The sequence below is a fragment of the Magnolia sinica genome, chromosome 10, assembly GCF_029962835.1.
Source record: "Magnolia sinica isolate HGM2019 chromosome 10, MsV1, whole genome shotgun sequence".
NCBI lineage: Eukaryota > Viridiplantae > Streptophyta > Magnoliopsida > Magnoliales > Magnoliaceae > Magnolia > Magnolia sinica.
Window position 1 is genome coordinate 72,054,148 of NC_080582.1, and position 72,089 is coordinate 72,126,236.

The 72,089-nt window shown below is 38.7% G+C and overlaps 1 protein-coding gene across 1 annotated transcript; it reads left to right on the top strand.

Moving 5' to 3' along the window:
- Positions 1-356: 356 nt before the first annotated feature.
- On the top strand, positions 357-38,120 carry LOC131216969 (chaperone protein ClpB3, mitochondrial). The gene is made up of 10 exons (XM_058211624.1): positions 357-767; positions 11,544-11,762; positions 12,097-12,334; positions 14,410-14,605; positions 16,962-17,016; positions 18,071-18,221; positions 34,281-34,589; positions 35,272-35,537; positions 35,981-36,910; positions 37,762-38,120. The coding sequence occupies exons 1-10, from the start codon at positions 459-461 to the stop codon at positions 38,071-38,073; spliced, it is 2,985 nt and encodes a 994-aa protein (XP_058067607.1). The 5' UTR covers positions 357-458; the 3' UTR covers positions 38,074-38,120.
- Positions 38,121-72,089: the final 33,969 nt, after the last annotated feature.

A 72,089-nucleotide genomic window follows, 5' to 3' on the forward strand; every position in this document is an offset into this window, starting at 1 on the left:
GTCCCACCATCAGTGTGGGCAATAAGTTTTGGAATGACGTTCATGTGGGAACCCTTACGCAGGTAAACATCACGGTGGGCCCAAAAAGGTTTCAACTGCAGCCGTTTCCATCCCATCGTTGGATGTGAAGTGACCCCTTGAGTCTTGGATGTGCCTCATTTTTTGGGATCAACGGGTAACATGAGTTTGCTAAACTGATGGACGGAGCAGATCTGATGCAGACATCTCGGTGGACCCCACAGAGCGTCCACCTACAGGGCTCTCAGTAAGCGTTGGAGCCCCTTCTACACACTTCGTTACCTTTCTTCTCACTTCTCTGCATTCGCGCCATTAGCAGCTTCTGGAAACTGACCAAACTGCAATAGCATTCCCAGAGGAGAAAAGAAGAAGAAGAAAAAACCCCAGGAAAACCCTACAGCCCTACAAACTCCAAACCCTAATTTCTCTGCGACAAATCGATGGCTGGTACGTCGTCGAAGCTCGCACGGTCTGTCTCTTCCGTCGCTGCCGCTGGAAAGACCTTGTTCTCTTCCTCCTCTTCCAAAAACCCCCTTCCTCTCTCCCGCGTCGCACCTATCTTTGGTACAGCCCCTTTCGGACCGACTTCCGCTCCGACAACTCCACCTCCGACCAGAAACAGCGAGCTGGCCTCAGCGAAAAATGTCTCTGCTGCCGCCAACAATTCTGCGAATCGCACCGGGCTGGGTTTCCAACGACGGAAGTTCCATTCTTCCGTTCCTCGGTTCAGCTCAGCTGCCTCGTCTCAGGTCTGCACTCTTTCATTTTGTTTCCTTTGTTATTATTTTATTTTCTCTCTGATGGGCTTTTATATATTAGAAGAGAGAAGCTTTGATACTCTGGCAGTGTGACGGATGATACACAGACATGTAGAAATTACTAATAAATTGTATGTGTCATAAAAGTAATTAAAATTAAATGGTCCAAACTATGGGTGCCTGTTTAGATGTATCATGTGTTAGACTGAATTACGGAATGTAGGATTGTTTATGCATCTATTATGAAAATCATAAACTTAAATGTGTACCTTAAGAACTTAATCTTCTGTACCTTACACCCTTTCGGAAACCCATCACAACTACTACTCCCGGAGCCTCCACATTGGACAGAGTTAATGTCTCTGCAGGAGATAATCAAGAATTTGTGTCTGAAACACTGTGCATACGTGGCACAGTCCAAGAGCACCATCTCATTACATATCTGAACTGATCACAACTGCTGTGGGGTATGCTCAATCCAAATATCCAATGGTCAGATCATCCAAACCATTGATCATTTGCGCCGCACCTAATAGAATTCTTACATCATGAACCAAAAATTATCTTATTTGTTTATTTGAGTATCAGATTGGTGGACATTTATTGGACAGGAAAATATCCAATGATCTATCTCAACAAACAAGTGTCCATGAATTCGAGGTTAGAATTATTCAACTAGTCTAATTTAGGATTGTAAACTAATGAATTGGATTCCACAATTTGCTCGGTTTAATTGGAGTTAATATATTCCACGTCTAACATTTCTAAGTGCTTGCATATCAAATGTCGCAAGTAGCTAGAGTATCAGGTAACTTATTAACATTGTTCGTATTCATATACAACTAGCATTCGAGGTATCGGTATCGTTGCAAGTTTTGCTGGCCGTGGATACAAAAACAATATTGATATCACCGCTACTCAGAAATGCAGGGAAACATGGGAATGCAAAAAATGGTGGATTTTTTCAGTGAATCTTTAGGAGATGCTAAAATACATATATTTGCATATTTAGGAATAAAAAAATTGCAAAAAGAATGTGTATGTAATAAGTTTCCATTTAATTGGGGCCTAAAAGCATGTGCTGTTGTAAGAAATCAGCCCATTAGTAACCAAAACGAGTTTATACAATACAAATATAGGTACTATACAATAACTAGGACATGTAAAAGTAAATGAACTAAAAAAACATACCTATCTGGCTGTCCATCCATCCATCCAACCATCTAACTATCCCATTCATCCATCCATCCCATTACACACACACACACACACACACACACACACACACACACACACAACCATCCATACATATAGACACATACAAACATGCATTTCATCATAAAACCATGTGCCCATAAAAAAAAATTGAAATGAAATTTTTTTTAATAAACAAAATTTTGGTGATATTGAGACAATGGCGATATTATTGAAATATCATTGATACACTAGTGATATAAACAACACCTAAAATTTATACAGTCGAAAATATTGGCGATACATTGGCAATACCAAATACCAATGTTTTAAATGTTGACGATATTTGTCGATGTCTCATCTCCCGCCTGTGTGATACGAAACGCACATGCAGCGTTGATATATCCCATATGTTCGATCCGATGAGCATTTTTAATTTTCGATACCTTTTTTATTGAAATTATATTAAATCAATATCAAATGGTTATAAAACTATTGGTTCTTCATGTTTTGCATGAAAAATTATTAAGTTGGAGCTTTGATTTTGATATCCATTGGTTCTTCATGTTCTCCATGATTTTTTCTTCAAAATTTTCCTTTAACTAGCTATCAATTGAGACTAATTTCGAAGTATTTATGAGTGTTTGATGAAATGATCATCATATACGCTTTAATTTCAAAATTTGAATGTAGGTAGCCCTATTTGGGGAACATTGGGTGGAATTTTGAATTTTCCTAATCTCCCAAATTGCTTGCAATATTGCACCGTAAATATGAAATCAAGCATGCATTAGGGCTTATCTATTGATTTGATAAGTCCTTGTCAATTTTTGAAAAATAAAAATAAATTTTTAATTAAAAATTATTATTTTTTGAAAATTCCCTTCAACTAGTTGTCAATTGAGACCAATTTCGAAGTATTTAGGAGTGTTTGATGAAATGATTATCATTTAAACTCTAAGGGCGTGTTTGGACGGGTATCATGCGTTGGAGTAGGTGGTATTAGGGTGGATAGGTTTCTTGAATCCAGTAGCGTCCGTATTGAGGTATGTTTGGGCAGCGCAGGAGTGAAGAAGGATGGGATTGGAGGGTGGATTCGGATGGATTTTGTATTGGATTTGGGATTTCCTTGCTAGATTTATCGGGAGACGAATTGGTTACTCCCCCTGACACTAGCCCCATGATTGGTGGTCGGTGCTCTATGGGCCCCACTGATGTACGTATTTCATCCATTTCGTTCATCCATTTTTACAGATCATTTTATGGCTTGATATGAAAAATGATAGGGATATAAATCTTAGGTGGGCCACACCATAGGACAAAAATAATGAATGGATATTCACCATTAAAATCCTCTTAAGGCCCACTATACTGTTTATTTGACATCCAATCTGTTGATTTGGTCATAAAGACCCAGATGGAGGGAAAAAATAAATATCAGCTTGATCCAAAACTTTTATGGCCCCCAAAACGTTTTTAATGGTCAAAATTCATTCAACACTGTTTCCTGTAATGTGGTCCACTTGAGATTGAGATATACTTCATTTTTTTTTCACATGTCATAAAATGATATATAAAAATAGATGGACGGCATGGATGACACACATACATCATGGTGGGCCCCACAGAACACCGACCGCTAGCCAATGGCTGCTGTCAGGGGGAGTAGCCAATCCGTTCCCAATTTCTCATGGGATTGGGGGTATTTCGCTGCTACATGTGAAATCCTGCGGAGATGTGCACCTGTTTCCTAGTTGATGATATAAAACCCATGTGGAGCCCACTGTGTATATGTATGTAAATCCACTCCGTCTATCAAGTGCAAACCCGTATTTAAACCATAAATACTAAATATAGATCTGATCAAAGATTCCTATTGGTCACACCAATGGGAACGATTCTGGTGTATCACATGGGATATGTTGCAATCCCATGCCCGTCCAAACATGACAGGAGCTGGGTAGGGAAAATCCCGTCCGCCCGTCTAAACACGACAGGGCCTGGATAGGGCAAATCCCGTCCGCCCGTCCAAACATCCTAGTAGGTGACTCATTGGATATACCAATTCCATGGGATTGCAAGCAATCCACTGACGTAGCCATTAATTTCTCGAAAAGGGTGCAATCCGCCGTAATACAATCCAATCCCATGGGATTTGCCCGTCCAAACACGCCCTAAATGTTATGCATTCAATTTGAATATAATTGCATTAGTTTAGTCAGATAACGCATAACTTAGGACCCTATACAAAGGAAACCTATTACGTGCACTTCTATTTTGAGATGTTATGATTTAAAATTGTGTATTAAGGTCTTTTTTAACAATCCCTAAAGTTTCATTGTAAAATTCATTCATTTTCCCAATATTTCCCCATGTTTCCCAAAAAGTGTGATAAATTACGCGATACAAATGATATATCCTGTGCGATAACCGATACGTATTTGTACCCTAAAGATGCGACACGTAACGCGATACTGATACATTGGCCATACAAGTGACATCTTGAATTTGCACAGTAGAAAATATTGGCGATAATAATATCGTTTGCACAATAGAAAATATTGGCGATAATGATACATCAACGATATATTGACTATACCTGGAATTTTCGGTACTACCTGTGTTATCAATATCGCTCGTGTTATCAGCATTTTCGAATTGGCGATACGGATAATATGAGAGATATTATCTTAATATCGAGGATACTCTGAACAATGTATACAACTAGGCAGTAGGCACACAAATGCCAACGTGTCATACGTTTATGGCATCCAACCTGTCCAAATGGTTGACCACATTTGGAAGATCACCTGGTGCAAAAATCAAGGCGATCTGCTCATTAGGTGGGCCATGTTGTTGAAAGCTATGGCAACCATGAGTCTTATCCAAAGCGCATGTGTTATAAGTGGGTCCGCCTGATTTTTGTGCTTGGTGATCTTCATGGTGGGGCCAACCTTTTGGATAGGTTGGATGTCATGCACACAAGGCACATTGGCAATTTATTTACCTAACTAGATGTCTTTAAACACTTCTATCTTTATTTATTTTATTTATGTTTGGAATTCAATATTAATTGGAAATTGTAAGACTTGGGTTATTTTAGACTCATCAAAAGGTGTTCGATTTGGTTGGTTTTGTTGTCGTTGTTGGAATTCCATTAAAAAAGAGGCAAAGCCTTTCCCTCAAGGCCCACTCAATAACATCTAGTTTAGCCCTCCCGAAAACATCCTTTGTTCGCGAGCTCCGATTGCAAAAGCTTCTATTGTTCCTTTCACTCCACAAGGCCCATAAACCTGCCAAAAAAGCAAGTCTCCAAAGCATCCTGCCTCTTCTTTGGATATCGCTCCTATGCCATACAATGAAGAGACTATCGATTTGTCTCGGCAAATGAGTAGTGTATGAATACCGAAGAGTGACAAAAACTTGGACTACAACCCTCAAGCGAATGAACAATGGATGAAAAGATAGTCGATTGACTCCTCATCATGCATACACAAAATATAAACGTTGGCGATCACCATCTTCCTTTTTCACAAATTGTCTATAATGAGCACTTCATTCCTTCCCAACAACCAGGCAAAAGCAACCCCCTCATAAAACCAAACGAAGGAGGTATGGGAGAGACCGACGGGAGTCCAAAAGAAGCTTGTAAAAAGCTCAAATAGAAAATCAGCCAAATTTCTCTTTATTCCAAACCAACTCAATCCTTTTCTCCTGGCATTGGGAAAATGCCATGAAAGCAGTTCATCAAGCCAATGAACTCACGCACCTCCTCCAACAAGTTTCTTTTGCACAAAGGAGACCACAACACCTTATTGCCTACAATGGATTAACATTGGTTGAAACAAATATTCACAATTGGAGATGGACTAGGTCATTAGCTAGCCTTGGGAAATCATCATGGTGTGCCCTTCCCACCTAAATATCATCCCAGGACCCAGAATCAAATTTTCGAGCCATCACTTAGGGAGAAACCAACTTTGAATTTCTTACCCAATCTTGCTATTGATTTCCAAATTGTCGAAGCACAACAAAGCGAACTCTCCCCCATACTCCACCCTCCCTCTCTCACCCCATACTTGTGCACAATCACCTTCTTCTATAAACATCCCTCTTTAGTTCCGAATTGCCAAAGCCATTTCCCAAGCAACTCCTTATTCATGGTTTCCAATCCCACACCACCTTTGGTTGGCTTTCACACTTCTTCCTATTTAAGAAGATGAAATTTGTGCTTCTGTTCGACACCATACCAAAAGAAATCACACCTTAGCCTCTCAAGTCTATTCAACACTATCTGTTGACACTTAAATAGGGACATGAAATAAAGTGATAAATTTGATAAAGCTACCTTAATTAGTGTTAGTCTTCCCCTAAGGAAAGATAACAACATTTCTGCCTAGCCAACTACCTTTTAACTCTCTCAATTACTTTGTTCCATAAATGCTTGGCCGGCTTGTTAATACAAATTGGAAGACCGAGATATGTCGAGGGGAAAGACCGCACCATGCAACTGAGCGTCACCGCCAATTCTTCCACGTCCTCCTTAGACCTACACCCAACATCTCACTTTGAGCCTTGAGATAGCCTTGACTTACCGAATAATTTTCCTTAAACTATTAAGTTTAGTTTCATCCGCATCACGAAAAAGCAACGTATCATTAGCATATTATAGGTAAGATATTTGGCGCTCCACACTATTCATCGAGAAACTGTTTGTGAGACCCACCTCCATACCCGTATCTAACGTCTTGCTCGAAGCCTCCATCGCTACTAAAAAAAAGGAGACACTGTATCTCCTTGTCGACACCCTCTTGAAGCTTTGGAGAAGCCTTTTGAAGAGCCATTCACTAGGACTGAAAATTTAGTCGACCGGATGCAAGCCTGAATCCACCCTTGCCAATATTGACTTCACCCTAACCTTCTTAGCATGTAGTTCAGAAACTCCCAATCCACGTGATCATAGGATTTTTCAATATCAAGCTTACAAATAATGCCTTTCTTGCGTTCATGGTTGCTCGAATTAATGCATTTGCAGGCTATTAAGGTGGTCTAAGATCTGCCTTCAAGCAACAAAAGTACTTTGGGCAACTGAGATCACAAATGTTAGCCTTGAGCGAAACCCTGTGGCCATGACTTTTACAATATTATTATAGGGCCCTCCCACCAAATTGATGGGTCCGAACTTTTTCAAGCATTTCGTACCCTCTTAGTAATGAGTGTAATAAAAGAAGCCGCCATTTTTTATGCAATCTGATTTTGATCCCTTTCCAAAAATTCCTTCATGAACCCCACTATATCACATTTGACCTCTTCCCAAAATACTTGGAAAAGGACAATAGGAAAATAATTTTGCCCTGGTGCCATATCCCTACTCAAATTATCCATTGCCACCTTAATTTACTCGGAGAACGGGACTTCAAGATTGGCAACCGCCTTAATTGGAAGCATATTAAAAGTTAGATTCTCTAGCTTTGGTCTAACCCACTTCTCACGTGAGAGAAGATCCTTATAAAACCAAACTATTGCCTCACAAACCTTGGAATTTTCCTCCACTCTAGCCCTGTTCAGAACCACACTGTGGATTCTGTTAATCCTTGCCCTTGCAATTGCCATAGCATGAAAAAAATTCTATATTCGTGTCCCCTCTTTTAGCCAAGTGGCCCTTGACCTCTGCTGCCATTTGATTTCATCTTCCTTCAATTGCTTTTTATAATCGAGCATCAGGTTGTCTCTCACGGACTTCTCCTATATAGATAGAGCCATCACCTTTTCCGTGATGTCAAGAGCTTGGATATCACAAGGGACTCTTTTCTCTCCTCTTTCCAATTCCCAACCACCTCCCTCCTCCGCACTTTTTTTTTTCTTTCAATAATTAAGCTTTTGAAACAACATGAAACCCGCACACCCCTCCACTTTGAAAGACGACCACCATTCCTTCACTTTGTCGATGAAACCTTCTACCTCAATCCAAAGGAGTTCAAATCAATGACTTCGGTCCCCGGTCATCCTTCTTAACCTCCATTATAGTGGGGCACTGATTTGAGATAGGCCTTTGCTTTGAAAGACAAGCACCATTCCTTCGCTTTGTCGATGAAACCTTCCACCTCAAGCCAAAGGAGTTTGAATTGATGACTTCAACAATGATCTGAGATGGGCCTTGGAAGGCCCCATTTGAGACACTAGAGGAAACTTCTCCACCCATTTAGGAGAAACAGAGAACCTATCCAGCTTAGACTTCACCACCTTGTCCTGACCATTGGACCAGGTAAATTTAACATCACTCATAGTCAAATCCACTAAGGTATTCCTATTTATCCAATCGGAGAACTCCCTCAGAAAAGGCCGCACTTTGATTGATGCGGTCCTCTCCCGACTTCACAAAATGGAATCTCATTATATTAAAATCATCACCCAAGCACCACTGCAACTCCCACCTCTAGTGAATGGAATCCAACTATCCAAGGATTAGCTTGCTGACTGGGAGAATTCAGACCATAAACGCTAAAACCTAAAGCCTGTAGCTAAATCGCTCAACTAAATAGACCAAGAACTAACTTAGCCAATAATCCTCTTGACATTAAAGGTTGGCATCTCATAACACTAGAATGCATCCCGCAGACCCTGTTGCATCCAATGCTTGCCAATCTTTACGCTTGCCACCCCAAATTGCATTAGCCACCAATTGATGCGGTCTGCATTTTGGTTTCCTGCAAAGTACTATCTGGGCTTTGAATCTTTTACACACATCCTTGATCTGGAGCCTTTTCTGAGGGCATCCCAAACCTCTCACACTCCAACTGATTATCTTCATTAAACACCTTTTCTCAACCATATGCCCTTGTTTACGCCCCTGGACAAATCTCTATCCCTATAATTCATGGTAGTCACTAAGTTCTTTAGATCTCTCCTACCTTTGTGTTAAGAACCTAATCAATATGCCAAGGGCCCCAGGATTGATGGAACACGTCAAGCTAGGCTCTTTAAACTATTGGGATCATGACATTACACCACGCTTCACAGCTGACGTCCATGACGACCCACTCTACGGAAGCACTCACGCTGGCCTCTTTTCTAGGTAGCCCTTTCCAGGGCATATGGTGGCTGCACTCTGGTTGCTCTGGTAGCCCTTTCCACGCTGTGGCGACTTTCACTTTGGTCTAGGTTACCCTTTCCATAGGTCGCCCCTTCCGTGGCTCAAATATAGGATGTGGTGTTGGCTCTGATACCAATTGTTAAGAACCTAACCAATATGCCAAAAGCCTGAGGACCGATGGAATGCCTCAAACTAGGCTCTTTAAACCATTGGGATTGTAACACTTTGATAGCTTTGCCCCCTTCATTCTGACACCTCAGTTTGGCATTAGATTCCCCTTTCCTCCACGAATTGGAAGAGGGCGATGAAATCTTCCTCACCATCCCCAAAAGTCACTCTAACCAATTTCCCAATGCGCCCTAACATATCTGTAATGTGGTGCATTCCTCTAGCCATTGAGATTGCACTTCCATCCCCCCTAGTTAATCACCGAATAGTTGCATGACTTAGCCCTCTTGCTCTTGACCATCTTTGTTGCTCCTTCCACCTGAGACCTACAATAGAGTAATATCCATGGCCTCTGGCAGCAGACTACCCCTTTGCTGGGCCAACTGGACTTCTTGGCTCACCATCTCCTGGCAATCGGTGATACTTGCACTGGCTGGAGCCTCCAAACTCTGCTTCAACTCTGCTGATCCATCCTCCTGCGGTACTGACAAGGTCCTGTCCTCCCCTGGTCAAGGCTTCACTACTGGATCATCTTCACAATTCACAACAGCCTCTAAACTACTTCCCAAAATCATGGGGGATAGGTTGCCTGCCCACAAACCAGAACTGACTTGCTACTTTCTCGCTACTGTCCGGAGAAGGCCAGGAAAGAAGGCTCGGAGTCTTATACCATATCAACTAAATGAGAAGAGCCACACATGTCTCCAATTAAAGGCCCACCCACATGTGAAGAGGCACCCATAAATTTCACAGGAGCACTCTCCTATGTGTCGGGATGACAGGCAGCTACACCGCCGCTCTCTTGGACATGAATTCCCTTGAGCCCAACACCCATGGCACCCGTCACCCCAAGAGAGCACACAACCCCATTGCTAGCTGCCAAAATCTCCACACGACTCCTGGACATGTCTCCTTGAGCCCAGCACTGACAGTTGTTGCTCCAAGAGAGCCTGAAGCCCCATCTTAGCCGCTTGTTTGCTTGCATTGACAGCTGCCAAGACAGGACCTGCCTGTCGCACTCCCCCATTTTCAGTGATGCGACTGAGGAGATGGCGACCACTCGACTGCCCTAGCCTGGGAAGACACTAAGTCAAGTGCAGAAGTAGAACTAAAATTCGATCGGCTAATGGTGTAGATATGATTGGCTGCAGTGGGATATTTAATCGCTGCAGCCATGTAAAGATGGTAAAACTTTCAGATCAAACAAGAATTGATTTCCTTAGTGAATGATATGTATTGTATTCCCAAATATTGTGGGCTGTACATGGTTCATATATGCATCACAGGGCATTAAAAAAAAAGCTTATCAAAATGATACTGTTGTGTATCATTCCACATCTTTGTACCATCATGATTCATGTTATTTTGTATGGACCAATATGAAGCGACATGGGACAGTTTCTTTACATCATTTCCAAAAAATGATCTAATGTTAATACAAACAGTATGTAATGCTATATCTTATCTCTCTAATTTACAGTTGGTAGTTTATTATCTTTCTGTTTTTCTTCGTGTCTCGGGCTTAGTTTCTTCTTTTATTTTAAAGTTCGATTATTTTCTGCATTTTTTGGGATCTGCAGTGTATTGCAGATTTGCGCATGTATCATTTTGTAGTGTGTGCTGGACATGCTTTGATACTGATATTTAAGACCTTGGAACTGAGATTGAGAAAGTCGTTGGGCAATCTAAAAATAGATGGAGAAGCATTATTTATGTAACTTTTAGTTTCATATTAAGTTTGGTACTTTGCTACATTTTAGTTGGTGTTTTGTCATTACATGCCATCTTTTTTGTCATTTTCAAATCATCATCATCATCTAAGCCCTATCCCAATTAATTGGGGTCAGATACATGTATCCTGTTCCACCGTTCCACTCTCTCAAAGGGCCAGACCTTCAGTTAGATGACTGAAGGTGATAGGTCATCAAGTATTTTCTTATTACCTCCATCCACGTCCTTTTGGGCCTTCTCCTTGCCCTTTTAGAGCCTTCAACTTGTACCAGCTCACTCCTAACTGCTGCGGTTCTTGGTCTCCATTGCACATGAGCAAACCATCTATCTACTTTCCCTCATCTTATTGCTTATTGTTGCTATTCCTGAGTTCCCTCGAATGTGTTCTAATTCTATCCTTCCTAATCTGGCTACTCATCCATCTCAACATCCTCATTTTAACTACACTTATCCCATGAAAGTGTTGTTCTTTAACTGCCAACATCTTTGTCATTTTCAAATGATGTCTTAATTTATAGGATCACTTATTATCGTGGAAGAATTGGTATTTTGTGATTGAATTATTTTTTTTTATATATCAGGTTAATCAAACAGAATTCACTGATATGGCGTGGGAGGGAATTATTGGTGCCGTAGATGCAGCACGACTGAGCAAGCAACAGGTAGTGGAATCTGAGCATTTGATGAAAGCCCTTTTGGAGCAGAAGGATGGTTTGGCTCGGAGAATATTGACCAAGGCTGGAATTGACAACAGCTCAGTTCTTCAAGCTACAGATCAGTTTATTTCCCAGCAACCGAAGGTATGCTATGTGCAGTGGGGGGTGTTCATACCTCTTTGACAAATGTAGGAAATATTTTGAAGATCTCATGATTTCTTTTCACAATATTTGAAGAAAGTAGGAAAACATCATAGTATTAATTATAGTAGAAATGTATTTATGTTATCACAATGAATTATATTTATTTTTAGCACTTATTTCATTACTTCCTGTCAATTGTATTTTATTTTCTGTGAGATATTTCCAAACATATCTCAAGAAAACCATGAAGTTTGAAAACGTCCTAAGAAATTTTCATGCTGAGAGTAGGTAATAATGTGATCTATTAAATGCTGAACATCTATTTTTGTGGCAGGTAGTAGGTGATACTAGCGGTCCCATAATGGGCACAAATCTTAAAACACTCATGGACAATGCCAGGAAGTACCAAAAAGAGCTGGGGGATGATTTTTTGTCTGTGGAGCACTTTATGTTAGCATTCCATTCAGATAAAAGGTTTGGACAACAGTTATTCAAGAACATCCAACTTGGTGAGAAGGAATTGAAGGATGCTGTTTTAGCTGTGCGTGGAAATCAAAGAGTAACTGACCAAAGTATGCATCACTTTGTTATGCATTTATGGTTGAATTCTTATATCATTTGGTGAGTAGATTGGACTAGTTTGTTGTCATCCAACTTTTCATCACAGTTTCATCACGGGAACTTGTGTCTAGTGCTAGAAATGATTGGACAAAGTTCATATTCAGTAGACAGACCTTTAGAAGGTGAAAATCTCATGGAAGATTCTTTTTTCTTTTCTGCCATGAGAGCACCCTTGTGAACTTTGACCAAATTGGCATGACTTTCCAAGTGGTTGGGTTTCGATTGGTATGCATGTGTGCACAGGAATTAAAACTTATATACTGATCTGAATACAAGTCCTTATCATTGAATTTTGATATTCATATTGACAAAGGAAAAGGATTATTCCGGATAACATCACCTATAAGTGAAGAACATGGCGAGTCATGCAAGACGATAAATATCAGAGTAACAAAGCAATCACATTGAATTGTAGTCATAATTAATGCAAATGATGACTTGACCAAGGATAACCCTCAATTCACTAAGCTGGCATTAAATGGATTGTAGCCATATATGCTTCATTTCTAGAGCAGAACGAATCTGCATTCTACATCCGTATTTTATAGATGCATATTTTTTTGGACCACAAGAACGCTTCTTACTGAATATAGTGGATAATTCCTAGAAAATACCTCTAATGGATTTGCTAGAAAAATTGAAATGTCAATCTTGGGTCACCTGGAAAATAAGTTTCCCATTAATAAGTGCCCTAACGCATCTAGGGCCTGTTTGGATTCACGTATTGTATCGTATTAAGGGTCAGTTTTTACAATAAACCATGTTTGGATAGGAGCTGGTGTCCGAACGTACACATGCGCGCGAATACAATAAAATACCAAAAATTACGAAAGGCGGTAGAGTAAAAGAAGACGCCACTGCATCGTGCAGTGCAGCGTCTTTAATGCGCTGTATTTTCGCTTGCAGGGACGCGGATTCGGCACTACCCTGCTGTACCGGTCTCGGCACAGTCAACGGCTCTGAGAGGTCCACCTTGATGTATGAATTTTTATCCATACCGTCCATCCATTTTTTTCATATTATTTTAAGAGATATTTCCAAACAATAATCAGATCCAACGGTCAAGTGGACCACACCAGATGAAGCAGTAGTGACGATGATGCCCACCGTCGAAACCTTCCTAGGGCCCACCGTGATGTTTATCTTCCATCCAACCTGTTCATAAAGTCACATATACCGTGATGCAAGGAAAACACAAATATCAGCTTGATCCAAAACTTGTGGCCCCCAAGAAGTTTCAACGGTAAATGTTTAATCACCACTGTGGTCCACTTGAGCCTTGGATCTTCCTCATTTCTATACATAAAATCTCAAATAGTATGGAAAAATGTGTGGACGGTGTGGATGAAACCCATACATCACGGTGGCCACCCAAGATGTGGGGCACGTCGTGGGTGGAGCATATCACTAAAATACGCTGATCAAGCAATCCTACCCAGTTCTTATACGTCGTTTCCAAACATTGATTTGTACAAGAAATTGCATACTTGCCCGAACAATACCTCCTATCCAAACATTGGTTAAAGGCATCTTGATTTGGATGTATTCTGAAAATGGTCAAACGTATACATGAACAGTAGTAGAATACAATACAATACAGCCTTCTACACGAATCCAAACAGGCCCCTAGGATAATGCATGTACAGATAATAGATGTTATTTGGCTGGGACATGATCATCATCATCAGTCTTGTACCAGCCATTTTGGGGTTGTCTACGATATTCAAAACAGGATTCATTCTCATGGTAACTTGAGAAAGTTTGGCATCTGGCTGCCAACATGTGCAATTATTACTGGGTAGAATTTGGTTGATGACTAATAGTATTTTATATAGATCTTCTTGTACTTCTACATCTGTCTCTTTTCCAACTCTGCAGTATGCTAGGGAAAGTTTAACTAGAGGTTAAAGTTTATTGCAGCCCCCATTCGTTTAAAAGTTAAAGTTTACCCAGTTTGTATTTCTTGAATTGCTTTATTTAGTTTATCTCGGTGCGGTCCTCATGCGTGCTGTTCTTCTCTCTGCAGATCCAGAAGGAAAATACGAGGCACTAGAGAAATATGGAAATGACTTGACAGAGCTTGCTAGGCGAGGTAAACTAGATCCTGTAATAGGCCGTGATGATGAAATTCGCCGTTGCATCCAGATATTGTCCAGGAGAACAAAAAATAATCCTGTCATTATCGGTGAGCCTGGTGTTGGAAAAACTGCAATTGCTGAAGGGTATGTTTTGTTAGATATTTATTTTTTATTTTAATTTTCTGGAAGGGCCAACTTTATAAACATCATTTTGCATTAAAAAAACCCTTCATAAACATCATTCATGATGCATTTGGAATTTGGTTGCCACATCTCTTATTGGAATACGGGGATGCTTGGATGGGTCAGAAACTATTAAAAACCACGAGGAGATATATTCAGAAACTAATGCATGGTGAAAGATTGTTAGGGTGATAATGACAATAACAACTTTGAAAATTCGTCTTTGAGAAGGCAATAATGAATTTATCAAAGTTGTGATATTTTTGCGAATATGAACAACCTCCAACTTGAATTTACACTTTCTTAACTTATTCCTCCGAGGGGGAAAAAGAAAATTCCGAGGATGTGTGATGCAAAGTCATTCCATGGACCATTGCCATGTGATACTTGGAAGGCCATGGATACAATATCGAAAAGCCATCGAGGAGAGGAATCCTTATACATTCATGAAGGATAGAAAGTTCATAATGAGGCCCATGCTGGGGAAGATTTGTATGTCCCTAAATCCTTAAATAAGAAGTGCAAGAGAAGTTAATGGGCAATTATAAGAAAGGGTCCATGGATAAATCTGTTGGTGAATCAACAGCCAGATTAGAAGGTGAATCAATGAAGAATATGAGAAATCAGGGGAAAAGTGGATATGAATAGATCGACAAAGTTATGGTCGGATGAGCTTAATGAATCCACCATTGGGTTCACCAGAGGGGCCATCTTTGGATTGGTTAATGAAACCTACGATGGATCAAACGATGCATCAACAATTGGACCAACTCATGAATCCACTGGTGGATCAACCGATATATCCATTGATAAATGGGTAGTTGGATCTGCACTTGAATTGTTATACAGGTAGACGGATCCCTACAACGGGTAAAGGCGGCGTGCCACTTTCTCCGATACAAGGTGTGCTAGGGGTAGGATCATGTGAGTTGCTCCACATAATATGAAGTATGGAATATAGTTACATATACAAACTAATTTGTAATTTATATATGAATAATGAATATTTTTATTGTAGATCCCCTATGCAGTAATTATTTTGTATGCTTACCAGTACATAGATCAAAGAATAAATCTCTACATTCTCTGTATAAATTTATAGTATGTCTTAATCAACGATAAGAGTAGACCTACATTCCATTGGATCGTCCCAATGACAGTCATTTTGGCTGTGGGGCCCACAAGTCCAACAGTATAAAATTTCTAGTATGTACACAAATCGTGTAGTGTATGTAGGATTTAAAAATTGTACAACCCCCCCCCTGTGTATAGTCTTCTTCTAGTAAAGTGGACTGCTATATTCAATTTTGTTTTACTATCTCTTTTATTTGCAAGTGGAGACAATTTAGGCAAGTTTATTATTTGGTCCTATGGGCTGTTAGCCTTAGTTTCTCTTGCGTAAAGTAGGAGATTATTTGTCATCGTCGTCATCATCATCATCATCTAAGCCTTATCCAAATTAATTGGGGTCAGCTACATGAATCCTATTCCGTCATTACACTCCATCAAGATTCAAGGGCCATACCTTCCATTACGATTTGGACCAAAAGGCTTTTAGCATTGGTCTCTTTAATTTTGAGTAAGAGATTGTAAAATAAGATGTTTATAGATGGACTATGATGCAATGTTTTTTTTTTTTCCTTTGATGTTGATATTTTAAATGAAAGAATACTTCCTTATTTGTTTCCTGAGATCAGAGAATTTCTAGGAGTGAGACTCATCTAGAGATCCTAGGAGATTTCCCTAGGTATATCTAGTGAGATTTCCCTTGGAGATTGTAAAATAAGATGTTTATAGATGGACTACGATGCAATGTTTTTTTTTTTTTTTCCTTTGATGTTGATATTTTAAATGAAAGAATACTTCCTTTACTGTTTCTTGAGATCAGAGAATTTCTAGGAGTGAGACTCATCTAGAGATCCTAGGGAGGAGATTTCCCTAGGTTTATCTAGTGAGACTCCACATAATTGTCTCCTTTTTAATTGACTCCAATATTTTTCTGCTGGAATTGGTGATTATCAATGTAAGTGCTTAGAGGTGGAGTTCGATCTCTAAATCAGTGCATGTTGAAACCCCATTCAAGTGAATCTAATTTTATCCTGATACTACATCACTTATTCTTTACTTTGTGGTCTTACTTCTTAGCACAGCACATGATTATGCCCTTTGCACTCTAACATCCATCACCATATCGTCTATGACATCTTGTATTTCATAGTGAGTTGGGATTTTGCCTATGTTTGTGCTCATTATGTCCTTTTATCAGAGAGGCATCCATCTAATGTATCCAATTTTGTAAAATTTATTTCTTATGCAGGTTAGCACAGCGAATTGTTCGCGGGGATGTTCCTGAACCTCTCCTGAATAGGAAGGTTGCGAGATTGTCCTTAGCTAGATGCTCATATTCAACTTGAGTTCCACATTGGTTTTCTGAATTGAAGTCATGCTAAGTAGCTTTCTCATGCTTTAAAGTTCTCATAAGATGGTCTAAGCTCTAGTTTTTTTAGAGAAATTTGATTACTTCATTTATGATCACAGTACATCTTTACTAATGCCTATGTTTTTGGGGAACCTTGACCTTTTTCGTACCCAGATGTAAGCATTCATGATATCTATTCCAGAGTAGTGAGGATTTCTGTTATACCTCATAATCATCAACATGGGCATTTCTCATGGCCACTGCGTGTGAGTGATCAGCTGCCTTTGTACTCATAGCATGACTTAGCATATCATTTGTTCATGGATGGTGTCTTGCATTATGATGATTTGCTAAAAATCTTCCTGACCAAAACATACAGCTGCATTTCACATTTTGATGGTAAAAATATCAAATATTGGATTGCTGTGAGCTTCGAGTCTAGGGGTTTTTTGGGGCATGGACTGTCCTTGTTTAGAATGTTCATGGACTGTGCTCATTGAGGCCTATTGGATCAATAATCTCTATCACCAAACCACAGGGTCCACAATTCCACATGCTGATTCTAAAGGCTCGAGGATGATACCCTCAGCTTGAGGTTCATGTACTTGACACTGGTACTTCCTGACACCTGTGTTTCTCTGTAAGAGCTCAAAAAATTTGTTTGTTTGTAATCACATTTTAAAACTTAGATTCAGTTCATTGAATGCAGGCAGGTGGACCATCTTTGGCAAGTTCCTTATATGTTAATGTCAGAAAGATTGTACTTCCAATTGTGCTAGTAATTTATTATTATTATTATTATTATTATTATTATTTTTAAAATTAAAAAATGTCAGGTTGCTCTTCTTCATGGTCTCTTTGAGGTCCCACTGACCAACTCATTGCTTCGCTGCTGTTCCAAAATTTAACTTCCACATTTCGTCATCTCTCTAGTTTTAGTTTTTGGTGCAAGCATGTGCATATTTTCGCTGTATTTGTCTTCATCAGGGGGTCTTGTTCTTGTGCAGTTGATCTCACTGGATATGGGTTCCCTAATTGCTGGTGCTAAATTTCGTGGAGATTTTGAAGAAAGGCTGAAAGCTGTTCTGAAGGAAGTCACTGCTTCCAATGGACAGATTATTTTGTTTATTGATGAGATCCACACTGTTGTCGGTGCAGGTTTGTGCTTAAGATCATCTGCTTGGTATCTCTATTCATCATCTATTCATCATTTTTTGTTGTTGTCATTGTCATTGTTCTTGTCACCATCATCTTAGCCTTCTCCAGCAATTTATGATCAGCTTTTAAAAAGTAAAGTGGCAAAAGTTTGTGATTGACGTCCCACCACTCATCAACATTGGGGTTTTGGAAACCAGTCACGACAGAGGCTCACATTGACATATGCCAACATTGTCCCACCCAGTACTAACCTTAACACTGCTACGGTCATGGAGGGGCAGTTGCTAGGCAATACCACTGAGCACAAGTCACTCAAGCACATGAAGGGTCATGCTAGTGTACATGCTCAGGTGGATGGCTGTCTAGGATAGCAACGAGCCTATCAATCCATTTTCGTTAGATGCCAGTTACATGCCAACACGGCCATGCCCTGAAAAATCTCTGAGATGGTGGAATACTCTTTTCTCTTGCCAAAGTGTGATTGACAAGAGAGGGTTACTTGTCGTATCCTCTTATCCTATTAGCTCTTTTTCTTGTATTCTCTCTCTCTCTCTCTCTCTCTCTCTCTCTCTCTCTTTCAAAAACAAATAAAGTTATCATTAACTTATAAAAATACGCTTAGATGGGAAGATCCTAACCTTCTGATCAATAAGAGATATTCACTCAAGGGCTTGGTTGCGTTGAGTAAATCAAAAGAGATTTGAACCCAAGACACTTCCCCACAATGGGCAACTTCAACCCTCTTTTCGTTGTTTTTTGGGGGAAGGGGCCTTAACACCTTTGATTCAAATTTTTTTTTTTTTTGTTGCACCATGAAGAAACAAAATGGATTGGAGAAGCAGTGTTTGCTCTGCAAACAACAAAAGTAGGGCTCATGTGCTCCATTATTAGTAATCCGTCTTGGATTCAAATCCTTTTTGTTCTACTCAAAGGACACTGGCCCCAAAATGCTTGGACACCTCTCTCTACTTAACAATATTGACACGATGACATGCCAATACTGGCATTTGATACAGGATACTTGCAGGATAATTTTTAACTCGAGGCCCATTATATTAAGTTCATCAATTCAGACTCACTAACAGTTCTCTATATTTGGCCACTGAAGACAAAAACCCTCCATGTAATCTCCTTTTACCGATATATTAAAAGAAGTGAAAGCAAAAGGATTGTTGTAAAAAATCTTTCTGTAAGATCTCTGTAAATGTTAATGATTTTGTTAAATTGGCATGTTACGACTTACAAAGCTTGGAAACAATATTTTGATTAGTAGATCTAAAAAGTAGTAGAATTGTTGAAATGTTTCAACTAAAAATCATCAAACTAAATATGAGTAGAATGTTATTAATGGGTTATCCACGTTCACACCAATTTCTATCTTTGATTTTTTTGAAAGACAGTTTCTATCTTTGATTTCAGAAATGGGGTCATATTCCATTTTCTTGTATGATGACTATATTTCCATGTTTATCTGTATCATAGATTCATACCATGACATTCGGTAAGTGCCTCTTCATAATGCCGTTACTATTGGACGCAGGCCTGTGGGGCCCACTGGTGAGCAATCACTAGTGCGTACGTCCCATGCTTTTAGGTCTCTTCCGGCCTCTTCTTTTAAGTTAGATTTTAAATTCAACTTTGAATTTGATTTTTGAAGGGAGATAGGGATATGACCGGATGATATGGTCTCATCCAAACTCTCATCCCTTCCTATATAAAGGATGAGACTATCTCTCGTAAGATGAATCATTAGAAATACTGTGGGTATACAGAGATATATAGTGTGCACTATAATTTGTCCATTTTGGCTTGTCCTTGGGACGATCTAATCCATAGATCGTGATCCGGGGCCATCTATACCCTAGGATCAGAAGTGTGAATAGATCCATCTGCTCCAGTAGTAGATAGGCGGGCCGTTGGAGTGTTAATCTTCTGCTTTGTGAGGGTTCCAAAACTCGTGTAGACCGTCAGATCTTGAGGGCTCATTTTCCGCGCTTCCTAACAGTTACGGCTTTGAACTGGTAGTTAGATGTGATGCATAATCTCCTAATCCCAGATGCATCGAGCTTTATTAACCTAGACACACCAATGGTAGTTGAGTTGTGGTGCGCATCAATCTAAGACAGTGCTGCTCAAATTATGGACACTCTAGATTTCAGAAGTGCAAGTTTTCATTTTTTGGGTTGTGGCCAAGTTTTTCTTAGGGTGGTCAGTGTGTAACAGCTAAGAACAATGCTTCCTAGGCCACTTGGGACATGGATTAACATTGTTTTCTTATTCTATGTTGTGATCTCAAGATCCCAATCCCATGCCACTTACTAGTGGTCTTGGATTAACCACCATGAATGAAACATGAAAAAGTGAGTGGGAGGTTCAGATGACAGATTCTGCATCTTACTCATTGGCACGCCTAAATCTATCCTTATCAAGGAATCAAAACTTGGTCAAATTCTCATTAACTCGGGCAGGTTAACTTGGTTTTTTGCTTGTCACTGTTCCAAATCAACTGCCCAAAACATTTATGTTTTTTTTTTTTTTTTTTTGACAAAGCCAGAATGAGTCCTGGTATTGCAGGATGAGTCAAATGGGTGGCAGCTATTCTCTCACCCCAGGTCAGTTGCGCTCAAAGATCACATTTTGTCCTTGATCCCTATAGATGTGAGGGGCATAATCTGGATTCTCCAGTGTGGTAACTAGACCAAACAAGGATGAAGTCTAGTGCTTCTTGTCTTGACAGCTTAATCCTTCATCTGGAGAAGCGAGAAGTTCTTGATTTCTAAAGTAATTAATTATTTGGTTATTAGACCTGGGGAATTCCCGCGGCACATTGTCATTAAAATTTTATGATTTACAATATCAATCTTATGATTTAGTCAAATGTGGAATGCAATTTTAGCAACAATGGGAGTGGAAACGAGGAAGTAGTTAAGATTTTTGACCAAGAAGTATACCCCAAAATAACCATTTTTGATATCCTAGGTTGATAGTTCAGGAGAGCGGAGAGATTGGGAAGGATGTTGCTTATAGAATCAGAGTTGGGCGGATGAAGTGGAGATGTTCCTTCGGAGTTTTATGTGATTGTCACATGCCAATGACACCCAAGGGGAAAGGATTGCTATAAGACTAGCCATTCCTTATGGGCATGGTGTGCCGTAAAGGCCGTTACGGGGCCGTAAAGGTAATGGTGGCAACTGTTACACGTTACGGGGTCGTAATGGTTGTAACATTCATTATGAAAAAAAATGACATGTAATTGCCGTTAACGGTATGTTACATCCCCTATAAAGGCTATAACAGCCCTGTAATTGTCTGTTATGGGGAATATATAGGTTTTCCATACTTTTTAATCAACATTAAGGGACAGATACAGGTTTTTCGGGTTTCTTTTTTTTCAAAAAAAGAGAGAGACCGTAACGGCTGTTATGAGGGCCGTAACAGCCGTTACGACCCGTACCGTAAGGTAACGGTGGTGGCCGTTATGGCCACTATTACCATTACAGAACACCTTGCTTATGGGACAAAATGTTAGGCAATGTAGGAATAACATGTTCATAGGATGAGCAAATGATGATGTTTAGATGGATGAGTGGCAAGACAAGGAAGGATAGAATTAAAAATGAATGCATTCAGGGGAACTTGGGAGTAGCACCAACTAATAAAAGATGAGGGAAATGTAGACTTAGATAAGCACCAATTGGTAATAAAAGATGAGAGAAATGTAGACTCTGATAGTTTGGTCATGTGCAGCAGAGACAAAAAACTGAACATAGAAGGAATGAGTTGGTTCAAGTTGAAGGGCTCTAGAAGACCCAAGAGGACATGGGTGGAGGTAGTAGAAAAGAGACCTATGGTCTAGCTGAGGATATGGTCCTCGATAGTGGAATGGTGGAATAGGATTCATGTAGCTGAACCCAGGGATAAGGCTTTGATGATGATGATGATGATGATGATGATGATGTTTGATTTTCCATTTTGCAAAAATCGGACCGTATCTTATAATTAATGGACAAATCTTATGATTGTTGATTTTTATGAAGTCAAAATCTTTTGATTCAATTGAAAAACTAGGGCAATAGTTGTGGGTTGACTTGCTGTGTATAAACTGCTATTTGCTTTTGTTTAAATACATGGTAAAGTAGAAAGATGAAAAAGAATGGGGGAAAGGGAGAACAGGAACCCCCCCACCCTGTTTGCTATTTTGATACATGTATCGGAAGTTTGCTCTTGGCTTGTCTGACGTTTTTGTTGCTAAGTGCATTCAGGATGAAATTTGGAAAAGGGCTATGGATGAGGAGACGAATGCCATGTATTTCAACAATACATGGGAACTAACTGATTTACCACTGGGTAAGACACCGGTTAAGTGTGGATGGGTTTAGTAAAAATTTTTGCCCAATGGATCAATTGATCATTACAAAGCTAGGTTGGTTGCCAAGGGATACATTCAAGTTTATGGAGTAGATTATCTATGTACCTTTTTCACTGCTGGCCAAGTTCAATTCGATTCGAGGTATTATATTAATAGTTGCAAATCAGGATTGGCGTATCCTTCAGTTAAATGTAAAGAATGCATTTATATATGAAGAATTACATGAAAAGGTTTATATGGAGCAACCTCCTTGGTATGTCGCTCAGGAAGAGTCCTCTAAAGTGTGCAAACTAAATAAGTCTATATATGGATTGAAGTAGTTGCCGCAAGCTTGATTTGAGAAGTACAGTAGTGTGGTGGTATTGTATGGGTTTAAGAGAAGTAAAGCAAATCACTCCATTTTCTCAAAGCATATTACATGTGGCTATATTGTACTTGTTGTATATGTAGATGATATTATCAAGGTATCCCAAATCGGTTACATATTGGCCGTAACGGCCGATACGTAACGGTAACGGTGGGACCTGTTACACGATATGGGGTCGAAATGGCCGTTACGGAATTCTGTGACCGTAACGGCCGTTACGGGGCCGTTACAGACCCGTAACGGCTGTTACGGGCCTTGAAAAAAAAAAAAAAAAAAACAAAAAAAACCTTACCTTTTTTCCTTTCTTTTCTTCTTCTTCTCTTTCTTCTTATTCTTCTTCTTCTTCTTCTTCTTCTCGGGCAGCTGCGGCTGCGGCTTCTTCCTGTTCTTCTTCTTCTCTCTCTCTCTCTCTCTCTCTCTCTCTCTCTCTCAATCTCTTCTTTCCCCCTTTCCCTCTTTTTTCTTCTCTCTTCTTTCCCTCTTTTTTTCTTTTCGGTTTCCCTCTCGCTCCATTTTTTTTTAATTTGCAGCAGCTTGCTGCTGTAGGTACGTGTCACCCAAAGATGAGCGCTGACACTCCTCGAGCTCCGAGTTGTACGAACGGTTCAAAGGAGATCAAAGTTATATGGGCTCCACAGTGATATATTTATTACATCTACACCGTTCATCTATTTTCAGAGATCATTTTAGAGCACCACCCAAAAAATGAATTATATCCAGAGATCATCTGGACCAAACCAAAAATAGCAGCAGGGATAATGATTTTCACGGTTAAACAATTCGTAGGGCGCATGGTAACGTTTATTTTCCATCCAATCTGATCAGACCCGAGTGGGCCCCACCATGATGTATATATCTTATCCATATTGTCCATCCATTTTGCCACGTCATTTTAGGTCAGGATCCAAAAAATTAGTAATATCCAAATCTCAGGTGGACCACACCATAGGAAATAGTGGTTATAGAATGCTCACCATTAAAAATTTCTTAAGGTCCACTGTAATGTTTATTTTCAATCTAACCTATGAATTGGGTCACACTGACGTGGATGAAGGGAAAACACACATGTCAGCTTGATCTAAAACTTTTCTAGCCCCCAATAAATTTTTAATGGTGAACGTTTAATTATTGTTGTTTCTTATGGTGCAGTCCACCTGAGCTTTGGATGTGCCTCATTTTTGGGCTCATGTCCTAAAATTATTTGGCAAAATGGATGGACGGTGTGGATATAACACATTCATCACGGGTGGGGCCCAAAAAACTTTGACACGTGTGCTGCACTTTACAATCCGAATCCCTCCTAATTCAAGCCATAAAAAATTGTACACGAGACATATACTAACTTAAAATTTGGCAATTAAATTATGGACTGCAATTGCTAACTCACAATGCCAAAATCAAATTGTTTGAATAGTTTTAATTGTTAATTTTTGGACTTTTATTTTTTTAAAATAGGGCCTTTTGATTTTATTATTATTATTATTATTATTTTTTATTTTTTATGATTCGCTATCCAATAAATGTCCACCAATTTATAAGTGGGATAATGACAATAAATGACATGAATTTGAGGCTGATTTGGAGAATAGATTGGTCCTCCAAGTCAGCCCCAAATTGGCAACGCCATCTACCTGAATTTAATTTCATTTTTTTAAAGAACTATTGGGAGAAATGATATCAAGTTTTTAAGTATATAAATTACATATTTAGAAAATTAAATATATGAATTTTGTAGTTAAATTCAAGTTACCTGGTTAAAAAATTAATCAGACAGTCCAATACAACTTCTCACCAAAGAGTGAACCGTTACACCACCATAAACATGTTCCAATTTATAAATGAATGCATATTTGGAATGCTTAGAATATTTCGGATTTAATCCATATTTTTTCATATTTTTTTGGCAAATTTTTTTTTTGCGCCGTTACGGGCCGTTATGCTCCCATATCGCCGGTACGCCCCCGTATCCATATCGGTTTTGGAGGGCACCGTTACGCCAACCGATACCGATACGAGACACCTTGGATATTATAATGATAGGTGATGGCTTGGAGGGTATTAGGAAGTTGAAGTTGTATCTTTAATCTTAGTTTCAAATCAAGGATCTTGGTCTTCTTTGATATTTTCTGGGTATTAAAGTGGCTAGATCCAAAATTGGAATAAATCTATATCAAAGAAAATATATTTGTGATTTGTTGGAAGAGAGAGGTATGATAGGTGCCGAGCCTATGAATACACCAATGGATCCTCATCTCAAACTTGAGCCTAAAGAATGGGAGTTATTGGTAGATCCTGGCATGCACAAAAGATTTGTCGGTATTATTTGATTGTTACCTTACCAAACTTTGCTTTTTTCTGTCAGTGAGGTTGGTTAGTTTATGCAAAGTTCAAGAGCCCTACATTTTGCTACATTTATGAGAATTCTTAGTCACTTGAAGGGTACTTGGGAAATGTATCTTGTATGGATCTCATGGTCATCTCCAGATACCTAGTTCTTCCGATGTAGATTATATAGGATTCAAATATGACAGACGGTTTAGTACAAGTTACCGCTCCTTCCTTGATGACAACGTGGGTAGCCTAGAAAAAGTAAAAAGCAAAATGTGGTTGCCAAGTTAAGTGTTGAGGCGGAATATAGATCAATGGCAAATACAAATTGTTAACTTGTTTGACTTAAATCTCTTCTTGAAGAATTGGGGTTTGTTTTTCAAGGTCCAATGCCTTTACATTGTGACAATCAAGATGCTATACATATTGCCAACAATCCAGTCTTCCATAAGAGAACAAAGCATGTAGAGGTTGACTACCATTCCATTCGAGATAAGGTCTCTTAGAAGGAAATCTATATTCCATGTATCTCCTTCCATGATCAGGTTGTAAATTTATTCACTAAAGCTCTTGAAAAATCTCATTCTGAAAAGCTTATATTCAAGCTAGAGCTTAGGGATAGTGTTAAAAGTGTTGAATGTCATATGGCTTGGGCTTTATTGTACATGTTTGGGCTATTGATCTTTATTGTACATGTCATAGGAATAGTCTTTACTTACATTACTTGAGCAAGGAGAGCAATTTGTGTGGAGGCTATCAAAGTGCAGCCATGCCCCCTTTTCTACTGCCTTCTTCTTTTCTCTTCTTTCTTTCCTATTTTTTGTTAAATCCTTCCCCTTCACCCATTTTCACATGATCAATAAGAGTATGAGTGCTTATCCTTTTCTTTCCTCCAACTGTACACCTTCAATTGCATTTCAATGGGTTTGGATTAGTGTTTTCAGTAGCGCTGTAGCGTACTCTACGTAGCGTAGTGTACACATGTAGCGTAATTCCCTGGTTGCGTAAGCTACAGGGTATGTACCTACACTGCATGTAGGGTACGCTACACGTAGCGTGGATAGCGTAAGCTACCTGAAGTTTCATTTTTTCAAGTGTTTGTTCTATGTTAGTTAAACACCTATTTTAAAATGGTGATCACTTATACCTACGACACATGACACTACATTGAACTAGTCCGGACCATCCAAATTGTGGTCTATTTCATGAATTTGTGATGTTTCAATAAATAAAAAAGAAGTCATACTTAGAGATGTCTAAAGGCAAAGAGAGAGGGGTTTTGCATGGAAATAAGTGGTTGATGATCCAAATTCGTAGTCAAGAACGCATAGAAATTATGCATTTTGTAAATTTTATCATATGTTCTATTATTTTAATTAAAACTATTAAGGATTGTGTAGCTTACACTACACGCTATGGAGGACCAAATGCCACGCTATGCGCTACACGCTATTTAAAACACTGGTTTGGACTGATCTTTAAGTAGACTACGAGGATTATCAACGATTATAGCTATAAGATAGGGTTCATAAACAGGTATAACTAGTGTTGTGTTGAGAAGAAATGTACATTCTAAAATAAAGTGACATTTGTAGATGTACGTCTGTTTGTCTTAGGGCAATTACGCTTGTATCCCTTCTAAGATTGTGACTATCCTAGGAAAACATACTTTTTAGCTCAGGGACCTAACTTGTTCCATGAAGGTCCAAGGATATGAACAAAACATACATACTCAAAAACTTTTGGAGAAATAGAGGGGAAAATTCAGTTTCAATTTTTAGAGTATTACTGCCATTTATAATGGGAGTCAACATTCTATTAATCATGTGGGCAACAATGAGGACTATTTTCTCCCAAAAGATTTTGGGATCTAACATCCCAATCTAGATGGATCAAGTGACATCTAGTAGGTGGCATTTTTTTTTTTTTTTTTTCGCTCTGCTGCTCCATTTTGTTGGGGTGTGTATGCACATGAAGTTTGTTCCAGTCCATAATCCGCAAAGTATTTTTGAAGATCAGGATGAAGCTACTCCCTGGTATTGTTAGAGTGTTGTTGTCGTTGGTTTTTTTTTTTTTTTTTTTTTTTTTTTTTTTTGGTGTTGTGAAAATTTTAACAATGGACAACACTTCATCTTTGCTTTAAAATCCATTTAAAATCTAGAATAATAATGAATAAAGAAAATGAAATACTTGTAACCCAACATAGGCACTATTGAATGAGATTAGGACTAGGAAGATTTCTTGTTGCTTAAAAGAGAAGTTTGGAAAATTTGAGACTTTTGATAGGCTTACATACTACAATTTCAGCTCATTACAAATTTATTTGGAAACAATAACCAAAGAGCTTTAATTGACACGTGACTTAAGCGAGCATACCACAAATATACTTGCTTGTTATTTCTCTCAATTGACTTGGAGATAAAAGCAGGAGAGATGCTGCTTGAGTCAAATATGTATAGCCCACCATCTTCATGACCACCATTAGTCTTAATCTTTGTCATTAGGTCCTGGATGACACAATGGGAAAGATGAATGTAACACTGCAATTTAGTTTCTTTTTAGAGCATTAACAGATGACAGATTTGTTGGAAAAGAAGGCACATTCACAGCAGATGGTAATGGTAATGATGATGACTGAGAAAGTTGATCAGGTGGCTTTTCCAGAGGCCCTGGAAAATGACTCATCGTGAGAGATGGATCAATATGAAAAAAGAAACCTTCTTATCTGTCATATGGTCAAAGGCCCCTAAATCAAATGATCCAGGATGTGCAGGAATGAGGTTGGGATTGCGAGACATGGTTAGAGTGGGATTGAGACTACTCCAGATAATTTTCCTGTCCAATTTAAATGTAATTATCATTAATCCAGGATGATCATGTTGGTTAGCCCGAGGCAACCCTTGAACCTTTTGATCATCACTTTTGATATTATTTACCATTTTTCGAAGTGGTGTAAACATCAAAATGACCAGATATAAATGTATGTAGATATAAATTTATGTACCTTTTCATATTGGGATCTAGAACAATTGAACAAGATTGCAGATGGCCTTGGAGGGGCTTCTGGTGACTACAGGTGGCCCAGAAGAGACCATCGGTGGTTGCTGGTGGTCCTGGAAGGACTAACAGTTGTTATGGGTGGCCTTAGAGGGGCCACTGATGTTATTTGTGGTTCCAGAGGGGCTGCTGTTGGCAACTGTAGCCCTTAGATGGGTTGCCATTTTGCCAGTGGCAGCGGTAGGCCTGGGAAAGGCTGCTGGTGGGTAAAGAAAAAAGGAGCATCCATGAAAATAGATTTTAGGGGGAGCAGACCATTTAGCTGATGAAACATCCTGATGCCAAGTACAGTTGATCACCAAATCCCAATTCTACTAGTAAAAAGATGACCTGGGGATACCTTTGAACTTTGGATTCACCTCAGCCCAATAAAAGATGCACCTCCAAATTTTATTAGAAATAGCCCAAGCTGAAGATACTCTTACCTTGAAATATCCTCTTGTTTATTTTCGCCCATAAAAACCACATAACAGAAAACACCTCCAGTTCCCATAACAATCTCCCAATTGAGCCCAAAGCTGAGGATGACCAGCCGCAAAACAGATCTAAGCTGAGGCCGACCAGCCCAACCTTCCTGGTCTTTATGTTTGCTGGGGAATGTTAGAATCGGCCTTGTTAGAGTCAGCGCAAACATTCATGGTTTTATATTTGCTGGGGAATGTTAGAATCAGCCATGTGTTTCTAGGTGAGTGATTAAATTTTGTTTGGTTGGTACAGTGGGTTCCTGGGATAACCTGGAAAGTCTAAAATTATGCTTTGATTCCCTAGGTTCTTAGCTCAAGCAAGCTTTTCGAGGAAAAGCTGGGGAATGTGAAAGCCGACCATAAAGTTTCATTTATTAAAAAAGAAAAAAAAGGGAATTGCTATGCGGAAAAAAAGAAAAAAAAAACACCCTCTAAACCTCTTATTAATTTCAACTTAACCCTAAACATCTTATGGTACATCCTGGGAGCAAGAAGATTGGTGACACAAACACCTAATATATTTACAGCTTTCCTTGTGTTTCCTTTCAAAAGTTATTTGAGGCCTTTTTGGGCTAAATAACATCTCCCGCACTTGTATTTGGCAATCAATGGTGCATTAAGGCAGTCTTATTATATCAATGACACTTATCCATTATGAAATGGAAGAAAGCGAATGAAATTAGTGGTTATGGATGTTTACATTAAGAGATGGAAGAAAGAATGAAATGAATAGGTGTCCAAAAGGTAGGTGGTGGAATTTAAAATGAGAAAAAACGATGCTCTTTAGAAATAAATTGATGGAAAAAGAAAACTGGATTGTCAAGGAAGTAAACTTTGTGGAATGGGATGGTTGAAAGCATTAGAAAAGTCAAGCATTAGGAAAGTGGCAAAAGATGTTTTAGGAGTGTTTAGAGGGAAAATCCAATCATATTCAGAAAACTTGGTGGTGGAACGACGATATGCAAAAAGCTATTTACGAAAAAAAAATTCGTGTTTTGAAGCCAGACAAGGGACTAGAATCAGTGAAAATCTTGAACAATATAGAAATGCCAAAAAGATCGCTGAGAAGGTAGTAACTGCATCTAAAGTTGAGGCTTATGATGATCTTTACAATAGATTGGGTACACGGGAAGGTGAGAAAGATGTCTTTAAACTTGTAGCAATGAAAGAGAGTAGGGACCTAGATCATTTTTATGCATTAAGAGCGATGACCAAAGGCTACTAGTTAAGGACAAAAGATCTATGAAAGGTCGAGAAGCTATTTTTAGAACTTGTTAAATGATAGTCACTTTGAGAGCATAGAGATAGAAGGAACCATAAACTCAAATAATGTCAATGTTTACAGATACTTTTGCAGGATTAAGATGTCTGAAGTGAAAGAAATGTTGAGAAAGATGAAAACAAGAAAGGCCCTTGGACCATATGGTATCCTAATAGAGGTTTGGAAGTGTATGGGAGATATTAGGTTACCTTTGTTGACAAAGTTGTTAAATTGGATTTTAAGATTGAAGAAAATACTAGATGAATGGAGGAAAAAATACAGTAATGCCTACTTATAAGAATAAAGGAGATATAGGCCGCACTATCATAGGATTAAATTTATGTGTCATACTATGAAACTTTGGGAAAGAGTGATTTGAGTAAAGTCTCAAGGCATGAGAGGAATGTCTCAAAAATTAAGTTTCTTTTATGCCAAGGAGGTCTATCACTAAAGCTATTTTCCTACATGGACAATTGATGAAGACATAGGGAGAGGAGCAAGGATCTCCACATGGTCTTTATTGACTTAGAGAAAGGTTAAGTATCCATATCGGTAATGGTGGCCATAATGGTCGCCATCGTTTCTGATATTGATATTGGTAGTAATGGTCGATACGGGGGTGTAATGGCCTTTGCGACCCCCATGACGGTTCTTTTTTTTTTTTTTTTTACTTGACAATTTCTGAAAAAAATATCTAGGAAATCTAGAATAATATAAATATTCCAAGTCTGTATTCAATTTTTATTTTGAACATGTTTATGATAGTGTTATGGTCCACTCTTTGGTGAGGGTATTGTATTGTGTTGTATGGTGAATTTATGAACATGGTTACGTGTCCCTAATGTTTACACGTTACAATCAAGCATTAGAATTAGAAATTGGAAAAAAAAAACGCATATATACAATTTTTGATTTTTTGAAAAAATGGCCCTTGGAGGTTCTATTTGCCCAAATTGCTTCAATCTACTATTTTAATCCTAAAAACTATAGTAGGAGTGGTCGAAATCTGCTGTAGAATGATGTAGAAAAGTTTTTGGAATGAGGAAAGTGAAAAAATGGATTCACATAGAAAAAAGAAGTGGCTGTTTTTCGACCGTTACGGGGTAATAGTTGTTATGCCTCGTTTTATCCCCGTATTGTGTAATGGTCATGGCCGTTACCTATACGTATTGGCTTTTACGGTTATATCGTAACGGATACGGAACACCTTTATGATCGGGTCCCTTCAGAGTTAATCTAGTAGGCGTTGGGAAAGAAGGGAGTATTGAATTTATTGACATGATTAAGGATATGTATGAGGTAGCAGTAGCAAATGTGAGGACCGCTAGTGGAGAGGCAAGTGTTTTCGTAATTACCATAGGCTTGCACGAGGGGTTGGCATTGATCCCATTCCTTTTCGCATTAGCTATGATTATTTAAATGAGTCATTTGTTGGAAGAGATCCCTTTGTGTATATTGTTTGTAGATGAAATAGTTTTGATTGATAAGACAAGGAAGGTTGTAAATGCAAAGCTAGATTTATGGAGGGGTGTTGTAGAATCTAAAGGATTTAAAATTAGTTGGACTAAAACAAAGTATGTGGATTGTGGAGTGCAATTTTAGTAACAATTGGAGTGGAAACGAGGAATTAGTTAAGATTGTTGACCAAGAAGTTTTCCAAAATGACCACTTTCAATATCTTGGTTTGATAATTCATGAGAATGGAGAGATTGAGGAGTTGCCAATAGAATCCAAGCGGGGTGGAAAAAATGGAGATGTGCCTCTAGAGTTTTATTGGGTCATCCTGTACCACTCAAAAGTGAAAGGGAAATTTTATAGGATGGCTATATGACCAGCCATGCTTATGGGGTAGAATGTTGGGTAGTTAAAGAACAACATTTTCATAGGATGAGTATAGCCGAAATGATGATGTTGAGATGAATGAGTGGCAAGACAAGGATAGAATTAGAAATGAATGCATTCGAGGCAATTTAGTAGTAGCATCAATAGGTAATAAGACGAGAAAGTAGACTTGGATGGTTTGGTCATGTGCAACATACACCAAAAACTACGCCTGTTAGGAGTGGGTATAAATTGAAGGCTCTAAAAGGGCAAGTGATGGGGACATCACGCGCACGCCCGCCACCCCCTACGCACGTACAAAAGGAGATGGAGGGCCCCACCGTCATTTTGGCTCGATGACGATGTCCAGGGAGGGCCTCCTAGTTAGAAGACGGAGTTTTGGTTCATTAGAGTGGGCCTAATAATCAAGTAAAGCACATCATGAGATCTCATGGTCGGGGCCCACTAGTCGGATTAAGTTCATATTTTAGGTTTTGCTTATTTATGTTATTTAGAACATCATGAACGCTTTAGATTTTTTTGGTTAGTTTTTGTTTTGGTTTACTTCATCGCTAAGTAATAGGTTGTGCACAAGGTGCGAGTTTGGGGTATAGGGTTTTCCCTATAAATAGGCACCCCTTGTAGTTCTTTTGATTAATTGAAGTTTAATAAAAATTCTTGCAAGTTTTTTCTACTCTTTGAGTTTCTGAGTTGTGGAAAAATTCAAGTGGGTGCGAAACCCTCCCTTTTCAAAGTGCTAACTACCGTGGTGCGAAGCCACATCTATCCCCATTCGCCCATAACCTCTATCATCCATATTTCTCCCCTTCTGCAATCATCCTCGCTTCGAATCTGCCAGTTTTTGCAGCAGTTCTTTTCCCTTCAGCCAGTTTCCAGAATTTGGCCCCGCAGGAGGGTTGAAACTTCGGCAGAGCACCACGCACAGACCGCATCTCAGATCGAGCTGAAAATCAATGGTTTTGGAGTCCTTCCCTGGTCGACCAGACCCTAGGAGTTGGTTCGGAGAATCGGGCCATGCTCACACGTGCGCTAGGCTTTGGCCTGCTGTCCGCACGCGCGGACTATCCCAGGTTCAGGTTTTCTCCGTATTTTTCCCATTTTCATAACCCTAACCTTAGATTGTATTATCCCTAACTTATTTGTCCCTTTTCTCACCCTAGGGTTCCTTGAATTGAAATTGGGGAATCCCTTGGATTAGGGACTGATTGCTGTGCATGTGTGGCTAAATTCTATTTCCCTTTGAGCATCGTTTGGTCCATAATTTTATTGATCCAGTCCTAACTTGTGTGGGCCTGGACCCATGCAGATTCCCCTTTACTTGGATGTTTGATCTTTTTGTGCGGGATGTGAAATCATTATGTGATTGTTCTGAATTAGTGTGATCTAAGCCTGAAATCTTGTATATCATATTTAAATTTCATATCCTGCATCAGCAAGGGAAAGGCCCAAAAGTACATGGGTGGAGGTAGTAAGAAAAGACTTGAAGATCTATGGTTTAACTGAAGTTATGGTCCCTGATAGTGTTGAATGGCGTAAAAGGATTCATGTAGCCGACCCAAATTAGTTGGGATAAGGCTATGATGACGACTTGTCCATTATCTTAATGGATGGTGCCTCCGTGTTCTTATTTTAATAAAGCCCCATTGCTTATATATATATATATATATATATATATATATATATGTATCTCCCCATTTGCCTAGAGCACTTGCGAGAGGGATGCTTGAGTTTTGTATCATTTCAAAATATACCATATCCCATAGGACAACTCCAACGATGGTGGTAATAGTGGAGATGAATGTTGACACAACTGACATTTTGATTGAGATTCGAGTGATTCATTTGGGTCTTTGGCTTTAAAACTTGGAATTGGAAGTTTGAAGGCCAGAAAGATGTTTATTTTCAGTTTCTAAATGACAACCGAAAATGTGGTGTTATTATGTTGATATTTTGCACACATCTTGATGTGGTACGATAGAACATAGACAATTTGATCATATCCCCTTTTTATATTTTCTAATATGATTATATTTTTCTGGAAAATAAAAAAAGTATTACAATCATCATCTCAGCACCCTTACAATTTTACAATCTGAAATTGCTTTGAAACACGAGCTTTACACCTATTTGTGAGTCACCCTCATTATAATCTAGCTGTCTACCAGAGTAAACTTTTGATTACCTATTTCTTTTAGAGAATCATTGAATATTGATCTTCATCTCCAAGCTTGTGGTGTTTGTGTGCTTTAAATGAATTTTCCGTTTTGGCTATCGTGTGTATGTAACTTATAGCTGGTTACCATGTGTTCGTCTACTTTTACATGCAACTGTTTTTTGGTCATGGTATTTTCTTTGTTGATAATGGATGTAGGGGCTACGAGTGGAGCAATGGATGCCGGCAATTTGTTGAAACCAATGCTGGGCAGAGGGGAGCTCCGTTGCATTGGAGCAACCACACTAAATGAATATAGGAAATATATTGAGAAGGACCCTGCTTTAGAGCGTAGATTTCAGCAGGTGTACTGCGCTCAGCCATCTGTACAAGACACCATTTCCATCCTTCGTGGGTTGCGGGAACGTTACGAACTGCATCATGGTGTCAAAATATCAGACAGTGCTCTAGTTGCAGCTGCAGTTCTCGCAGATCGGTACATCACAGAGCGATTTTTGCCTGACAAAGGTACAAGTTTATGATCATATTTCAAGTTTTTATCTTGAGGAATTAAAGGGAAGTATTGCATTCGGTTAAGTCCTGATGTGCCAGTCTCTGCAAATATGGACGATTTTCCGGTGATCCAGAATGTTGATGATCTGATGGGACACTGACAAAAGGGGATGCCCGAATTGAATCTCCTAGATTGGAAGATTTTAGCCCTTGATCACTGGTCTAAAATAGACAGTTAAGAGAGAATACAGCAAATGTCAGAAAGGCCAAAGATGGAATTGCCAGGATCTTCCCATCTTGAAGATTTTTGGGATTCCCAACCACAGCAGGGCTCATGGGATCCATCGTCTGGATCACTGCCACAGGCCCTGCTTTTGCAAACTGTGCGCACGAGGGCTCCATTCACGTTCTTATGCATCTGGACCTTATAATTTCTCTTCAATCTTTTGCTGAATCAAAAAAGTGTTACATGATTGTCGACCATAAATATGCAGCACCCTTTATGGACTAGAACTAGAAATTGAAGTAAAAGAATATCTACCATCAGTTGTAATACGATCATTGTTTGGTCTAACTGAAGTTATGGCCCCTGATAGAGTGGAATGGCATAAAAGGGTTCATGTAGCTGACCCCAATTACTTGGAATAAGGCTATGATGATGATGATTGGTTGTAACATGATTATTGTTTGGTTGCAGCCATCGACCTTGTTGATGAAGCGGCCGCAAAGCTGAAAATGGAGATCACATCTAAGCCCACTGAGTTGGATGAGATAGATAGAGCAGTGCTAAAGTTAGAGATGGAGAAATTGTCCTTAAAGAATGACACGGATAAAGCATCGAAAGAACGTTTAAGCAAGCTGGAAGCTGATCTGGCATTGCTTAAACAAAAGCAGAAAGATCTTGCAGAACAATGGGAGCGTGAGAAGGCTCTCATGACTCGAATTCGACAAATTAAAGAAGAGGTTTCTTCTTGCGGCTTGATGTATATTCCATCAAAATAAAAGAAATATTCACCCAAGTGTGCTTCCAAAGAATTCACAGCTAACATGTAAGATTTGGCGCACATGCAAGATCCAAGCTGCTACTCCTAAGGTGGGCCCACCATGTGTAGACCCCCAGCCAGAAATCAAGCCAATCTGTTCATCTGTTGAGCCACATTTGTATGTCGAATGTGGTCTCATTCTGCAAGTTACTTGAACTGTCCATTTCTTTTCTCCATGTGCTCGTAGCCTGATCAGCCCGATTTTTTGATCCAGGGCATCTACACTGTCGAGCCCTACAGTTTGGATCTTGACAAGTGTGCAATGTTGGTACTTGAGAGCTGGTGGTCCCTTGGAAAGTGCACTCAGCTGGGCTCTTTTTATTAATTTCCAGACTAATTTATTTATTGAATTTCCTCATATAGATTGATAGAGTCAACTTGGAGATGGAAGCCGCGGAACGCGAATATGACTTGAATCGTGCTGCGGAGCTCAAGTATGGGACGCTGATGTCTCTTCAGCGACAGCTAGAAGAAGCTGAGAACAACCTTGCTGAATTCCGTAAGTCTGGCAAATCAATGCTTCGGGAAGAGGTCACAGACATCGATATTGCAGAAATAGTCAGCAAGTGGACCGGTATACCATTATCAAACTTGCAGCAGTCAGAGCGAGACAAGCTGGTTATGCTGGAAGGGGTCCTTCACAAGAGGGTTGTCGGCCAGGATATAGCAGTCAAATCAGTGGCGGATGCGATCCGCCGTTCGAGGGCGGGTCTATCAGACCCGAACCGCCCTATAGCAAGCTTTATGTTCATGGGCCCCACGGGTGTTGGTAAGACAGAGCTTGCGAAAGCACTTGCAGGCTACCTTTTCAACACGGAAAATGCACTTGTAAGGATCGACATGACTGAGTACATGGAAAAGCATGCAGTTTCCCGCTTGGTTGGTGCTCCGCCTGGTTATGTTGGCTATGAAGAAGGGGGCCAGCTGACGGAAGTTATTCGCCGAAGGCCTTATTCGGTTGTCCTTTTTGATGAAATAGAGAAGGCCCATCATGATGTTTTCAACATTCTATTGCAGCTGTTGGATGACGGAAGGATAACCGATTCACAGGGAAGAACAGTCAGTTTTACAAATTGTGTCATCATAATGACATCCAACATAGGATCGCCTTATATCCTAGAAACTCTCCAAAACACACAGGGTACGAAAGATGCGGTCTATGATCTGATGAAAAGGCAGGTTATTGAGTTGGCTAGACAAACATTCCGCCCAGAGTTCATGAATCGCATTGACGAATACATCGTTTTTCAGCCACTGGACATCAAAGAGATCAACCGCATTGTTGAGATACAGGTAAGTACTCTCTCCTGCAAAAGAGAATTCTGGTATTTCACTCTTTTTGGTTTGGTTGTTGTGTTGCTGATAGTAATTCAATGCATTTATAAATTCATGAGCTTCATGTGTAGTCAGCCTGTTTCTCCGGTCGATCAAGCACATTTCATGATTTCAGTTTTCTTGGCATATGATTGGGTGTAATTCAATCATTAATTCATTATAACTCTGCAATTATTTCACACACACACACACACACACACACACACAGAGACACACACCAGGGGTCATGAGAATTTCATGATTTTGGTTTTTCTTAATATATTACTGGTTGCAAGTCAATCATCATAACTGTTGCAATTCAAAGATTAGGGCCGTTGATCAGGTAGTAGACGCTGTAAACATGGCTTGGCCCAAAGAATATATGCTGATCCTCTAATAGGCAAGTCTCACTTGCATGAGAAAAATGGACGGTTAGAAAGCAAGTGCAACAGTTCAAATTCAATGTACGTGTCTCACTTGATCAGCTACATACTCTGATTTATGGTATATGGCCTGTTCATAGTGTGCCCTAACTAATGAAGGGCCCAGATCATTCATACCCATGTCGTGTTCATGTTCGAGATCTTCCTATGCTTGTGTGTTTGATTTTGCGAAGAGAGGGAATGATTACTTTGGGAAGGAAAATGAATTGGAGAGAGCATTTGGTTATTCATGAAGGGTAAATATTGCAACAGCACAACATTCACCTGCATGATCTCTAACAGTGGAGGCCAATTTTTTAGATTGTGCATTGTCTTGTATGTGAAGAGTAATCTCCATGCGGTATATTGCATAACTTCGCTAATCGATGGTTGAATTCTCTGTTGCAGCTGAACCGTCTAAAGGACAGGCTCAAACAAAAGAAGATAGATCTCCACTGCACAAAGGAAGCTGTAAATCTGCTAGGGACGTTGGGCTTTGACCCAAATTTTGGGGCGAGGCCAGTTAAGAGGGTGATCCAGCAGATGGTCGAAAATGAGATTGCTCTAGGCGTGTTGAGGGGAGATTTCAAGGAAGAGGATTCAATCATTGTCGATGTTGAAATTTCTCCATTGGCCAAAAACCTTGCTCCCGATAAAAGGTTAGTAGTCAGAAAATTGGAGAATTCTACTTTAGGGGATGCCTTGGTAGCCAATGACTGACTGTAGTTCACAGCTCTAGCAGAAAAAATAAAATAAAATTGATAGCACTCCTTGGAATAATAACCTTTTAAAAAAAAAAAAAAAAACTGTCATACTGGCCTTGCGTTGTAGATAATGTAGAAAAACTTGTAAAAAATTACTCTAGGCTTCTTTACAGATTGTACCTGAACTATATGCATACATCAGTTCTAGGGCTGTCAATGGACCAGACCAGGCCAGTCCGGGCTTCATGTTGCTAGCCCAAGCTAACCCATTTCCAAGAGGGGGGGTAAAAAAGCAATGTTCAGGCCACAAAGCCCATAAAACAGTTTGTGGCCATGACCTGCTGTACCTGGCTCATGACTGATGCCTTTTTGTAATCCAGCCCAAGCACCTGCCCAGCTTAAAAGCCCATGGTCCGGCTCGTTGACAGCCCTAATCAGTGCATGCAAGATGACATATTGTACATACGTCTGCTTATTGATGAGTTGCAGGTAAGTGGTCTGCTGGTTGTTGTGTGTGTGGGTGGCATTGTTGGGTCATTTGACAGGTGCCTTCTCTGTTTTCTTCCTAGCGTGCAACATAACCCACCCAGTTCTGAGTTGACTCGGACGGCTGGTTGGTGTGGTTTCACTGGAGAATTAAACAGGTCAGTCACCCTGAATGGAGAAACTCTAGATGTTGCATAGACCCAAAAATCTCCACCGTTGAGCTATCCGATCATTTCAGATGTCCCCCCTGCAAATAGATGGTTAGAAGAGAAATGTGAGGGTCTGCATTCAACTTTAAAAAGATCCGAAATCAGCTGCTGGGATATACAAAACTAAGGATATTTTTCAAGGCACCGTGGTCCATCCACGGTGGGGTGGGGTCATCGTCAATAAACCATTGGCCTGGATAGCTGACCCATGGGCCCACTTATGAAAGTTAATGTCAGAGGTTCTTAATGTATTTTTTCACTTGAATGAGGATACGTCCATGAAGGTGCCCCTACATGGTTGGGCTTTTAAACCGACGGTCCTTCCCATATGCCCTACCATGGTCAGGTAATGGACAAATGAATATTGTTTGTTGAAATGATGAAAAGAACCATTCCTCTCTTCAATTTTTTTGGGAAAAAGATTGGAGAGAATCTCCCCCATGTAGGAAGAAAATCAGATGATTGTCTGAAACGTGGGAATGCCACCTGAGAATTGGGAAATGGGGCCAACATTCCGTTCCATTCACCCATGGATGTACCTTGCCCGTATCCATTTTCTATTTCGGAAGATCCTATCCGTCCATCGTTGGATAATATCCAACTCTCAGCTGAACGTGGGGTCCATCCCTATATGCCATTCATCTTTGCTCAAGGAATTGGAAGATCAAGATTCTCGTGTGGTGGATGGGCTGAAATTTTGATCTATGGCTTATGCCTTATTTATTTATTTATTTACAAGGAGACCTCGCATGGGTACTTGAACCAATGATCTCAGATCTCAGGACTTGGATTAGCTACTGACAGGTTTAGTAGGGAGACTCGCTACTGAAGTGACGTCTGTGGGCCCCACCATAATGTAGGTATTGCGTCAATACATTTGGAGAGAGCACTTTAGGACATGATCCAGAGAATGAGGCAGGTCCAAGGCTAGAGTGGGCCCCACCACAGAAAACAAGAGAATGAGGCAGGTCCAAGGCTAGAGTGGGCCCCACCACAGAAAACAAAGGGGAGAGTGACGCCCACCCTTGAAGCCTTCCTAAGGTCCACCGTGATGTTTGTTTGAGATCCAAACTGTTCATATGTTAACGCAGACATGAAAGAGGGGAAAAACACAAATATCAGGTTGATCCAAAACTTTTGTGGCCCTTGGAACGTTTTAATGGTGGGTGTTACTCTCCCCACTTTTTTCTGTGGTGGGGTCCACTCGAGCTTTGGATCTGACTCATTCTTTGGATCATGTCTTAATATGATTTCTCCAAATGGATGAATGGTGTGGATACAAAACATACATCAAGGTGGGGCCCACATAACTTGGTGACGTCATTCAGTAGCGACTCTCGCTACTACTCATCCTGTCAGTAACTAATCGGCGCCCCAAATCTCATGATCTCAGATCTCTGTGTTGAAACTCACAAGAGTCTACCCGAACCAATGATCTCAGATTTCATGATCTCAGATCTGAGCGTTGAAACTCACAGAATCTACCATCGACCCACGAGTAGGGACCCAAATGGGCTACCTGAGCTATCCCTGCACGTGGGTTAGCAAACCTCCCAAACTCCAATTACATTTTACACATGAAGTTAGCTAATAGAGAAATGTTGTGCCAACATGGCACACACGAGGGATCTGGGCCATTCGCCAGGTGGGTCCATCATGAATATGCCCTGGCCTTAGGGAGCGGATTGGATACTGAACGCTTCAGTAGCCTTTTGGCTACTGAAGTGATGTGGCAAAATACCATTGGTTAGATACCGAACGGCTGTTCCCTTGGTATAAATGCTACTACGTTAGATCCGTTAACGGATTTTTCTCCGTTTCCGCCGTGGAAGTGGATTGCGTACCTAGTTAAACTCTATGAGGTTCACCAGGGTTTATGTTTTGATCCACTCCGTCCATTCATTTTATTGTATAATTTTAGGGCTTGAGCCCAAAAATGAAGCATATCCAACACTAAAACAAACCACACAACAGGAAACAGTGTGAATTGATAGGGCTTGAGCCCAAAAATGAAGCATATCGAACACTAAAAGAAACCACACAACAGGAAACAGTGTGAATTGAACATCTACCGTTGAAAAATTCTCGGAGACTAAGGCCCCGTTTATTAAATCTAAAGTCTAAAGCCTGAATCTGAAATCTGAAGTCAAAAAACTTGTTTGGTAATTATGGCTGAAGTCTGAAAATTAAGTACTGAATTTGAAACAATCTGTTTGTTAACAAACATCTGAAATGTCTGAAATATGTTAATTTGACACATTTACCCCTATCTATCTCCTGTTTTGAAATGCTTTACATTATAAAGAAATTATTTTTTATTAAATGAAAATAAAATTATTCTATTGAATTCAAATAAACTATAAAGTACTTAATAGAAAATTAAAATATCATTATTCATAAAAACAAATAAAAAATTAATGATTTGCATGTATAAGTGTGGCGGCAATTTCTTCTCGCATATTGGACATAATAGTTTGTTCAAAGTTTCCAAATACTCCTTCCACTTCAGGCATATCATTCTCTGATTCGATATTCATCTCTGAAAGAACATTTTCATCATTGTATTGTTGGAAGAGTGGATCGGAGATGGATTCTTTTCCATTCATCCATGTCTTGAATCAAGCTTATTTTTATGTTTTCCATTCATCCATGTCTATATGATCTTATGAACAGGTTGGATAACAGATAAACATCACTGTGGGGCCTAGCAAGATTTCAACGGTAGAAATCATTATTCCCACTGTTTCTTGTGGTATGATCTGCTTGATCTTTGGATATGCTTCAATTTTTGGGTTCAACCCCTTAAATTATTTGGAAAAATGGATGGACGGCGTGGATATACTACATACATTCACGGTGGGCCAACTGAGTTTACTCAGTGCAATAAGAGCGTACTGAGAAACTCAGTGTGCAATCCGATTTCTTCCGCGGTGCACCCACTCGGCCACGGAATCGGATTGTTATATTGAGTAAATTCAGTTGGGCCCACTATGAATTTATGTGATTTATTCACACCTTCCATCTGTTTTTCCATCTAATTTTAGGCGTTGAACCCAAAATTGAAGCTTATAAAAATCTCAAGTGGACCATACCACAGGAAACAGTGGAAATAATGATATCCACCGTTGAAACCTTTCCAGGCCCCACGGTGATGTTTATTTTTCATCTAAACTGTTCAAAGGATAAAAAAACATGGATGATGGTAAAAAACAAATATAATCTTGATCCAAAACTTCTGTGGCCCCCAAGAATAAGTTATAAATTCAATTCACACTGTGTGGCGTGCAAACTGTGCAGCAAATGCCTCCTGCCATGAAAATAGGACACACACAAATTGCCTCGTCCATAAGTCAAAGTTAGGACGCCACGAGGGGATCCTGACTGTGGGGCCCACCTTGATGTATATTCCTTGCTGTGGGGCCCACCTTGATCACAAACTTACTGGGTTGAAGACCCTTCTACATTGCCACAAGGCTTCAGTGGGATCCTGACTGTGGGGCCCACCTTGATGTATACTCCTTACATCCATGCCTTCTATTAGTTTTGAAAGGTCATTTTAGGGATTGATCCAAAAAATAAAGCAGATACAAATCTCAGGTGGACCCCACAGAGTTTGCTCAGTACGCAATCCGCTTCCCCCGGCGACATACCCATAAACTCCATTTTCAGGTTTTTTTTTTGTTTGTTTGTTTCTTCACTCTCTCTCAATTTTCTTACCACCCACTGGCATCCTAATCTCTATCCATTGATCACTATATTATCTCTCCTTTCTTTTTATTTCTTTCGATCGAGGCTCTCGACGACACCCACCCACCGCTTGTCCAAATCAGGTTCGTGCGTGTGATACATGAGAGGGGACCCCATTTATGTTGATGATTCAACCCTTGTCAACCAAAGATGGGACACATTAGATCACATTATCTTGGGTATGCAATGTCTACACTGTTGGGTTTTTTCAAAATAAGAAGGATTTTTAGGAAAAGAAGGGTTGTGGCTTTGGTGATTGTTGATGTGAATGATGATGTCTCTTGGTAAATGGAGTATCTTTTGAATTTGAAATGGAGGGATGCCATTGTTGGAAAGACACCACCATTGATGAAAAGACACCATGAAAGAAAATGTCTTTTCATGAAAAAGACTCTTTATCATCTCTTGTGATTATATATAAACCCATCTTTGGGTCAATCTGAATACACAATTCCAACAATCTCCTCTCTATCTTCTTCTTCTTCACCATTTTCGTTTTTGGAAGGTTTTTTTGAAAATATACAATTTCAGGCGCTAAACTGTAAATAAATTTCAGGCAGTAAATTACAAACAGTTTTCAGGTGGTAAATTGTAACAGGACAGAAGTCAGGGGTGTATGCTGTAAAAGTGTGTTTGGGGTGCGGTTTTTTGGTTTTACAGGCTGAAACCCACATTTCTCCGGTCTTGGAGAAGAGACTTATTGTATCCTGGAGGCGGATTTACTGTAACCCTCTTGCAAATTGGTTTAATCACCAGTAGGGTGCGAATATCGCCTTAAAGATAGCTATATCGTAACGCACCTTAAGCCTATCTTTAAGTGATTCATTTTCTATTTTTCGCTTCAAATATAACAATTTTAAGGCGATATTATGACCTCTTCTATGGGTCATCCTGACTTTGTTCGAATTACGCCGTTCGACGGCTCAAATTTTCTTTGATGACAATCAAGGGTCCATCTCTTCCTCACATTACTCAAGTTAGATCATGTGCTCACTCAAGATCCTCCATCACCACCATATGACAATGATACATTAGAACAAATTCAAAAGAGACAAAGTTGGGATCGTAATGACTACCTATGCAAATGTCATATCTTCAACACTCTTTCTTATTTGTTATATACTGTTTACTGTCAAAAGAAAACTGTTAAGGATTTGTGGCAGGCGTTGCTCACCAAATACACATCAAAGGACGAAGGCAACAAAAAATTTCTTGTAATTCAGTTTTAGAATTCAAAATGTTGGATGAAAAACCTGTTCTTGATCAAGCACGTAAGTTACAGGTCATCATCCAACATATTATTGCCGATGACACTAATATCGACGAATCCTTCCAAGTATCCACCATTATTGCAAAACTTACACCTAAATGAAAGGATACTAGAAAATCATTAAAACAGAAAAAAGAGAAAATGTCCTTGGAGGACCTCCTAATGTTTCTTCGAATAGAAGAAGAATCTATATTCTGTGACAAAAATGAAGAACAACAAGAGGCTCTAAGTAACTTTAATATAGCCGAGAATAGTATGAATTAGGAATTAGAGAAACCACCTTTCGAGAAAGATGATAAGCTCAAACCTAATAACCAAGGGTTCAAAAAGAATACATCCAAAAAGGGTCCATGCTTCTTTTGCAAAATCCCTAGTCACTTTAAGAAAGATTGCTGAAAACACAAAAAGAAAATGCAAGAAAAGAAACGGCAAGTCAATATGACGGAAGACATGAATCTGACAGCTGTCGTATCTGAAGTTAATATGTTGAATGAGGATGTTGAATGATGGGTAGATTCTGGCGTTATCAGACATGTTTGTAGAAATTACAACATATTCAATTCCTACGAATTAGTGGGGGATAATTAAGAACTATATATAGGGAATGCCTTCACATGCAAGGTTGTAGGAAAATGGAAGGTACGTCTTAATCTAACTTTTGAAAAAGTCCTTACTCTTAACGATGTTCCGCATGTACTGGATATTAGGAGAAATCTTATATCAACTAGTCTATTGATTAAGTTTGGATTCAGACTCCTATTTGAATATGATAAATTGATTGTGTTTAAAAATTGAGTATATGTAGGGAAATGATATGTATCCAATGAAATGTTCAAATTGAACCTTATAAATAAAAATTCTTCTTTTATTTATACGCTTGATTCACATGATGTTTGGCTTGCTAGATTATGACATATTAGTTATCGTAGAATAGATAATATGTCTAATCTTAATCTAATTCCTAAGTATACAAAACCTAATGACAAATGTAATATTTGTGTACAATCCAAAATAACTAGAAAACCGTTTCCAAGGGTGGAAAGAGAATCTTAACTTCTAGACCTAGTTCATAGTAACATATGTGAAATGAGTGGTTTAATAACAAGAGGGGAAAAAAGGTACTTCATAACCATTATAGATGATTTCTCCTATTATATCTTAGTATACCTATTGAAGAATAAAGATGAGACACTACAAAAATTCAAGATATATGAGGCAGAAGTTAAGAACCAATTAGACCGAAAGATTAAAATTCTAAGGTCGGATAAGGGGAGGAGAATATCTATCTTTAGAATTCTCGGAGTTTTGCAAAACTCATGGTATAATTCACCAAATTACAGTTCCCTATTCACCCCAACAAAATGTGATAGCAGAATGGAAAAATAGATCTCCCATAGATATGGTAAACTCTATGCTCAATAATGCAGGTTTAAGTTTAGGATTTTGGGGAGAAACCCTATTGACTACCTGTCATATCTTTAATAGAATATCTTACTCTAAGACTTGTAAAACTCCATATGAACTATGAAAGAATAAGATTCCCAACACCTCATATTTCAAGGTATGGGGTTGTAGAGCCTTAGTTAGCCTTACTGATCCTAAAAGGCCCAAGACAGGGTTGAGATCTCTTGAGTGTATTTTCATAAGATATGCAGAAAATAGTAAGACTTATACATTTCTAGTTGTGGAGTCTAATCATACGATCCCAATAAACACTATAACGGAATCTAGAGATGCCGAGTTTTATGAAAACTCATTATTTTCTATAACTAGAAAAGAGACAAGACTTCAAGATCCTAGTATAAGTAGTAGTTCTCAAATACCTGATCAAGATATCAACGGTCTCGATAAAGAGGACATAGAACCTAGAAGGATCGAGAAGATGAGAAAAGGTACATCTTTCGGACTCGACTTCTACCTTCTATTAATAGAAGGAGATAAATATAACATAATGTAAGTGTTATGGTTTATAGTCCTTTTTGTTGTCAAATTTGTGGTGCCAAAGACACTGTTACGAAGCTTGCATCTGTGAAGAACAATGCTCTACTCAAGATCAACTTTGTTTGACAAGCACTGTTCACAAGTCAAGAATCTCAAGAAGTTTTCAAGTTCAACCTCAAGATCTCAAGAAGCTTTCAAGTTTGAGCTCCATTAAGACTTCAAGCTTTGCTACTTTCAAAGGTCTTTTGTCTCTAAGTTTCAATGTCCTTACTTCACTATTGAGGTATGACTGACCTTAGGTTGGCATTTAGAGTAGGTCATTCTGAATACATAATTCATATATTTTATATATGTGAGTTTAGGCTGTTCTAAGACTAGTCCTGGACCTTTTTCGACTAGTCCTATCACTGCTTCGACCTGTCTAAGAATTTCCTAGATCAGTCGTAAGTTTGTTGCAAAATTTGGATATTTTAGGGACTGTTCGACTAGTCGTATGAACAGTGTCGACTGTTTCTTCGACCAGTCGTACTTCTACGACTCAATGTACAGTGTTGAAATTCGGCTAGCTTCGATTAGTCGTGTGAAACCTACGACCAGTCGAAGGAGACCTACGACCAGTCATAGACCACCTACGACCAGTCATGAAACCGCCAGATCTTATCGCGCCCGAATTTTCAAATATCTATTGGTTCTACGACCAGTCGTAGAGGTCTTTAGACCAGTCGAAGACGTGATTTGCTCACCTATAAATAGAGCACGAATCTCAGAATAAAAGAGGAAATTGAAGCTAATTTAATTCGGCCTTCTGAGAGATAAGTCTGTGCTCCATTTTAAGCTAAGTGTGCATATTTAATATTCTCTTTCTTTAGCTTTCCTTATTTGATTTTGTTCCTATATTCCAATCTTATTTGAAAAGTGGAATTGCTGTATTCTGTCTTCTTGGAATCAAAATCAAATAGAGCTATGCCCAATTGGTTTAATTTAAAATCTGTTAGAATTTAGAACCATTACAAAGAGAGTATTGGACATTGAACTTTGACATTCAAATCTCTACTCCGACTTGGTTCTTCTGGGCTGCTACAACGAAGGAGAAAATCAAGTATTTTACGTTTGTGTAATTTACTTTCATTTGGTTTTCTTTTGAAATTTGCCAGAAAAATCTCATTGTATTGGTTATCTGAGGAGAGTAAGGAAAACTCAGAAGATGGGTTTTTTAATTGTGTAAACCCACAGAGAAAAACACAGTTGTGAAGGTTTTTGGTGAACCTGGAAAACCTATCTTTGATAGTGAACGCTGATATCTCCTGTGTGAGGATATTAAGAGTGGAGTAGCGCTGTGTGGCTGTTGTTGAATAGTTGGTGTACACACACGCAAACCACTATAACTCTTTGTCTTATGGTTTGAATACTTGCTTAAGTTTTATATCTCTTTTCATTCAGATTTGTGGAATGTATGTGTAGATATGAATATTGTAAAATTTACATTTCAAGCACAGTGGGAATGTTGTAATAATTTAGTTTTAAATTCCTGCAATTTATTTCAATTCCTTTCTATTTATTTATTCCTCTCCGGTTTGAGTTTTTGATACAAAAGACGTTCTAAAAATAAGATTGTCCTGCCATAAACCTTTGGTTTTTATGGTGTAAGGTTGTCCTTAGAACTGAATTCGTATCAACCTCTAAATATTTGTTTAGTAAGGTTGCTTTTAATTCAACATTGTGATTTGATTTAGTTTATTTGGCTACCTATCTTTCTTTATTCCACTGTTAAAGTTTTATTTTGGCATCGTCCTACTCACCCCCCTCTCTAGGTCGTATAGCTAGGCCATTTCACATAAAAAAGGAAACCATGTTGGTTTGTAACATAGAAAATGATCCAGTAACAATAGATGATGCCCTTAAATCTCATGATACTTCTTTTTGGAAGGAAGCTATAAACAATGAGATGGATTCTATATTGCAAAATGGAACATGGAAACTTTTGGATCTACCCCCAGGATCAAAACCAATAAGCTGTAAATGGATTTTCAAAAGAAAATTAAGACCAAATGGAACTACAGAAAGGTTTAAGGCCAGATTAGTGGCTAGAGGATTTACACAAAAAGAAGGTATTGATTTTTTTCGATACTTATGATCCAGTAGCAAGGATATCAACTATTCGAGTTTTAGTTGCTCTAGTATTCATTCATAAGTTAGAAATCCATCAGATGGATGTGAAGACAACTTTTTTAAATGGTGACCTTGATGAAGAGGTTTATATGGAGCAACCAGAATGTTTTATAATTCGAGGACAGGAAAATAAAGTGTGTTAATTGATCAAGTCGCTATGTGGATTTAAACAAGTACCTAAGCAATGATATGAAAAATTCGATAAAGTAGTCACCTTATATGACTTTAAGATTAATGAATCTGATAAATGTGTATATTTAAAATTCTTTAATAATAAATGAGTAATTATATGTCTCTATGTAGATGATATGCTAATATTTGGTATATGTTTAGAAGTTATAAATAACATTAAAGGATTCTTATCATCTAGTTTTGACTTGAAAGATATGGGTGAAACTAATGTGATTTTATGTATCAAGCGATTAAGAAACAATGATGGTATAACTATATCTCAATCACATTATATTGAAAAGATATATAAAAAGTTTGATCACTATGATAAGAAACCAGTTCCTACTCCTTTTGTTTCTAATATCAAGTTAATTAAAAATGAAGGTCGTAGTATATCTCAGTTAGAGTATTTCAAGGTGATTCACAGTCTTATGTATGCTATGATTTCTACTCGACCTAATATTGCTTTTGTAGTAAGTAAATTGAGTAGGTTTACAAGTAATCTAAGTTTAGATCATTAGAATGCTGTTTCTAGAGTACTCAGATACTTGAGAAAAGCTATTAACTATGGTTTATATTTTTCTGGTTACCTTAGTGTACTTGAAGGGTATAATGATGCAAGTTGGGTCACTGATTCTAACGAATCCAAGTCTACCAGTGGATGAATTTTTACACTTGAAGGAGCTGCCATTTCTTGGGGATCCAAGAAGCAAACCTGCATATCTTACTCTACCATGAAATCTGAATTCATATATTTGGTAGCTAGTAGTAAAGAGGCAGAATGGTTAAGAAACCTATTATTAGAAATACCATTTTTGGTAAGGCCTTTACCACTGGTCTCTATTTATTGTGATAGTGAAGCGACACTATCAAAGACATATAATAAGACTTATAATGGAAAATCCAGATATATCAATCTAAGGCATAGTTTTGTGCGGCAATTACTTGGTGACGGTGTTATAACAATACAATTACGATTTATCCAGAATCTAGCGGACTCCTTCACCAAGGAACTGACAAGGGATGTTGTCAGTAGAACATCAAGAGGAATGAGACTTAAGCCAATTTCACAAACACCGGACGAGAGAAACCCAACCTAAGTTAAAAGGTTCAATGGGCAAAGTACTTCACAGAAAGTGCCTGAAGTAGCATTGTACGTTTTCTATCTGTCTCATTCCTATATGTATGTATAGTGCTGGGTACTTGTAATGATAAAAATGAGGATGAGCTGCTACTCTTAATGAGTTCTTTCAAGGGTGATATAGTTACAGGGGCATTCATAAGGATTCACCTATATGAGTATTGGAAGTGGGGCCGCTTCTGATGTTCGAGAGTTTTGGCTACTCTCATGAACTCATGAATCCAGGACAGAGCACAAGGCTGTTAATGTGCTATAATTTTAGAATATATGAGAATTGAAATATATGTGTGTGTAACATGTCCGGTTGTGTCATATATAATACTTAGTTCAAGACCATAGTCACTAAGCATTCTGATTCAACTTTGATTTGTTTACACTAAGTGAAGGTTCAAGTCCATAAGACACTTTCTCTTATGCACATATTTTCCTTACATACCCTGACCTCTGTATTTTGAAAAATAGTGGAGGATTGTTGGGTTTTTTCAAAATAAGAAGGATTTTCAGGAAAAGAAGGGTTGTGGCTTTGGTGATTGGTGATGTGAATGACGATGTCTCTTGGTAAAAGGAGCGTCTTTCGAATTTGAAATGGAGGGATGCCATTGTTGGAAAGACACCACCATTGATGAAAAGACACCATGGAAGAAGATGTCTTTTCATGAAAAAGGCTCTTTAGCATCTCTTGTGATTCTATATAAACACATCTTTGGGTCAATGCGAATACACAATTCTAACAATCTCCTCTCCATCTTCTTCTTCTTCACCATTTTCATTTTTGGAAGGTTTTTTTTTGAAATATACAATTTTCAGGCGCTAAACTGTAAATAATTTTCAAGCAGTAAATTACAAACAGTTTCAGGGGGTAAATTGTAACAGGACAAAAGTCAGGGGTGTATGCTGTAAAAGTGTGTTTGGGGTGCGGTTTTTTAGTTTTGCAGGCTGAAACCCACATTTCTCCGGTCTTAGCTTGGAGAAGAGACTTATTGTATCCTAGAGGCGGATTTGCTGTAACCTTCTTGCAAATTGGTTTAATTACCAGCAGGGTGCGAATATCGCCTTCAAGATAGCGACATCGTAACGCGCCTTAAGCCTATCTTTAAGTGATTCATTTTCTATTTTCCGCCTCAAATATAATATGCACCTACACTAAAAAACATTGTTCCTCTTAAGTGGGATCCATTCATTTATAATGTGGTTATTTTTTTTTTAATTTTTTTTTTGGTTCTTTTCTTAATGTAGATACAGGTTGAAGGAAAGCCACGCTTGTACAAGAAAGTTATTAAATTAGCCACGCTTGTACAAGAAAAGTAATGTGGCCCATCTAATGAGTTAAACTTGTCTGATTTTTGGTCAGGGAATGCACACGGTATCCTTGTTGATGGCTGGACAAGATCCTGCACACGTGTGCTGCAGACTATTCTTCAGTCTTCTCCTGGGGTCAAAGTTGGCAGCCTGGCCATGCTGTCACGGCAACCCATGTCTATTATTAGTAGTTTGTGACACCTGAATCCGTTAGAATGGAACACGTGTCTCAATCAGTTAGTATGGCACACGTGTCAAGAGTCTAGACCGTTCGTCAGGTAGGCTACACTATGAACATGCCATGCAACAACCATTCAATTTGGACTGTTGGACTGTTTACTTTAATTGCCCATTTTTTTTTTCTCAACACAGCTGATAAGCTGGACCCGGGTTATTTTCTGTGTATGGCATATCCATAATCTGTCTTACCTCATGAATGACATCCATCTCTATCAAGTGTTTTGTATTCATGGATATTTTATATGTGTTCTGCCCCATAGCATGCAGGGGTGGGGCCAGGCCCTAAATGGTTACCCCTGGCCTAACCCTAATCCCCTGGCCTCAATCAGGCTAAAAAGGGCCTGACATTGGATTTTTTTTTTTTTTTGGGTTAGCTGGTTAGTACACACTCCATGTTAGCCACCCCCACTAGGGATCGATACCAAGACCTCAAGTGTTGAAGCGAGGTATATCCACCCAGTCTGCCAGGTGAGCTATGGATCTGGCCCTAGCCTTAATAAGGCCTAGTTGAGCGATGAAAAAAGCAAAATGATGAAATGTTTGAAACAGTTTGAATTAAATTTTTTTTTTTTTCACATGAAAACCTATCTCTGACTCCAAAAGTTCTTTTACATCAGTCCGTTTGTTTTTCCATTTTTCTGGTGTAATTACAGGTAAATGAGCCATTATTATCTTTAGAAGGCATTTGTTAACATAAAAATTTAAGCATAAGAATCAATATTCAAATTAGTAAATTGTAATAATTACAATTTTTTATTGCAAAACTGCCTTACTCCATAATTTGTGGGAAAACAAACACCCTAATCTAATCCTTTAAAATTTGCCTGGGACGTGTTTGTATTGAGGGATTGGAAGGGATGAGAAGGTTTAATCCCAGGATTGGCCGGGCGCACCAAACAGATTGGATATAGCAATCCAGGGATAGAGCAATCCCATGGATCTCCAGACAATCCACTGACAACACCATCATTACCTAGAAATCCATGCCATCCACCCTAATACCATTCAATCCCTCCCAATCCACCCGGCCAAACGGGCCCTAAGGTCAATCATTATTACAATAAAATTACATCCACTTCAATAAAAAAATTAATGAAAAACAAACATGCCCTAAAGCCTGAAGCCTTAATCAGGCTAAAAAGGCCCTGGATCTAGCCTAGCCTTAATAAGGCTTAGCCCAGTGATGAAAAAAGCAAAATGATGAAATGTTTGAAACAGTTTGAAATCAAGATTTATTTATTTATTTTTCACGTAAATGGTTTTGATCATGAAAATCTAACTCTAAATCCAAAAGTTCTTTTACATGATCTCGTTTGTTTTTCCATTTTCTAGTGTAATTATCGGTAAATGAGCCCTTATTATCTTTAAAAGGTGTTTATTAACACAAAAATTAAGCATAAGAATCAATATTCAAATACAGTTGAGGGAAAGGAAATTATAATTATTAAAATTTTCTATTGCAAAAGTGCCTTGGTGATTCATGAGGAAAACAAACACCTTAAGCTCATTCATTATTACAATCAAATTATATTGAATCAATAGAAAATTACACGAGTAAGTAATCATTATCCATTTGTACTCTGTAATTGGAAAAATAAACAGGCCTGAAGCACTGGCCTTAATTAGGCTGAAAAGGATCTGACATTGGATCTGGCCCTAGCCTTAATAAGGCTTAGTCGAGAGACGAAAAAAGCGAAATGATGAAATGTTTGAAACAGTGTGAATTCTAGATTTTTTTGTTCATGTAAATGGTTTTGATCATTAAAATCTACCTCTGAATCCAAAAGTTCTTTTATATGGACCCATTTGTTTTTGCATTTTCTAATGTAATGATAGGTTAATGAGCTATAATTATCTTTAGAAGGTGTTTGTTAACACAAAAGTTTAAGCATAAGAATCAATATTCAAATGCAGTCAACGGAAATAAAAATGTTATTATTGCAAATTTCCATTGCACAACTGCCTTAGTTGGTACACCCAGATCCATAGCTCAACTGGTAGACTGAGCGTAAATACCTCGTTTCAACACTTGAGGTCTTGGTATCGATCCCTAGTGGGGGTGGCTAACATGGAGTGTCTATACTAACCTGGGTGTGTAATAACAAGCTAACCACCCCACCCAACCCCCACCCTCCCAAAAACAAAAAAAAAAAAAAACTGCCTTAGTTGATGATTCATATGGAAAACAACACCCTAAGCTTACTTATTATTACAATCAAATTATATCGACATCAATAGAAAATTACACGACACCCTAAGGCTTAGTCGTGCAATGAAGAACGCAAAATGATAAAATGTTTGAAACAGTTTGAATTCAAGATTTATATATATATATATATATATATATATATATATATATATATATATATATATATATATATATATCCACGTAAATGGTTTTCTTCATGAAAACCTAATTCTGAATCCAAAAGCTCTTTTACAAGGGCTAGTTTGTTTTCCCTTTTACAAGCGTAATAACTAGTAAATGAGCTAATATTACCTTTAGAAAGTGTTTGTTAACACAACTTTAAGCATAAGAATTAATATTCAAATACAGTCAAAGGAAAGAAAATTTTAATTATTACAAATTTCTATTGCAAAACTACCTTACTAGGTGACTCACGGGAAAAACAAACATCCTAAGCTTAGTCATTATTACAAACATCAATAGAAAATTACATAAGTAATCATTATTCATTTGTACTCAATTACTACCGCTAATTGAAAAAACAAACACGCCCTAAGAATGCAAGACCAAATGAATGTGTATTTAAATTATCATCTTTTGTATAATAGTGACTCACTTGATGATTAGAGTAGCCATCAAGCCAAGCTAGGACATTTATCATTGGCCCTAAACCTGACTTGGCCTAGACGCTAAGCCTATATTTCAACCCCGAGCCAACCTCTTATGCCAAGTTAGGGGCTCAAGCCCTAGCCATGCAAGGCCGGTGTGCAACAACTAAACATGGCACCACTCGCATGAGTGGCCGCTCATTTAGGGTAGCAATGGGTGAGGCCAAGTTGGGTCCAAGTTAGGTTATGTTCTGATCATAACAATGATGGGTCGAACCTAATCCAAATCATTTAATAAAAATTTCAATCCCAGCTCAATTCATCTATAAATAGTTTGGTCCAAACTGGACCCACCTTATTTAATTAAAAATTATAAAAAATAATTAAATATTATCATTTTATAAAAATACCATAAACATATTTAAAACTCATAATTAATATAAAAATATATTTATCATGACCAAATTACAACTATCGTAGCTAAGTTTAAAGTTTTTAATCTTTGTATTATACTATAAATATGTAACACGCTTGTGGTGAGGAGGCAAAAATAGGGAAAATTATGTTTATGATGAGTGGTCCAACTTAGCAAATTCAATCCAACCCCTTTAACATTGGATTTTTACAAAACATAACCCAAACTTAACTCATATAGGAATGGATGGAGCCTAAACCCTGACTTTTGGGGTTTTGTCCAAGTTGGATTGGTGGATTGAGTAAAGGTGGGTGGATCGCTGACCATGGTGTCCACCTTGATGTATGCCTTGATGTATGTGCATTATATCCATGCTGTCCGATTCGATTTAAAAACTTATTTTAGGACGTGATGAAAAATGAAGCAGATCCAAATCTAAGGTAGACCAAAGTACAAGAAACTGTGGTAATTGACCATTAAAAACTTCCTGTGATTCACAACAGTTGTTAATATTTGTGTGGTCTCTTCATCCAGGTCTTTGTGAGCTCATCAACAGGTTGGATGGCAAATAAACATTCTGATAATCCTCATGAAGTTTTTAATGGCGAGGATTCAATTACAACTGTTTCCCGTGGGATGGTCCACTTAAGATTTGATCTGCTTCATTTTTGGGACATGCCCTCAAATGAAATATCAAAATGAATGGACGGTGTAGATGTAAGGCACAAAAATTACATTGGCACCACAGGATCCACCAAAAACGCGGCCGAGGACCCTGCGGTTATTGAGTGTTTCTCACATTAAAGAGGAAACGGATTGGCTGGTGGTCGGTTCTCTGTGAGCCCCACCATAATGTATGCGTTTCATCCATGCCGTTCATCCGTTTTTACAGATCATCTTAGGGGTTAATAACAAAAATTAGAGGGTTATAAATCTTAGGTGACTTTTCATGTAGGGTTAAAGACTCCTATGACCACCATTTTTTAAATGGGGGTGACTTTTCATCCGTACTCATGTCATGGTCAGATGGCAATCCAGACCATTCAAACTGCTGACCCAATTCCAGATGTATCATAACGAAAGAATTGAGAAGACAATGACTATCCGATTTTCTCCATTGGAAATTGAACTACTCGCTAATCATCCATGTGTTAGTAATTGATTTATGGTTTGGATTTATTGATCTGTTCAATTTTATAGATCTGCTCCGTCCATAATGTACACAAAAATTTGGATGGTCTTGATAGCGTACACGTGCTACATTTGGAGAGGTCCAGGTGGACGAGTCACCCCTTATCTGCATTTCTAAAGTGGTGGTAAACTCCCGTATACATATCTATTCTTAAATTATGCATCCACGTGTAATCCGAGGCACAAGGGGTGCTAAAATACATCCCGATGTATTTCAATACCATACGTTGCGATATTAGCCTTTGATTTTGGGCCATCTTCCAACGATCCAAACCGTTTATACGATGAATCTCACTTTCATGTTGGAGAAATTAAAAAATAAAAATCTTAGCTGGATTATTTCAGCCCTTTGATATTTTGGCTCTTTTTACTTTTGAACATGAACGGTGGGCATAACCTTTGTATGATCAAAGGTTTGAAATAATTAATCCTCTCTGTCATCTGCCATCTGCCATCAAGTGAGAGCTGTATCAAATAAACAATAAAGATGATTGAAAAAATTCAGATCCCACTGCTAGAGTATCGAATCATGACTAGAGCCGTACATGAGTTCGAGTTAACTTGGTCAGTTGGCTTGACTCGCCTCGGAAAAGTTCGACCACCTCAGCCTGAAATTGGAATGGAGCCAAGTTGAGCTGGTATTTGAACCTACACTTAAACCAACTTAGATCGAATTAGCTTGGTGACGCAGTTATTTTGATGCAGATACTGCTCGCTGAGTTTTTGATAAAATACTCAACGAGGTATTGGCAAGGAGGAAATGGATATAACAGCTGTTTGATTTTGATGTTATTTTGATACAGATACTGCTCACTGAGCGTTTGATAAATAACTCAACGAAGTGTTGGCAAGGAGGAAATGGATAAAATAGCTGTTTGATTTTGATGTTGCTCATCAAGAGTTCGATAAAATACTTGTAAAATGTTGTTATTGTTTTGCATTTCATGAGAAATCGAAGACACATTCTACATGTTTGAGATCAAAATACTGTACAAGCTTGAACTCAACTTAAAATGGTCTGAGCTACTGATCGAAACAAGCTGAGGTAGCCAAACAAGCTCAGTGAGCGAGCTGAGCCAAGCTCGACTCAGTTCAATTCATGTACAGATCCGGCATGACCTTTGCTTCGAGCACACGGGTGTACAATAAAAATTCTTGACACGCACACATGTTCCAGCATGGTACACAGGTACGAGATCCAATCCATCCATCAGGTATTGAAAATTAGTTGTTTTTTGAAAAATAAAAAGAGAAAATTCGAAATTTTCAAAATTTTGGGATTTTGCCGCCAAAACACTTTTCCGAAAATTTCAAATCCAAAAGTGCGGTGTGTGCTTTGTCCTACATCGGAAATGGGTGAAATCCTTTTGTGGTTTATATATGGACCTGTGAAGAGTATTCTTACTTAGAGTTTTTGGAGGAGGTGATGCACGCACGCGCTCTGGCTCGGGCTCGGGCATGGGCACGGGCAAGAGTGTAGGCAGTGAGGCAGTGTGGCTGTAGTGGCGCTAGATGGTGCACTTTGCACTTATACCTGATGTAAATATAAATTGGACCATTTCAGTCCGATTTCATCATCTCAACACTCATCTCTACCGTTGAAGTCTGCTAGAAGATATTTGCTGCATTAAAACTGTTCCACAGTGAACCTATCATGATTGTTGCACGCTGGATCCAGATAAGGCTTGTCTTATCCTGGAAGCAATTCGCTTGTAATCCATCAGCAGTTGATAAGAGGACGAATCACGCTTTAAAAACAACACGTGATTCAGCCTAGTGAAATATTTTATTTTCGATTTATTTTTATTTTTTCGGTGTATCCAAACGTAAATTCCCTACATCAGGCTGGTCCGACCTTCTACATGTTTTACTAATAAAAAAAAATCCCATCAAATCATCATGTGGACCCCAAATCTTAGAAACAGATGAACGGTTAGGAACTTCATACAAGTTTTTTAGAGCCGTACGTTTGTTTCCCAAGGCGCACCTGACCTGTTTATCAACCTAATTTTTGACCAAGGCCATCAATATAATGGCGCCGTTCTGATGCATGGATGTTTAGATCCTAGACGCATTGTGTCATGCTCGCACGTGTGTGACGTGTACATGAGCTTTATTTCACTCGCGCGAGGAGCTTTATTTCACTCGCGCGAGGACTTAGCAAAATCCTTCAACGCATCCTATTTTGGAGTATGCATGCATGGATGTACCAAATACACACTGTTCTTTAGGCAATTGTGCTGAGGTGAGGTATGCGTGGCATTTTTAATTCACGTGCATGCATCCTATTCCCTTTTGTTTAAGTAAAAAACTACCGTAAATGCAAATTTCACTTCCCTCCCCTCCCCCAGGCCCATGTGGCATGTATGTGGTGTTGTGGAAGGTGGCCCAGGCGGTAAAGATGTCAATGTTGCAGATGTGGACCACTCATCAAGTGGGGCCCACTGTCAATATGGCTTGACACTAGAATCAGTACCTTACATCATCTAGTGGAGCCCACCTGTGTAGTGCTCCTAGTTGCATTACAGTCGAGTTTATTAGGAACATCTTACACTTCTTCGTGTGCTCTACCATGCAAACATCACACTGATTTGACAAATATCAACCATTTGATCGATGGTCTTTAATACGAACGATCAAGACCGTTTAGGGCCTGTTTAGTTTTCCAATTACCTAGGTAATTGGTGGTAAAGTCATCATTATTACTTTGTACATGTAATTGCAATGGTTGTTAGAGTGCTTCGAGTCTTTCACCCATGTTTGTTTTTTACACTGTATTAGTGGAATTCAACATCATTGCAAATTATGGGTGTTCGGGCAGACAGTGTAATACTATTATTCATTGTTATGGTTTCCACCACCTCATATCCAATAGGCATGCATAACTTGTTTGGATATGAGCATGTATCACCCTCAGACGTATTGTTAATCACACTTGCATGGATCATGACATGCAAAGCCACTGTAGTATACCCACGCTGCCGTAACTAGTACGCTCAGTAGAGATTGGCTACATGCCATCCATCTGTTTGTCCATATTTATTTGAGACAAAGGTTGTCTATTCCAAATCCATCAAAATGAGGATATAGAAACAATCAACGATATGTTGTTAGCACTACCTATCGAAAACATTTTCATAACTATATTATGGAATTTCTAGAGAACATTCAATCAACAGTGTCATCTTACGATCTGATCCACTTGAGAATTACATTTGCTAGTCGAGTTCTGTTGTGGTTTTAACCAAGCCAATGGTATGATTAGGATTTGAATGATTGGGTGAATCATAATTTCAAACCAATTAAACTGGTGTTCAGTATTCGCATTGACAATCGCCAACTTTGGGTCCCATTTGGACAACTACATATCGTAATGAATGTATGTGGCCCATCCAATACAAGGTTTGATGATACTTGTGCGTGGATAAGTATATCATTGCACCATGTGGATATACACCTACTCAAGATGTCAAATTTAAGGTAAATATAGAGAAAGCTGAAACACTTAACCATGATATGCAAACACAACTAACACACCATTTCCAGTTCAGCTTTCAAAACACGTGCGGTCTAGAGTAAGAAAGTCTACATAAAGCAAGTCTGTCATATAGAAGTCCAAAAAAATTCCGAAGCAAACAACAAGATAGAAATTATGCAAATCCCTTAGTTCACCAAGTAAAATTGATGTTCACGATTTCAACGATGATATGAGTTGAATCATGATGACCAAAAATGAGATTCTGAAGACGAATTTAACAATTACTGCAACACCGTCTGCCATGTCTTTGACATCTTCTCTATGTGTGTTAGTGCCAATATCATATAGAGCATAAGAGGTCGGTGTTGAGGTCTGACCTATAGGATGACTTGTGCAAATGGCACTCAGCGCTCTCTATACTGTGACCTAACACTCTTATAGTCATCTAGGATCTCATCTCGTGGGACATTTGTAAACTCCATTTTCTTGGACCATGTTAATCATTCAAGAAAAGCCTCAACAGGCGAATTATAACCTCGAAAACGAGCCCTAGAATATCCCTCCACCTGCGCACGACACTCCTCCTAATCATAATATATTCCGGGACGATGATCGTTGAATACTAAGTATACTTTCTTAGCCATATGCACATTATCCAATAAATTGACAACATCTCATTAATTCCAATATACCAAAATTAAGATGAATAATACAAAATATCATTACTTATTCAATAATTGGAACAAACAGCGTAATTAAATTTGTTCTAATCATTAGATTATCCTGGTATTATAGCATTTCTATTCACATACCTGAATTGGTCTTTAATAGTAACACTTGTAAAATTTGACAGAATGGTTTACGGAAAAAACATATAGTTAAGATCATTGATAGAGTAATCCAGGTATAGAAACATGTTATGTAGTGTATATGACAGTTACGTATCAACAATCCATACACATTAGTCACCAAAATACAAATAGTCATCAAAACCACAAAAAAAAAAAAAAGGTTGAGGTTCAACACTAGCATCCAATAAGGTCCTTCCATGACCAGTTCTATACAGGCACATCCATGGCCTGTTCTATATAGGCACATCCATCCACATATAGTCACCTATAGTTACCCAAAAGAACAAAGAGTAATTGTCCAAAAAGCCAATATCCAAAACAAATAATCATCCAGAATATAAAGGGTGTTCTTGTTCATCCTACTACGCTCAGTCGGAGGATTGATACGGTGTAAGCAGCATTAGCACAAAGTCCAACCTCCTTTGCTTAGGGAGTGAAAGGAAGGAGTCGGACAGTTGTTCATCCTTTGATAGAATCTTTGTTACGCGAAGGATCTCATGTTTTGTGAGCCCTTCAATTTGCTCCAAAGCAGGAACAATCTGCAACATACGTATCATGCCCTTCCCTTAGTGAATGGTTATAGCTAGTGACTTCACGGCTTCTGCAACCTCGCTTATTCCTTTTCCAATTACGTCACAAGGGCGACTCATTCTTACTCTCTTCCTTAATGTCAAGGTGCTGCTTGTGTTCACCGAGTTGTTTCTGTTTCCAATCAGACTTCGGTAGGGCCTATGGGTGCCATCACGACTTTGATATGACCATTAAATGTCAGTCGCACTGTCCCCTACATCGTCACTCGATAACATAAGCGTATCGTCATTCAGATCAACAGATGTCCTCGGCGATAATTTGGTTTCCTTAGACCATCTTGAAGCCGTAAAATATGGCATGTTGCCCGTGGTTGAACGACATCCACCAGCTCGGTCATTTCCGAACAGATACGTCAAGTCATCATACCTCTGCACCGCTTTCCCCCTTACATATTGTGCGTAAGGATGTGACTATTGACAAGAACGATGAAAGTGTCAATAAAAGGTTACGTTTGGAGATATCATATTTAGTATATACAAACAAAATAAACTACTTGGAACATATTGAAAGTTAAATCGATGTCAATCTCACCTGTATGTAATCCTCACAGACGTCATCTAGAGCAGTGACTACCTTCAAGTCATCATCCCATCCATAACCAGAAGCATTCAGTGTCCCGTGCACCTCAAAATATAGCCTATTTAACATGTGGAGGCGATTCTCAAAATGTTTCTCTTGTAGTGATATCCCTATGGCACCCTTCACACAACTATCTTATATATCTCATTCTTCAATCCATTAGCACTCTTACGTCCATTTGCGACAACATCCAGAAGAGTGTCAATAAGACAGTCGTCCATCTCATCGGTCCAACGCATTACACCACTAGAAGACCCATTTTCATCAATCGATTTCTGTTTATATTTCCTCGGTGTCTTCTGTGGTGTAACATTTGAGTCTTGACTGGATTCTTTCGTAGGCGTTGACTGATTGTTTCGCTTGTTAAGTGACATATCTCCGTCAGAAATTTCAGATATCTACAAAGAATCAAATGAACATCTTCAAATAAGCATTAAAACCTGGCATACAAGTTAAATACAAGGATATTTTGTAACAATGTAATTCTCACACTGTAACACCCGGCCCAACCAGAACAGTGTCCTGCGGCGTCTACGTGGGATTTGCCGTAGGACCGCTCAATTAAACCGCTCGTGTGAGGGGTACCACCAACAAATTAACCCAGGTAATCCCATTAAGGCGGTCGAGTCTGGTTATGTTCAGACCAAGTACGGGCCGTTAAGGCAGATAGCCTATTTGTACTTGGTAACAGTCTGTGCTGGCCGTGCAACGACCAAGGAAGGTTAGAAAAATCTAAAAATTGGAGAGACCGTAGACCTCACTGGGCTTGTGGTACATCACGGACCATGGACTCAGCAGATGCTTATAAATTAATTATCCGCGCCATCCTGACGGCACTTGACAAGTGCAACTCACCCCAACCTTGGCCCAAAGGCTAGAATTTTAAATCACTGGCCCTTTTAAATGAAACTGAGATACTATGCATTTCAACTGTCAGATTTCTTCTAAATTTACAATGAAAGTCGAAAACATTTCTCTACACCCATCCACAAAATCTGAATCCCGATCGTGGAACAATGACCATTGATCACAAATCGGACCTATATGATAAAATCCCGCGTCCGTTTGTCCTAAAATTTTACACGGCCCTTCATTGGGCCATGGGGCACCTATCCTATAAATTTCATGACCAAGGGGGCATCGGGGCAGCCCAAACCATTAGAAATGTACCCTATAGGGTCATTTAAAGATCGTGCCCGTACGATAAAACCTCGCGTCTATGCCTTCAAATTTATGCAGCCCTTTATCGGACCATGGGCTACCAACGCTATAAATTTGGTGGCTAGGGAGGTGTCAGAGCAGCCCAAGCTGCCAAAGAGGGGTCGCATAGGGCCGTTGAAGGAAATAAATAGAACTTAAGGCCATTTGGTCTAAAAATACAAGATATAAGAATCCTTTAGCACCCACTCTCACCCACTCTCACAAATTTTCAAGCAATAAGAGAGAGAAGAGTGAGGAGAGAAAGAAGAAAGGAAGAAGTGAGAGAAGGAGAGTGTAGTAGGTGGTGGGGCCAAAGGAAAACTTGGATGCTTGGAGAATCCCTTTCCTCTTCCCCATATCCATGACTACAAGCGCGACTTTCAACTAATTGGGGAGGTAACCACTCATCTTCTCTAGAATTTTTTCGTGTTGAGCTAGGTCTTGCATGTCATCTTAACATGCGAATGCCTTTAACTCAGGTCCTTGACAAATCGACCCGAGAGTTCGGCACTCCTAGGTCATTCTCTCAAGCTCTCAACAATCCATAGGTGCGAACTATTATCTTTATGTGGCCAAGTGTCAATTTTATGATAAATTTAATGATTATGAATGTTAGAGTAATGTGTATGAGTAATCTAGAGAAAACCTAGTTAAGAACTTACATGATAGGTCTATCAAATTTACATGAAATGATTAATTGTTGTTTATTTGTTCTTCAACATATTTACGCATGAAATAGGTGCTGCATATTCATCTCATACATAATTCTTACATGATTTTTCCCGTAGCATGCATGATTTCATTGTTCCTTATTGTGTTCCTGTATTACGAGGCATGTATTGTTCTTGGTCTCTTTGGTAACCTAGCACCACACACACACACATTTACACACATTTAAATTCATGCTATTGAGAGTAGTTGCATTTATGTTAAAAATTTGAACTTTTATGATCGATGTATAGTATGCATGATTTCACCTGTACTAGAAATGAACCCTAAATTGTTAAAGTGCTATTGAATAAAATCCATTTCTGGGTTGGTCAGGGAACTGAGATTGGTGAAGGTGGTCCCTTTGGTAGGACCATCTTGTGACTAGAATAACGGATTTGGGCGGATACAAATGGGCGACAGTAGTTGGACTACAAGGGTTGCTTGTACCCGATGTCATCCGTTACGTACTCCCCTGAACTTGGACGGTTTAGTCCCCTTACTGACCAACCATGTTTGTTAACCATACCTTTTCACACCTATATGGAACTTGGTACACCCCTCGCCCACTGAAGCCCACTGACAATCGCTAGAAATCAATCCACTGTCAAGAGAGCTAGGCATGGTGGAATGGGACAGTGTCCGAGTTGTCGGCCTACGCTAGGGTGACGAGCCTCCCCATAGTGACCGTGAGCGATCCCACTTCCCAGCACTCCCCATGTGCTTGAAATCAGGGATGGAGAACCCGATAGGATTAAGGATCGCAGGGTCCTGGCCTCACACGTTGAGGGGCCTTGGCCTTACAAACGGTTGAGGGCATTAATATCGTCAAGGTGTACCAGTTTTCCTAATCCGCTGGATGAATAGAATTAACTAAAGACTCGGTTAACACGTTCACGATCGCATTGCATTAGTTAAGTTGGTGACTTGACAGTTGAGGTTGCAATGAAGGAGCGTTGGTCATATGCGATCGTTAGACGAAGTCGCTCGAGGGAGTGTTGTTGCGAGGTCATGTATCATATCATAACTCATGCATATGCATTAACAAGATTAGTTAGGGATTTGTGAATGTATGCTTTTCATTAAATTCATTATAGAATTGACACTTGTTGTAACTTAAGGCTAATAGCACCCACTGAGTTGATCACTCACTCCCACTTTGGGACGGTGTTTTAAAACACTAACTAGGCTCTTCAATAGATGCAGGTGATGCTGAGCTCGATGAGTCGTGTGGCGTGAGCACAGATGAGGAGGATGAACTGTCTTACTTCCAGCTGATGGGCGATTCACCATAGATTTAGCGGACGGATTTTGGATTGTTGAGTAGTGGACTTAGCGCACTATTCTTTTGGACATATCATTTTTTTTGAATTTAACTGGGCGACGCCTTGTGCGACCCGTTGATATATTTTGTAGACTTGTATACATTAGCCACTTTCATTTCAGTAGACTAGCTGTGATTGTGATTCATGTTCCAAGCAATTCTATATTGCTCATTAAACTGGATTAAACACAAAACAGTAAAATTTGGTTATAAGTGACACTCGGGAACTTGGGAGTTGAGTGTATGCACGACCCCCAAATTTCAGGGTGTTACACACACTTCATATCCTAATATAAATTGAGAGGGAGGAAAATAAAATATTGTTAAATATTCGATTTGAGTATTATAGACAAGTGCATGTCAGAAAACGAGTATAAGCGTTCGATTTTTCTTACTACAAAATAATAAAAAATCATGTGATTTTCATATGTTACGATGCACAGGATGGGAATCATTCCACATCCTAATAGCAATATTTTCTCGAAACATGGACCATTCGTCTCTTTCACATTGTGTAACATTGATAACCATCCGTCCATCGTTGAGAGAACTAATTTCAATTGGTGATGAATTTATACTATCCACTACATCTGTTGATGCGTCGTCATACTCGACAATACCATCTCCCCCAAATTCTCGGATAAAGTTGCGTAACACACAACATGCGATCACTATCTTCAATTGTGTTAAAAGGTTGTATGGTGGAGTTGATTTGAGGATTGAAAACCAAGCTTTTAGTACTCCAAAAATTCACTCTACAACATTTCGTAGTTAAGCATGTTTGTAGTTGAATGGTTCTTTCTTGTTAGAAGGCTTGTGGTCCGTGCGATATTTATTGAGGTGGTACCATATGCTACGGTACAGAGCCATGAATCCTAGCGAATGCACATAACCAACATCAACTACGTAGTACTTATTTACAATTAATTACGAGTAATTATCAATATAATAATTTCATATTGATTTAATTAATAAATAAGTTCTATTATATAGTTAAACACTAAGTACCATCTAGGATTGTAAAGTAATCATGTGAATGTGTCAAAGCACTCTGTAAGACGCGTGCGTCGGAAGCCAATCATTCTCATCCGGCTAGCACGTATACGAATTTTATATCAAATTTACACACGGCCATTATGTTATGAAAAATAACCCCTTTTCGGTTACGATATGTGACACTATCCATTGTAAGAACATAAGCGGATACGTGGGTACTATCAATTGCACTAATACAATTCTAATTTGAATATGATATATCAAGAAAAGAAATTATAAGAGACATAATCTTATGACAAAGATCTTCTTGAATATTAGTAATTAACATGATCCATACCTGAAAATACGTGCTCCAATTGGGATTGGCTAGAATCTCTGTAAGTGTTTCTGCACCGAGGAGTTTTACAAACTTTGGATATAGTCCCACAATAGCATCCAAGGCTTTAGTAAAATATCAGCTTATGGTTTCTCCAGACCGTATAAGGCGATATCCGATGACACGATTTTACACATTATGCCCTACTATATGAAGTAACATGACAATTTGTTCATCCATAGTTACATGTTTCCCATCCGGTAGGAGATTCTTATTCTTGAGAAACAAGCATAGGTGGAAGAAAGTATCATTATTCATTTGGAGTTGGGCTAGACACTCATTGCCTTCGGCTCTAATTATCCCATTAATTATTTTACTTCTTTCATAATCACCAACTCTCGAGGGTGTCATAAATAAGTGACTAGTGTAAAATTTTCCAATCGCAATGATTGTTGCTGTTGCAACTGAAGTTGCAAAAGCAGTCATCTTCTCTTTCGTCCATCCATGTCCTTCCATGTTATGATATTTACTTATACAACAAACCGAATGAAACTAAGTTAGCATCCACTGGTCCAATATGAAGCGTCAGTTCCATATGTAACTCTATTTATTCATAGAAGAACAATACAACCTATAGAGTATATCATCAAAAGCTCTCTCATACTAGCAGTTATGCATGAGGCTTTATAGCAACAAACTCAACTAAATAACAGATATAGAAGAAGTGGAATATGCAAATATCAAAACAGATCATATAATCACAACAGAGAAACAAGGAAAAAATAGACATGGTTACAAAAGCAAATTCTCAAGATAATATCATATATGTCCAATAAAAAGACAGCCGATGAAAAAATATGAAGAACAACACAACCTAGTTCAACATTTAAGTATATTTTCACAACATTGATTTTGAACCATGTGGAAGCAAACTAAATTTTACAAATGTTGTAATCCAAAAAGGCTCATTGACATCAAACAAGACATATATACAACCAGCAAATATAATTATATTGAGAATTAAAATGGAAGCTAGGAACAGTACAAGCTCTATAACAGATCATGCAATACTCTTTGACAACACCACAAAACTTATTACAAAAGAATTATGAAAACTATATACGGGCACCAAAAGCCCAAAGGCCTGGAAGATCAAGAAGATTGCGGATGAGTATAATAAAAAGAGTCCATGCACTCTAAACACTGGTTGTTCTTCAAAACCAAACAAGCCCAGGGAACTATAACCGTCCCATCCATGGTTACGAAAATGAATGGATATGGATAATGAATCCAAATCAAAGATGGATTGAATCATCCAATCAATCAGTGTTTGTTTAGCATGCCAATAGTTATATCCTGGACGGTTAAGCTCTATCGAATGGACTATCCAACTGAAGAAACAACTAGCAAATGGCGGTGAAATCACAGAACCGTAGCCCACTAATATGGTGTCATCCAGATGAAATCTCTGTTGTACATTCTCCATTTTTAACATACTCACACAGGAAAAAAAAATAACAATCAACCTCTTTTAGCCGATGGTGACCCGTTTAGATGAGCAAAAAAAGAAAAAATTTACTAATCTCAATAAAGTATGATCAACCAGGATCTTAATAAAATGATTACTAAAATGAAATTAAATTCCAAAACTGTACAAGATGAGCTTCTTTTCTTCCTCAATTTTATCTTTTTTTTTTTTTAAATCTCTATTTTTCGTTGCTGTTCTCTCAAAAAATCTGACAGAATGTAAACAGAGGATTTAGATGAACTGTATATACATCATACCAGCAAGATGCTTTTTCTGCTATAATCAGCTTTCTTCCTCTACCTCTTATACATGAAGTGTGGCAGGATTATGGCTTAAAGGACTCAACGTCGGTAATGACATTCCAGTGTATAACTGCTAAAGAATAAAGAGAGCACATAAGACCACCCCATTCAGGCAAAATACACCATTTGCCCTATATCCAAACGGACCCTTAAAAAACCCACTCAAAGCTAGAAAATAACAGAAATCAGAGCCTACCTGTTTGGATATTGGATGGCTGTTGTGGAAAATCTGATAGTGTACTCACGAGCTGATATCTGTTGGGCATTAGAGGAAGCACTGTATAACAGTTAATAGCAAGTCATGGCGAACGAGGTAATCTATAGAGAGAAGAAGACAAAGAACCCGTACCTTTGAAACAAAAATCGTATTTTCAACTAAAGATGCACCCATAAAGATGGATACCACATCATCTACTAGTAAGATCTGGGCTTCACAGATTGTTAAGCAGGGAGACATGGATGGTTAGCATGTACGATGAATGGGAAGAAGATCAACATGTGAAGATGACAAGCTTTCAAAACCATCCGGCAAGGACGTATTAAAATGAAACTCAGAAACCATCGTCATACCTTGCAAGGAAGGATTTCTGTCTCGTCTCGTTAAGAACAGGCTGAAGACCACTGGAGGTAGAAGATATATCCATTTCATATCTATCTATTGAGTGACAACCGTCCAGTGGTGTCCCGCGGACCACCATTTTCACTTCAATCAGATTTTCTGGCATCTATTGATTCGAATCGAGTACCTACATTTTTGCAGGATTCAGCGATTGCATTACCGCCAAATCCATCCAACTGCACCCATTCTTTAATGTAGTTTAAAACTTTTTTTTTAAAATAAACGGTGGTCAAATGTCATAATTACCCTACACACCCCAAATACTAGTATCTGGGAAAACCAAACAAGCCCTTACATAAAAATAGGTCCTATCAATAATTTGATCCATCTATTATTTTAGGGCCATCATAGACTGCTTGTGGTTCTAAAGAATTACTTTTGTTAGGCAATCGTAACTATGCGGAGAGGTATGGTTTTAGAAAAATGGCAAATTTAGGAAGGGATTAGATTTATTGGTTTTGAAATTGGTTGCATCTATTATGCATGCGTGTGTATGTAATAGGGCGTGCTAGAATCAATAGTGACTCAACTCAAATCAAACACCTTATGATCCTCGGCACCGAAATAGTCGATTTGGACTAGATCTACGATGATTTACCTGACTATTTGACCACTAATTACGCAGAATGAAGCAATTTGCAAAAGGAATGATTCGTCCTTCTAATAAATTCTTTTTACCTTTTGATCAAAGACTTTATTTTTAAGTACGCGGTTTACATTACACCATTCAACAATAAAAAAATATAATTAAAAATAAAACTAAGTTGAAGTTGACTAATTAAATCTACGAGTTTTAATCATACTTAGCTAGAAAAGTAAATAATAAAAAGAAAAAGAAAATAATAACTATTAAAAATATGTTTGTAGAGAGATGTTCGTTGGAAATGATTATCTATTCGTGGCAAGAAGACTTTCGAACGTAATTGTTCTCGTGACCTGTAATAGGATTGTAATCGTTCTCAAGGTACTCTAACTGGATTGTAATAATTTTCGAGACTTGTAACTAGACTGTCATCATTCTTAAGAATTATAATGGAACCATAATCATTTTTAAGACTTGTAATTGGACTGTAATAATTTTCAAGTTTACAATCAGACTGTAATCATTCCCGGGACCTATAAATGAACCGCAATCATTCTCAGGACTTGTAACTGGATTGTAACAATTCCCGATGCCCATAACCGGACTGTAAACATTTTTGGAACTAGTAACCAGATCATAAGTGTTTCTAAGAACAGTAATTAGACTATAATTATTCCCACGACCTATAATCGAACTGTAATCCTTTTAGGACTTGTAATTGGACCATAATCAATTCGAGGGCATGAATTGCCTACTCAACTAGCTTTGTAATTAGACGGTAATTAGGATCGACAATTCATTCGTCATAGCTGGGCTTCATTATGTGAGATAATCGTGATTTATGGAAATGGGTGGACATCTGTTCATCCCTCGACTAGCTTCATGGCTAAACAACCGGGTGTGGCAGTCGTCTATTCGTTATGCAAGATAGAATTTTGTGACGAGATGATCAATGGTAGGCAGATCTTCGACAATTCGTTCATCATACAACTGAGTTTCGTGGCAAGACGATCATTGAAAAATGACAGTCCGTTTGTTACCCTGCACGGATGAGTTTCGTGGGCAAGTCAGTCATTGTTTAGATGATTAACCGTTCGTAACTTAGTCACATTCCTTCGTGGTGGGAAGGTCGGTGGGATGACAACTTACTCGTTACTTCAGATCCTCACTTCGTGGCGATACAATTATAGGAATGACTATACATTCATTGTCTAGAACCTAACTCTGTAGGAAAGACTATCGTGGGGTGACCACCTGTTTGTCACTCGACTGGGCTATGTGGGAAGGCAGTTGTAGTTGAATAGTGATCTATTCATAATTTGGTTGAACATTATGATAAGATGGTCAAATGGAATCTTTTGGCACATGGCAAGATGACCCTGTTGGCCATTTGTTCGAGACTTAAAGACCTTCTTAAGTCTAACGACATAGTTGTAGACATAGAGCCTAACTTATTTTAACCTACTAAATCCAGGTTAGTTTCATAGCATTGCATTGGCTTAGCAATAGGGGAATTAGATTGAATAATAATAATGTAAGTGTCCATTGTGGACCAAGGATAAACAACGTTGAGTTGAAAAGAAGTGTTGTGTTATATTGGAGTAGCGTGAGTCCTGAGCTCTTTATTCTCTGCTGAATTTATAGATGTGTAAGACTATTTACTAGAGATATGCATTAGAATTGGCCTTAAGGATCTTCTTTGAATTGCTTGCTAGTTAGTAGATATGGCCAATTACAGTTATAACTCAAGACAGTTTTGTGATATTTTCTTCCAATTGCCAAATCATTAAGCAAGTGTAACCGATCATATTTCTATATTAATAGATGTCATTGTAATTGGTAATCAACTTGCTTTCAAATGCACTTAGACAATCTCAATGCCTTACATAATCATGTTTATTAGAACTCTTTGCTCATGGCTTCACGTGTGTACTACTCAGACTTTTGCTATGTCATCACAATCATCATCGCCAATTAAAATAGCAACGGGGACTTCTTTTATAGGCTACTACTGAGTGCATGGCCCTTTTCGTATCGCCATGTGTCCTGCAATAGCTTTTCTTGAGGCACAGTGACATGTGTCTCGTGATAGTAATGTTCCTTACGCTTCATGATCTTCTTCAGCATATCGCAATGACTATGAGGATTTTGTTTTGATCTTCCGTACAGTGGTGCCACCACGCATTAGTTTACTAGCCGTCAAATCTAGCACGGTTAGATTGAGTGCAAACATGATCATATTATTAGTGCAACTCGTTTAAGTGAACACATGGAAATGAACATTTTAGATTAGTCAATCGGACTATCAAGCTAGCTGATGCAACTAAGAACACTATAAGTTGTAATGATTAGGAGCATCAGAGCATTTATCGTATTCATATGTATATGTTTCCAATCTACCTGGTTGGACCACAATTCTGATGAGGATTTTCTCCTCATTGTTGGGTTCGATGAAATCGAACTAGTTTCGATATCATCGATAATTACTAGATTTTTCACTGCTAGTCGCTGGATGATTTTTTAGTCCTGTTGATATCATCGATGGACTTTAGATGATATCGAAGGCTATCATCGAGAGACCTTCGATGGCATCGATAATTGTTGAAATTTTCACCCCTGGTCGCTGGACAGTTTTTTGTTCTGTTTTGATATCATCGAAGGACCGTCGATGATATCGAAGCCTGTCATCGAAAGACCGTCAATATCATCAAAGAGTTCCGTAGATGCGATTGCAGAAACGCAAATTTTACGGATTTTGTTTCCTATTTTGATTCTACCTCTTTCTATTCTTATATAAAAGGGTGTATGCGGGATTGGGGTGTATTCCAGGGTATTTTAGAGTTTCCTAAAGCTTTGCAAGGGTTTGCTAAAGGGCTTAGGGTTATCAAAGGTGTGAGAGAGAGAGAGAGAGAAAGAGAGAGAGGAAGCTTGTGGAAGGGAAACTATGCTCGTAGAGATGATCTACCATATCTCAGAGCTTCCACGTCCTCGTAATCGGTGAGATCTCTCCGTCTTCTTTGTTTCTTTTATTGTTTATCCACTCCTGTGTGAGTGAAGAATGTTTGATCCAAGCGGTGTGTTCTTGTGATCAGTTGTAACGTTCTGCTTTATAGTGGGTTATTGATTTGGATGAGGTCCCGTGGTTTTTACCTCTTTGAGGGTTTTCCACATAAAAATCTCTTGTGTGGTGTGGTTTATGTTTTGATTTAGTTCATTGCATTATTATTCCATAATTTTGGTTTGTTTCAGGAGGCTAAGATCATAAGGTTTTGTGCAAGGCCCCCAACAAAGTGGTATTAGAGCTAAGTTCATTAACGGGTAGGATCAGTTTTGAATTATGGAAGGTGACTCATTAAGGATGATCTGCCTCAATAGTTTTAACTGGACCATATGGAAGGCTAAGATGGAGGACTTGCTTTATTGCAAGGACCTATATTCTCCAATTTTAGGCATATCAGCAAAATCCAAGGATATGTCTGATGATGATTGGAAGAAGATGGACATGAAGATGGTAGGGTTTATTAGACAATGGCTGAATGATTCTGTGTTCCACCATGTGTCTACGGAAACCTCAACCGCTAGCCTATGACTGAAATTGGAAGGGTTGTATGAGAGGAAGACAGCCAGTAATAAAATCTTTCTGATAAGACGACTTGTGAATCTCAAGTTCGAAGATGGTGGTTCTGTGGCCGAGCACATGAATGAGGTCAGCAATATAGTGAACCCACTCTCCTCTATGAAGATGGTCATATATAATAAATTGCAGGCTTTGCTATTGTTTAGTTCATTGCCTGACAGTTGGGAGACATTGGTGGTGTCTCTAAGTAACTCCGTGCCAGACGAAAAGATATCCATGGAACAGGTAACCAGTTGTCTTTTCAA

Excerpts from the sequence above, each read along its gene's own strand:
- LOC131216969 (XM_058211624.1), top strand. The coding sequence starts at position 459 with ATGGCTGGTACGTCGTCGAAGCTCGCACGGTCTGTCTCTTCCGTCGCT. Across the intron at positions 14,606-16,961 it reads AAAACTGCAATTGCTGAAGG|GTTAGCACAGCGAATTGTTC; the intron begins GTATGTTTTGTT and ends TTTCTTATGCAG. Across the intron at positions 35,538-35,980 it reads TTCGACAAATTAAAGAAGAG|ATTGATAGAGTCAACTTGGA; the intron begins GTTTCTTCTTGC and ends TTCCTCATATAG.